The sequence below is a fragment of the Protopterus annectens genome, chromosome 1.part1 (assembly GCF_019279795.1).
Source record: "Protopterus annectens isolate FY-2018-M chromosome 1.part1, PAN1.0, whole genome shotgun sequence".
NCBI lineage: Eukaryota > Metazoa > Chordata > Ceratodontiformes > Protopteridae > Protopterus > Protopterus annectens.
Genome location: NC_056726.1, coordinates 277,711,004 through 277,783,092, shown reverse-complemented (window position 1 = coordinate 277,783,092; position 72,089 = coordinate 277,711,004).

Here is a 72,089-nt window from a genome sequence, read left to right as displayed (position 1 = left end):
ACTATGCTTGCAGGAAGCAGGCCCCATATATAATATGTTGCTTATTGAATGTTACAGGGAATGCAGGATATGCCCTAGAGCCCTAGTCAATGAGCCCTCACCAGTGACCCCATACACAACCCCAGGCAATGCTGGAAATGGCCTATAATGTAGCACATGTGGAAACATGAAATAATAGTGAAATGTGTTCAGACTATTGATAGGGCACTTCCAGTGTCTAGACACCTCAGGGGGTACTGTGATATAGTCCCTACATCTATAGCAAGATTTATGTGGCATTGCACAAACAGATGGAGCAGTAGGTGAACATATTACCAGTGTCTTCCAAATCAGTCATAGCAACAGCAGAATGCCAGGGTGAACAGTCAGGGGAAGGACGTAGACAACTTGTTCTACAGTCATGGCTGGGGCAAGCATTGTACATAGTACATGCGAAGAAGTGTTATCTGGTTCACAACTGTTAGTCATGCCAAATACTGCACAGAACAAAATGACATATGCTTTACCATACCCAGTCTATGCAGGGTTGTGCATTGACAAGTCAATCTGTGCATCAGGCATCAAAATTCCCCCAGAGGTTGGGGAGCAGACAGGGTACAATCACCATAACTTACACAGCTGGATGGGCACAGTGGCTGATGATGGCAACACTTTAATATGTAGTAGGGTCACAGGGGCAAACATATGTTCTGGGTGGTTGTCGGGGGCCAGGGATCATATCCTCCACTGGTGAGATCCAAATGCCTTGACATGACCATTGGCAGTGTCTACTGTGTTGGCTTGTGCTAATGAGGTTAATGTGGTCTGTGCCAGGGAAGGGATAGAACTTCAGAATTATGCTTAGGCACACTGATAGGATGTACCATATGTGAGCAACCATCATTACCTATGGCCTGGTTGACACCCATCACAGTGAATGTCAGGCTGTGAGCAGACAGGTGACAGGAAAGAGATAGAATTATGGGATCATATGTAACCCGCTTGATAATCAGTCATCCAGGTTGGTGAGCCAGAGGAGCACCATTACCCATGACATGGATAACACCCATGACTATAGATGGGATGATGTGTGCTGCAGGTGACAATGATGCTGCTTCAACAAAGGCCTGTGTAGTCTGACCTGGGATGCTCTATCCACAGCTTGCTCATATCTGGACCCTATCATAGTCACAAAATGCATGGCCTGTAGAGGCAGACTAGATGCCAGCTGCAAAGTATCTCAAGAAAGCACATCTAGAGGCAGCATTTGCACCAGGAAACACAGCAGCATTGTGTGCTCTCTGTGCCCATACAGCTGCTGTGCATCATCTCAAACCACAGCGCATATTCACTATCTGCAATAGTAAGCATAGCAATAATTTATGTCTAGATCACTGTCCTTCAGATACAGTGAGTAATGCTGAATATCATACCCATATCGACAATGGTCATCCTGAAATCAAGATGGCACCTAGCCCTCTCTGTGTCTAACACATATGATGGGTACTCGCACCTCAGATGAGGTCTGCATTTCAGAAGCTTTAAGTGCTGATGATAAAGGTAGAACCCACAAGAGACTGTCATGCCATGCAGTGGTAAAGGCTGTATACTCAGCCTATACCTCTGCATAGGTCTCTTGATGCCCCACAACCTGTAGTGCTGCAGACACCACCACTGTCTAATCAGACTGTGCCATGTGCAAGTGGCCATCATTGCCAGCCACAAGTACTGTGATATTTATCCTATGTTGCCCTGTTCTGTTGGCCCTTCCACTAATGAAACATTTTAAAGCAGGAATACAAATGACACTGCTATCACCCAAACACATGCAAGTCTATAATTTCCTATGGCTTCCATAATGTTACACATTAAAATACAGTTATATCACATGTTAGCAGCAGTCCCTTGTCATGTAAATTGTTGCGATTGTGGACCAGCATTACCTGGAAGGACCAATATGCAGTGGAGTGTCTCTTCAGCTGTGCTTCACTTACTAATACATAAGTGGGTAGTACCAGCTCAGCTCCCATATCCAAACCTCTCCTAGATATGAAAGGCCACTTCCACAGGCTGGTAAATAACATAAAACAAAAATAGAGTAATAATTTCCTCACAAGCTTTCTAAATATATATATACTTTTTATAAGGCATGGGAGTGGTTTATTGTGCTGTAAAACAAAGTGTTATTGGTACACATGTTAAATTCACATCCCTTCCCCCATCAGTGTGGCATTCGAGCTGGTCCTGCCCTACCTAGTAGATGTCATAATAATATATAGCCCTAATGTACTTCAATGGTACATCTTATTTAACCAAATTATTAAGTAGATTGTTAAGTCTGTGATTTTATACAAGGCAATATACTACATGGCTGGAAATATATCAACCTTAGTTCATTGAAGTACATTAAGGCTATATATTATTATGACAGCTACTAGGTAGGACAGGACCAGCTCGAATGTCACACTGATGGGGGAAGGGATGTGAATTTAACATGTGTACCAATAACACTTTGTTTTACAGCACAATAAACCACTCCCATGCCTGATAAACAGTATATATATATATATATATATTTAGAAAGCTTGTGAGGAAATTATTACTCTATTTTTGTTTTACTTGGATCGCTTGTCTGTGTACTTAATAAAGGATTTTCGACTGGAAACAGACTGCCTGCCTTGCTTGGATTACTTTCGAATACTTAGTAATGCTATAGAATTATATATTTTCTATTATTACTTTTTGATGACTAGTTTACGTTCGCTACTTCTACTACTATTGTCTGATCTGATTAATATACAGTGATTAACTAGAAATATATGGACTGAAAATCTTCCACACAGAGAAGTTTCTTACACTGTTTTGTTTTTAGACCCACTACACTTTAGTGGGTTGTTTTGAGACTTCGGGGATACCAGGAAGATTACTTGTTTTTTAAATAACATAAAAAATACCACAACCTCAGTGATCCACTTCTGTGTTAATGGTCACCCCACCCTGTACTGGGCCTGTTTCTCACAATGTCCCATGTCTTTTTTGTTCTTTTCCATGGAGTATCATAGCAGTACTCATTTATTGCACCTGGCACCTGTTACAGTGACCTGTTATTGCCACAACAGCATTTACACGTATCCTGTATTAGTCCCTGCCCAGTCTGGTCTCATTAATTTTTGCTGTGACACCTTTACCCAGGAGGTACATGTCATCCGTACTGAAATTCTGATGTAGCACTTCATTATCCTGACTAGTGAACTGTTTCAAGCATTGCTCCCTTGAATGGCCATGCCAGTACTGGTACTCTTATAGGAAATGCATGTCAGTCAGTGAATGTTATTGTCATATACTGTGGGATGTGTATATCTATGGCCACAGACACCCTCCCTTACTGATCCTGGTTGTCAGATGCAGCTTGTTCTATGCACAGGTTCCCCCTACTTTTATGCACCTGGTTATCAGTTACAGTTAGTGCTGTGAAGAGCTTTCCCCCATTAAGATAGTGCTGACATTCCTCTTTGTGGCATGTCCTCCCCAAAGTTTTTGATCTACTTGGTTGGAACACCCCCAGCCACAGGTAAATGGCACAGAAAAATGTCAGTACCATGAGTTCCTAGTCACATGTAAACTATGGTATTTATCACTGTTCTAGTTTATGTAATTTATCTGGCAGATCTCCTTCCTTAATGCAATAAATCTCCAAGTATGCAGAATCTTTACTAAAATAACTTGATTTCACAGTCATACAATTCTGAGCAGTGCTGCACAAAATGGTGCTGATGATTTATATCATGCTAACAAAAGACACTTAACATGGTGGGTATACTGATGAAGCTAGTTAGTGCACTGTCTGTGAAATGCTGTTGGGGCACAATGCCCTACTTAACTATGTCAATGATAGCCACGAATGCCACAGTGACCATAAAGCATGACAGTAATGCATTTGTGCATATATCTTGTGTGTGACCATTGTGCCACAATGCAGTACAATGACCATATTTTAGCACCAGTGTAGTGCTACTGCCATGTCTTGTCACAAGACTGCAGCACTATAATTCATAACGTGATTTTCAAGCATGTATATGTGTGCATGTAGCTACCATTTTACTTCTACAATGGACTTGAATGAGAGATCATGATTTCACCAGGCATTGGAAAATGTAGTGTTCCAGTGTGGTATGCCAAGGAGATCAGGGCATTCCTCCTCTTTCTGCTCAGAAATGTCAGGGATTGCCTATTGAGCAATTACAATGGCCCATTGTCAAAGGTGGATGCCTGGCATAAGCTTGTTGGAATGGTGAGTAATGCCACCTCAGCTCAAAAAGAGCAAAAAAAGTCTACTCCACTCCTTCCTTCCTTTTACTGGCTCACTGGCACACTATTCAGGCAGGGTAGTCACGTACTGCAAGAGTCATCCAGTCAACTGGGGGTTGGGGGGATAAAAAATAAATAAACAACAATAACTGTAGCAAACAGTTGCTACAGTTTATATCACTAATAATGAGTGCTCAGGTTTTGCTAAAAAAGAACCTTTTTTAAAAAACTGCAGCACACTATTTGCTACATTTGTAATAAGCAGTTGCTACAGTTAACTCCAGTTTAAAAAGTTTCTTTCTTTTAAACTGTAGTTTAAATCAGTTTCTACAGTTTATACGCCACACAAAGTGCTATGGTGTTCAGATTTTAGTTAACAAAAGAGAGAGAGAGAAAGACAGTGTTTTTACTTTTATACTGTATTAAACCACTTGCTACAAATGTAACAAGTGGTTGCTACAGTTTAGACTACACAGGGACTGCTGCAGTGCTCAAGATTGACTGTAAATGCAGTATCAGCTTTTAAAATCTGGTATGCACTAAAAGCATAACACTTTGTGCTCAGGGCAGTTGCCCCCTTTGCCCCACACTAGCCTTTCTACTGACTGGTATCATCCATTGTTTTGAACAATGTTTGAATATGTACCTGAAGTGGCACAACCCTGATCCACTTCCTCAGTGGAAAGCAGAAGTTCAGCAGAAGGAGCCTGAATGGTACTGTAAGCATTTTTTCCATGCCATTTTCTTCTATGAAAGTTATATATTTATACTCAAGAGTACATCCTTTGTTTTCCATCAAAAGAGGATCAGCAGTTGAATATGGTGATGTAACACAGAAGCACTTCTCTCAGCAGTGGGTTGTGTATGATCATCTGTCCCAGTCCAGTGTACAACTGTGATTTTATTTGTAGCATTATGCATTTCAGTCATTTTTTCCATTGTATTACTCTTCTGTTGGTCCATTTATAGGTGAATAGAAAAAAATGTGGTCACCTCAGGCCATAACAGCTGATGTCTCTAACGATGGACAGTCAGTGAAGAGCAGGTCTGCCTCTCAGCAGGAGAATGATAGTCCCCCTACCCGAAGTGATCTGGAGGGTTCAAAATGCCTCTGTGTTTGCTTCTCAGGGGAGGCAAAAGCTTCTCTTCTAAAATTGGACTGAAGAGGTCTCTCCAGACCTCCTAGCATCAGTTAAAGAGATTGGTAGCTGCAGAGGTGCACCAGAAATTCGAAGACCACCTTGGCAATGTGAAGCACCTTCTGGAATGGCTATTCGAGCTGCATGATTTTCAGGAGGTGCACATCAAGCCAAATGGGTAGAAGCACATCATAACTTTAGCCAGCAAGGTGAATGATGCCTATGTTTTTTGCCCTTTGGGCCATCCTTGCATTCAGCTATATCAAGATCCTCCCCTCTCCCCATAATGGCATTTTCTCCTCTTCTGTGCCATTCCACATTTTTTCATCATTACCCAACCTGCCCCATCTCAACTCATCCAACCTTGGTGTGTGTATATTCATCTTTTGTGCTTGATCCACCTATGTCTGTCTGAGATGGTTTTCTTTGTTTCACTGATCTTCCTACCTGTCCTTGCCCCCATCTCACTTACAGCCATCCCTCATTGCCTTGAACCTTCCTCACCAATTCTTTTGTAAAAAAGGGATCTCTTCAAACAATTACTATTCCTTCCTCTAACTTTCATACATTATGGTTACTGTTGTATGTTTACGTGTTTGCTGTTCTCCCATTTTCTACTTTCTTATCTATTATATTTTCTCCCCATTTACATGACAAACAGAACTGGCACTTGACTGTTCACACCTACACTGGTCTGTCCAAATGTTACAGTGTTACCCTTCTCATGCTGAATTATTCAGTAATGTGATGTTACTTTTTTTGCATGAGAGTGCCCTACAGTGGTGCTGTTCCTGTCATAGAACCATCTAGTGCTGTTTCTACCACTATCCCTATTACTATCCCTATTACTGTCTTTAATTATGTAATCCTTTGCTGAGACTGCTGTAACTCTTCAATATCTATTATATGCCTGAATAGCTCTGCACTCTTTACCAAGTGACCTCCTTGAGAATTCCATATAATGCTTGTATGTGAATTCTGCCCCCTACATACATATTTAAGAAGACACATGGAACTTCGGGGGTACATGGCTTGGGTATATCTTTTATCTGCACTTTGAAGAGGATGCTGAAAGTTATTTCATGGATGACTAAGGAAAAAGTTTCATGTTAGGAGTATAATCATCCCTTCAGTAGTATAAATAAAAATTAAATTCAGACTCTGCCCCCCCCCCTCATATTCTGATTATCTGACTTGATTAAATTCTGAGGGGAATTTTTAATTGTATTCATGTCATAAGACACTCTTATGTTTATGGATAAAAATAGCAATTGCAAAACATGTTACTTTCTCCTAGCTTTCTGTCCAAATTTAAAAAAATTGTAAAAAAAAAAAAAAATTTTGTAAACAAATTACATTAATTTTGCTGCTTCCTTGAAAATGAACAACTCTTATACTAAAGTTAGCTTTTGTTTTAAAGTTATTCACATTTGTTTAAATAAACTGTGTGAAATTACTCTTTATAATATTTTACACATTTACTTAACATGTGTGTGTGTGTATATGTGTGTGTGTGTGTTTGTATACACACACACACACACACACACGCACACACACACACTCACACACACACAGACACACATGCACAAATGTACACACATGGACACACATACTACACACACACACAAACACACACACACACACACATATATATATATAGATATAGATAGATAGCTAGCTATATATATATATATATATATATATATATATATATATATATATATATATATATATATATATATATATATATATATATATATATATATATATATATATATATATATATATATATATATATATATACACACACATATATATATATATATGTGTGTGTGTGTGTGTGTGTGTGTGTGTGTGTGTATATATATATATATATATATATATATATATATATATATATATATATATATATATATATATATATATATATATATATATATATATATATATATATATATATATATATATGTATATACATGTGTGTGTGGACTGAATTTCAGAGAAATGTTCAAATGTCAATGTTTAAAATCGTCGACCACAAAATATTGACAATGTGAATGTTGACATGCTACTATGCATGAAAAGAGCTATAATCTTGTTGCATGCAAAATTTAAACTGAAAAAAAATAGCAAAACCATATTTCATTTTTTACAGGAGCACCCCCTGTTAATCATATAACTGAGATCTCACAAAATTGTGGAATAGGTATATTCTCAACCCCAAGAAATGTGCTCTCTTGCGCACCTGTCAACCATCTGCTTACTCAACAAAATGTTGTTGTCTAAATAGATGTCAACCAAAGATAATTACAACAAATTCAGTGCTCCCATATACATCCCATATATATAAATACATACAGTGGATATAGAAAGTGTGCACACCCCTGTTAAAATACCAGGTTTTTGTGATATAAAAAAATGAGACCACAATAAATCATTTCAAAACTTTCTGACTTTTAATGTGACCTATGACCTGTACAATTCAATTGAAAAACAAACAAATCTGTTAGGGGAAAAAATAAAAAAAATAAAAAATGTACAATAAACTGGTTGCATAAGTGTGCACATCCTTAAACTAATACTTTGTTGATGCACCTTTTGATTTAATTACAGCATTCAGTCTTCTTAGGTAAACACCTGCCATCAATTAAAGAGACTCTGATTAACCCCAGATAAATTTAACTTGTCCTGGTAGGATGTTACTGATATTTACTCAGTTGCCTCCTACAGCAAAAGCCATGGTTCGCAGATAGTTTACAAAGCATCAAAGGGATCTCATTGTTGAAAGGTATCAGTCAGGAGAAGGGTACAAAAAAATTTCTACAGCATTGGATATACCATAGAACACAGTGAAGACAGTCATCAAAAAATGGAGAAAATATGGGGCAACAGTGACGTTGCAAAGAACTGGACATCCCTCCAAAACTGATGAAAAGACAAGATGAAAACTGGTCAGGGAGGCTGCCAAGAGACCTACAGCAACACTGAAGAAGCTGTAGGAATTTCTGGCAAGTACTGATTGTGTACTACATGAGACAACAGTCTCCTGTATTCTCCATTCCTGGAATTCAATAAACTCCATGCAGGAATAGTGCTATTCCTGCATAGAATGAACTGTATCCATTTACCATTAGCATTAACAGCAGCACACCTTGCATATTCATGAAGGCGTGCTGCTGCTAAGACTAAATGGAAACGAAGAGTACTGAGTGCAGCGGGCATGTCTAAGCAGTGCATGCACATCCAACACACCCCCCTGCATTCAGAAAGTGCCTTACAGCACTTTTTAAAAGTATTTCAGTGTCTGTGGACACTAAAATGAAATAAAATGAGCATGTCAGTGTCCACGGACACAGAAATAGCTAGGGGAGCAAGAAACAATGCAGGGTGTGTGTGATAAGTTCTGTCATACACCCCCTGCATTGTAAAAGTGCTGTACGGCCATAGCTGTCAATTGAGCAGGTGTCTGCAGAATGCACAGATGCCTGCCTCACATACTTCTCAACCCTCTAGAGCAATAAAGCTGTACAAAGCCATAAATAATGGGGAGACAAAGGCACTGAAATAGGGACATTCCCTAAATATTGCACTGAGAACCCAGAAAGCTGATAGAATAAAAGGTATGCAGTAGCACAGACTTCCTGAAGGGTATGAAGACTGAAACACAAATGTCTACCATATGAAATTTCTGTATGGCCACAGCCATTAACTGTACAGGTTGCTGCAGAATGCCCAGATGCCTGCCTCACATACTTCTCAACTTCCTAGAGCAAGAATGCTGTACAAAGCCATAAATAATGGGTGGCAAAGGCACACAAATAGGGACGTTCCCTAAATATTGCACAGAGAAACCTGGAAAGCTGATAGAATAAAAGGCATGCAGTAACATGGATCTCCTGAAGGGTATGAAGATTGAAACACAAATGTCTGCCGTCTGAGAGTGCCATATGGCAAAGCCCTCAACTGTACAGGTGTCTGCAGAATGCCCAGATGCCTGCCTCACATACCTGTTAACCTCCTATCATAACAAAGCTGTACAAGGCCATAAATATTTAAAAATATATATTTTTTCATACTAAGGCATGTTTAAGCATAGCTGAGTGGGTGTGCGTGTTATGGCCCTCTGCCCAGCATTGCTTAAACACCCCAGAGGAGAAAAAAATATACAGCTAAAATCTGAATGCCAGGATAGTATAGTAGTGAGATTCCTGGCTTTGTATGCAGGCATTCATGGTTCAAGTACCAAGACAGGCATTTCATTTTTACATAAGAAAGCAGTGTTAAAATAAATTTTCCTTTTTTAAATGATGTAGTAATTGATATTTGTCAACCAGGGTAGTATAACTGGTCTAAAATGAAAGTGTGAGTACATATAACAAGTGAAAGCACCCATGTATTCACAAGTGTCCAATACAGTATAGTCACACCCCTCACTAATGTAATGAAAGCACATAGAGGGGTGTCATGTAAAGTAAATCATATACACTTGCTAAATGAAGTCATTATTCTGATATTTGTAAAAATTAAAAGTGAGCAATGGTTAGCAGTGCTCAGAAATGCTTAACCATTGTAAGCATTGCTTAGACATGAATGCTAAGCAGCAGTCAGCTCAGCTAGGTGAATTTGCGTACTGTTAAGCAGTACTCAACAATTTCCCCTTTAAGCATTGCTAAAATTGGCTTACCGGGTTTACGCACCACTAAGCTGTGCTCAACATTTTCAAAATCGACCAATGATGACAAAGGGCAGGAATATGGCCTTATTTAAATGGCACAGGTGGGGACACAGCCAGTACCTCTTATAGTACAACCTGTTCAGGAACCATGGCTGGCGTAGGTGAGGTTTCATGCTTTAGGGAGCAACGCTGGGACATCCTGGAGTCCAGGGTCATGGCTGGACTCCTCATAAGCAACTATGATGAGATACTGCTGCAGAGCCAGTACTAGGGCTCTCAGTATAAAGCAGTGGCCTGGGACCATCTCACCCATGATCTCACCAGTGCTACTGGCAACCACTGAACTGGTGAGCAGGCCCAGCACCACTATGCCAACCTAAAACAGAAGAAGGTGGTGCTCTTGGACCAGTGGATCCAAGATGCAAGGGCAACCATGCTTCAGCAGTTTTTTAAGTATCACAGATATAGGTGTACCAAATTCTAGCCTGAGGATATGATAGACAGGTATGCATAATGTTTGTTTTCCTCCCCTACAGCTGCAGCAGAGAGGGCTAGTAACATCAAAGCCCATGGAAACAGACTGTTGAGGTAGCGCTAACAGGCTGCTGAGTAAATATCTATTTTGCAGTATATTGTGCAAATAACTAAACAGCAGTGCATTGTTTCTGCTGGTAGGTATACTGTTACTGTGTTAACTGAATAAATAAAGTTTGTCCAACTAATATTGATCTGCAATAAACATCTATAACAAAAATGGTTGTGTTTATTCTGGTATGTCATTGCAGACTTAGAATGGAGCTGTAAAACAAGATATAAATGAAATGTGAAATATATACTGCACTAAGCTCTGAACCCTGAATAGTAATGTGTGATGTATCAAAGTGTGTTCCATGCAGCATTGCCTTGTGTTAACCTTTGCTTTCCAGATTGTAGTAATCCAAAGGATTAATGCACAGTATACTAATTATCTGTCATGCATGCATCATAGGATTACAAGTTCAGACTTCTAACCAAGAGACTATTTGGCAGAAACCAGTGAAACAAGAAGCAGCAGTTACCCAGTAGCTCAGTGTGATGAGAAATAGCTTAGTTGTTAATTTTTGCACACCCACACACAGTTCGAATCCAGGGAGTGGTACTAAGATGTATGCATATCTACACACAAGGAATCAGGAATAAATGTAAAAACAGTCAGGTAGCATTAACAGATATTTTCTACACAGGCTTTACATGTAAGGAAATTTTGGTAGTAGTTGTATGAAGGATATACTAATAAACTGTGTAGAACTGTTCAACAGCAAATGACAGCAGGTTAGGTACATACATGTACTCTTCCCAATACATGTCTCTCAAGTGTCTCTCAAGTGTCACACTGTCATGGCTAGTGGTCACTGCTTTCAATAACCCTAGACACAGATAGGAAACCAGTTGAAGTATGTCAGTAGGGCATTCATATAGCAGTTCAGGGTGCCACTTCTGTGCCAGATATGTAACCCTGACCTGTACGAGTCCCCTCTAGTTATGTACCCAGAGTTGTCACTGTTTGCCCCATACCATTCTAGGCTTACAGTTTAATAGGTATGTTTGTGCTACAGAAGCTATGGGCCATAGGTAGATGTAAAGTGAGGGCAAACCCATAGAGTATTGAGCAGTACTACTGTGGAAAATAGAAGCATAAACAGTTGTTAATGAACTTTTTGTCTCTCCCCCACCCCTTATCTGGATCAATACTAATTCATATAGTATGTTGTTCTCCAAACCTAATGTTGGGGCTTGTGTTCTATTATTATTCATATATTTGATTGGTTGCATGTTAACATACCTTGTTCAAATACCATTGTTGGTGGCCTGTTGCTGTCAATGTTACTGGCATGCTGTTACAATACATACTGTTATTCCATGTATGCATGTGTTCTGTTTGCTATGCAACTGTTTCAAATCTGCTTTATGGGGTTAATTGGAACACCCACGCATGCTGTTATAACTAACCTTGAAATGTGTTGTTCATGACTAACCAACATATTTTGTAAAACCTCAACACCATGGCACATTTGGGAAGGCAGATCCTGGTGGATCCACCTGTCCTGCCTCATCTGGCCATGGAACTGGAACCGAGCCCAGGACTTCCTTGTCCATTGGTCTTGCACCACCTTTGGTTAGAACCACCTCAGGGGATGGGGTCTGTCCCTCCCTGGGAGCGGGAATGGACAGGAGCCTGTCACCTGCAGTCAGTTCCTGGTATGGTGCATAGCATCATCTGAACAGGGTTGGATGACTGGCTGCACCAGATGTAGGGCCACCTGGCACACTTCTAGGGGCAGGCTGCCCCTCCTGTCCATCCCCCAGCACAGCCACCTTTGGGGCCATAAAGGTGCAGTGGTGACTGCCCATGGGTGGGGACCTCAATCCTACTGTATCCATATGTGGGCTCATGGGCTTCTGATTCCCAACCAGCCTCCCCGTCAAAGGTGTTTACCCACTCATGTGTCTTATACCATGCCTGTCTGCTGTCTTGTCTGTCTTGTCTGTATCCCTACCCAACCTACCTCCCCAGATGTATGTACAATCCTTCCCCAACATCCCACTTTTACCTTTAAAAAAAAGGAGGCATCTGTCCCCAAATAAATATTACCCAATACATAGCTGTCCATTTTTGCACGTGTCCACTGGACACATAATCCAGTACAATTGGCTTGACAACACATTTCTGTCATCCTCACCCCTCTCTCTGGGGTTTGAGTGTCCAAATTCACCTCCAAATTCTGTACAAATGCACAGCTGTTGCTGTATAAGAAATGAACAGCTATGGACCTTCCCTACACCTGTCTTGCACATACCGTAGCTACCTTTCATATTGTTTTTCCCTCTGCATGCCCCTTATTCACCACTTTCGTATCACCCCTTTTTCTTTTCTTTTAAAGATATTAGCATGGGTGTAAGCAAGAATAAGCGCCGCTAAGTGAAGTCAAAATGGGCTAACCGTGTTTTGGCATTGTTTAGCATCACACAAAACCACGCAATCCCACTTAAAGCCATTTAAAACTCCTTTAATCACTCTGTCTCCATCAGCCTCTGTTCTGCCCAGCAACAAAATAGACAGCTATGGCAGGTCTCGAATGCAGGACTCTGTACACTATAGTCAGAGCAATGTACCACTACACCATTTGAGCTATAGACTTTCTGTTGCTTTTTCAAACATATCATGCAATAGAGGTATTCAGCTTTAGGGAAAAACCTCTGTGGAATCAGTCATGTTTTGTATATATAAACATACACACACACACACACACACACACACACACACACACACATATATATATATATATATATATATATATATATATATATATATATATATATATGTATGGTGATACGGATTCACTTTATATCCTCTAAATACTGTAATGTCGAAACTCAGTATTTCAAAGCTATAGAGTCGAAATTTTAAAACCACGAAAACGCAGAACCGTGAAATTCAAAATCTTTCACACTGGAGAGTTTGAATTTCACGCTTCTACTCCACATACACACACACACACACACACACACACACACACACACACACACACACACACACACATACACCTTCCTCCCCACACACAACCACAAGCTCTCTACTACATGAAAGGAGGAAGGCTGCACCCCCACACTCCCCCTACTTAAATATTCTCACTCCGAGGTCACACTACATACAAACACACACAAAACACCACCACACAAGCTACATTCTCCTCGCACACGCACACATCACAGCAACAAAACACACTGACACACACCACAGCCCCTACCCAAAACCCTTAACACATACATACTTACCTGAATCCATAACCACACTGAAACTTCAGAAGTGCAAAATTCACAACCTCTGGTATTCGAGGTTTTGAATTTTGTGCTTCTGCACTTTCGCTCTTCTCAGAATTCCACTTTATGGCTTGAAATATTGAATTTCGACATTTCAGTATTTCGAGCTTCTAAAGTGAATCCATGGTGACACATATTTATGAAAAACTAAATATATATATATATATATATATATATATATATATATATATATATATATATATATATATATATATATATATATATATATATAACATGCAGTGCAGTCATACCTCAGAATCATAACTCCCAACCTCTTAGTGCAGGAAATCTGGACAAAGTCCATCAAAATGGCAGGACAATGGGCCACAAATAGGGACATATTTTAAATATCACCCTTATAAACTAATAAAGATGCTGCAGTAACAGGGTTTGTTTCAGCATACATCTTCTGAAGGATATGAGGTCTGAAACAGAAATGTATATGTCATTATTTACCAACACAACTCCTCAGATCATCACAGTGATTTACCAGACACATACAAATAATTAGTGGAACAGACCAAAAATATGAGCCAAACATCTGGACATCCTGTGGAATGCCTGGCAGTTGACAGGTATGCTCAGAACCCCTTAGTGGAATTAATCCGGACCAAGCCTGACAAAGTGGGGGGGCAAAGGCATGATAATAGGGACACATCTGAAATACATGAGTAGATAATCTGAGTCAGTTGCTGCAGTAATGCCCTCTGTTCTAATGTATATTGCCTGAACTATCACAAATCTGACAATCAATTGCTTTTCAATCCTCACATCAACCCACTGATTTGTCAGAAATGCACAACAGTTATGGGGACTGGGCAAAAGATGAGCCACACAACTGGACATCCTACGGATATCTGGACATAACATAACATTAGGGAAACTATACTGAGCTGCCAAGCATGTCAGCAAGCACCGTCCAAACTACAGTCAGACCAAAACAACACCATCCCAAATCAGCTCTCTGGACTTACACATCCATTTGCAAATATAACAGGCACTAGAGAGATGTAACAGTAGTGGAAAACAGACACTGGTGTGAAAGTGCATACCCACAACCAACTGCACCACAGTCACAGCGACAAACTGGTAAAAGAACTGAACAATACAGTATAATGACTGTGTGAACAAAAATATCCTGTTTGCTACTCACACACTGCACCTACCTATACTGCCCCAAGTCACAGTGTATTGGGAATCCTGAGGTGTTATGGGACATGTCACAGTCTGCCCTTACAAACATATACAGCCAGTAGACCACCAGAAACTGGAGCAGCATGCACAGTCAGATAGAAAGGGCCCATGGCACTCATATGTACCCCCCTCCCTAAACAGCCCAACTTACATTTACACACTACACTGCTACACAATCCTGACAGTCTGTCAACAATGGCCAGACATACACAGATGTCTCATCTGTACAGATTCCCACAGAATGTCCGGGCTTTGACCTCATATCTATGGCCTCTTCCTCATAACATGTCTGGGAGTCTGCTACATCACTGGGGTGATAGCAGGAATGAAGGCACTAAATAATGATGTAACATACCTCTGAACCTTTTAGTGCATGACATCCGGACAAAGCCTGACATCATTGGGGGACAGAGGCCCAAATACAGTGGCATATTGGAAATATTGCTGTCATAAACTGAGAAAGCTGCTGCTGTTACAGGGTTTGTTGTAACATATCTTTTCTGAGGGATATGAAGTCAGGAACAGAAATGGCTGTTAGCATTTACTGATTGCAATCCCCAGAGTATCCTACTGATTTACCAAGGACAAAAACTGTCTGGGGAACAGACCAAATGTAACAGGCAAACCTCTGGCCATTTTGCAGATAACCATACAGTTGAAAGTTATGTCATCCACATAACACTGTCAGACTTGAAAACATGCTGAAAATGTATGTCCAGACAAATTCTGTTAAACTAACATCATTCCAACTGTATAACAGCAATACTTACATTCTGTCCTTAAGTCTGGAACCTTCTCCCCCAATTAGTTGGGCTGTCTCCACAAGTCTTGTTGTAAGGAGGATTCCACCTACCCTCTGTGATGCTGGAGTCTATATTATAACGTTGAAGTCTTACAACTTTGAATGTTATAATATCAAACCCAGTAGAGAAACACCAGAAAACCGAACAGTCAGAATAACACATTTTTTCCGAGGGAAAAAATTTGGTGTTCCGACAAACATACACACAACACAAGCACACCAAAATAAATAATCCACACACACACACACACACACACACACACACACACACACACACACACACACACACACACACACACTTCACAAAACCCTACAGTAAACCATACATACACCACTAGCTATCCACTTACCTTAACCTAACCCTAACCCTAAGGTCCATCACTATCGCACACTCACCTTTTCCGCTCCCTAACCCTACCTCACCTACCCCACCCTAACCCTCACGTCCACACAATCGCACACTTACCTGACCCATGCCCTAACCCTAACTGACCTAACCCATTCCCAATCACACACTCACCTTCGTTTGCACACATACCTTAACCTGGTCCGTAACCTTTGCTCCACAGTCGAGGAAATAGCGAAGCTGCAGAAACGGCCCACCAAATACTTTCCCTAGGCAAGTATTCAGTGTTCTGCAGCTTTGCTATTTCCAGTGTTTGCTCTACTGGGTTTGATATTATAACATTCGAAGTTGTAAGACTTCAATGTTATAATATAGACCCGTGATGCTGTAGCTCACACACCTCCATGATGTCTCCCTCACAGACAAGTAAAAGGGGCAATGTCCACATGATGTACTCAATTATAGGAATGTGCTGCCATGCCATTGGCTATTGGAATAACAACACAGCTGTTCTGCATGCAATTAGCAAGTGGGGAACACCAATTGGTGCACAGCCCATCACCTGCTCATGAGCAGTACCTACAAAAGGCAAGCTGCTGCCTATGCAAAACAGGTGTAAACCTCTACGTAAGTAGACAGAGAGAGAGAGAGGGAGAGAGAGAGAGAAAGAAAGAAAGAAAGAAAGAAAGAAAGAAAGAAAGAAAGAAAGAAAGAAAGACCACAAAACAAAACAAACAAAACTAAAACATGACTATTCAGGACTACTTGTAAAAAAAAAAAAATAAATAAAAACAGGCATGTGAAACAAGTAAGAATATAATGGAATGCAATAGAGGGTATGTAATAATGGGAAATAGGAAGTTAAAAAATATGTCTCAACAAGACTTGCTGTACTTATATATTGCTGAACAGCACCTATGACTTCTACTGGAGTGTCTGTCGAACAATACTGACTGTGACACTGCTAGACCAGCTACTGGGATGTTGTACATATCCATATGTTACTTGTGAATATAACTATGATACACATGTTTGTGTTGCAAATCTAAGAGACCTATACAGGGTATATGCATAGTAAACTACTGTCGCAGAAGTGTGTTGAACTGCATGTGATATATTGAGCTCATATCATTCAACTGCACAGTGTCCTGCTGCACAATAACTACATGTGTGCCTAATATTTGTAGTCATTTACACATAGAGGTGTGTTATGTCTGGCAAACAACTGGCAAATCTGTGAGCACTGACATCAGAACATAATAGCATATGTATGAATGTCTGACATCCTCCAGGGTATTTCTGAGAATGCAAAGCCTACTGTGCTACCAGCTGACCTAAGTATGTTACAGCAATAGTAATACAGTGTCAATATTTTTGTGCCTTTGCCCCCCATTTATGTGCGCCATCATCCAGATGTCCTGCTCTAACAGGTTGAGAGGTATGACTGAGCAGCAAGAGTGCAAATACAGTGTGCTCTACTGACATAGAACAGGAATGTATATCAGGTATCACCTGTGCACATGTATATATGAGTATGTTTAGCTGGAAACTAGAAAACAACAGACATGTGTTGCAAGCAGTCAGGTAAATAAGCTGTACATGTGACACACATGTGTAATATGAGTGTTAGTGTATCCAACAGACATATATACCTACAGCTACTGGTTGTTGCATTTCCCTGACACAGAAATGGGTACTACATTAAGCATGATTATCAGGTTGAAATTGGAGAAGTGTCCAACTGTGTTACGACCTTGTGTCCATGCCTACTACAAACAGCTATAGGAGCACCTACATAGCTGTATGGTCTCAGCAATACCTGACTTGTAAAACCTGCCTCCACCAAGTTAGGGCAATCCCCTTTGGTGGACAGCATCAATACACAAACCACATAATAGGTTGCTATATTGGCTGTACATGGCCAAGTAGGTGCAGGCACCAACTTGGAAGCATTTCCACCTTTGTCTGAACAAGCATATAAGGTCACAGGTGAATCACGGGAAGGCTAACTATGAGTACAAATTGGACACACCCACTCTACCAAGGCCAATCACAAGGCCATCCTCACATATGTCTTCAGTCTCAGAGGCAACAACCCAACCCACCCTGTACTGGTGGTCAATCACACCCCATACACACATGCCATAGCTATAGCCAACTCGCTGCAGACAGGTTAAGTGGAAACGTCACCCCTGTCCCCCCATCAGTATAGGTGGATATGCACAGGACCCGCACCTTTCCCCTCATCATCAGGGAGCAGGTCCATAATCCCTACTGAAAGACAACAAAATTAGGTCTCCATGGGACCTGATAACATCCTTGTCTGCATCCTACATGAACTTAGGCATGTGCTCCCAGCTTCATTACACACTGTTGTCAAACAAAGCCTAAGCACCATCCATAACCCATCCACATGGAAAATGGTCACTGTCATCCCTCTACACAGAAGTGAATGATGAAGAGAGGATAATGCAATTTACTGGCCCTCACTGGGGGAAACATGGCACATAAGGGCCAGGAGTGCAATGCAAGCTTATACTGTGCTGATAGCTGATAGGGGTATGATGTGATTGTGAGTGATGGCTACTGCTAGTCAATGTAGATGTGCAGGGTCTGTAAATACCATTGACAAATGTATGAGGTTCTCTGATGTGTTTCCCTGTTTATGTCTTCCAGGTGCATTGCATTGGTCCAGACATCCTGCATACACAGAGGCTGAAACTGCAGTAATAACTGAACACATCATCCAGCACTACAGTGTAATGTTCAGCCAGAGGCAACAGCATCTCCAGGAGCGGACCACTCTGTGGGATGACCTTGTCCACAGGGTAAATGTTGTTGGCCTGCATGCATGAACATACAGGCAGATCCGGCATTGTTTGACTGACCTGATACACCATGCCTGGCAAAGGGCTGCTGCCATGGCCAGGGACCACACAACCACAGGTAGGGGTCCTGCCACGCAGGCTCCACTTACACCCACAGAGGAGCTTGACAACCTTGGGGCACCCACCCTACCCCAACATCAGAGTTCAGACACCCACATTGTGAAGGTGGGTGGCACCCAGACAACGGGCAAGGAGCATGCGGTTAAGGCCCCAGTGGAGATCAATAGACTAGTGTAGCAGCCATATGGCATCCATAAAGTATCTAGATGCATGTGTCAGGTCAGAATGCAGTTGTGGTTGGGTTTTGTAATGCACAGATGTGCACATGCATGGTGAAGGACAGCAAATTGTGTAGTATTGAAGTTTGTACCATAAATGTGCAGAAAAGCTGCATTCATCTTGTACCAATGCCACATGTGAGTCTGCTGACAATACCTCTCTTTCCCACAACTACATAGGTCCCTCCGTTCTGGATGTGGGACAGCAGCCTGAAGCTGGTGAGTATGAAATTGTCTTGCTGTGGTTCGCCAATACCCAAGGCATGTTAAGGGCATGCATTTCACCATGCACACAACTGTCATTCCTAGCTATATTGCATTATGTGCATGTTCACTTGTGGTGGGGTTAACTGCATTGAATCACAGTGGTCACCACAGGGTCTATATGCAGGAGATGTCCCATTTCCATAGCATACCTCACAACCTGTCAGTGCAAGAAATCTGGACAGAGACTGATAAAATGGGGGGGGGGGTGCAAAGGCCTGAAAATAGGGACATATTTGAAGTATTACTCTTATACAGTGAAAATAAAAAGTGTTCACACCCCTGTTAAGATGCCAGGTGTTTGTGATATAAAAAAATTAGACCACAATACTTCATTCCACACCTTTTTCCACCCTTAATGTGACCTATAACCTGAACAAATCACTTGAAAAACAAACAAATCTGTCAGGGGACCAAATATGAAGGATAAAAAACTTACAATAAGCTGGATGCATACGTGTGCACCCCGTCAACTAATTCTTTGTTGGAGCAGCTTAGCATTTAATTACAGCATTCAGACTGCTTGGGTACACACCTGCCATCAAGTAAAGAGACTCTGAGTAACACCAAATAATGGTCTGCTGTCCTAGTAGGATGTTCTTGACATTTACTCAGTTGCCTGCTACAGCAAAAGCCATGGTTCACAGACAGCTTACAAAGCATCAAAGGTATCTCAGTGTTCAAAAGTATCAGTCAGGAGTAGGGTACAAGAATATTACCACAGCATTGCATATACCATGCAACACAGTGAAGACAGTCATCAAAAGGTGGAGTAAATATGGCACAACAGTAACGTTGCAAAGAACCAGACGTCCCCCAAAACTGATGAAAAGACATAACAAAAAACATTCAGGGAGGCTGCCAGGCGACATACAGCAACACTGAAGGAGTTGCAGGAATCTCTGTCAAGTACTGGTTGTGTACTACATGTGACAAAACCTCCCATATTCTCCGTAAGACTGGCCTATGAGATAGGGTTGGAAGACTGAAGCATTTTCCCACACAGATAAACATCCAGGCCAGGCTACAATTTGCAAACCATCACATCAAGTCTCACAAGAGCATGTGTGAAAATGTGCCATGGTGTAATGAGACCAAGGTTCAACTTTTCAGCCACAATTCCAAAAGGTATGTCTGGTGCACAAGCAACACTTCATGTCACCTGATGACCACCATCCCTAGAGTGAGGCACGGTGGTGGCAGTGTCCTGCTTTGGGGTTGCTATTCATAAGCTGGAACTGGGGCTTTAGTCAAGGTGGAGGGAATTATGAAAAGTTCCAAATTCCACTCACTTTTGGCCCACAACCATCATGCATCTGCCAGAAAGATGAAGATGAAGAGGGATTTCACCTTGCCACATGACAATGACCCAAAGCATACATCCAAATCAACATAGGAATGGCTCCAACAGAACACAATCAAAGTTATGGATTGGCCCAACCAGAGCCCAGACCAAACTCCAATTGAAAATCTGTGGTGTGACCTGAAGTGGGCTGTGCACATGAGATGCCCTTACAATCTGACAGAGTTGGAGGGTTTTACCAAGAAAGAGTGGCCAAATAATGCCAAGTCAAGATGTGCCATGCTGATGGACTCCTTCCTGAGAAGACTGCATGCTGTAATTAAATCAAAAGGTGCTTCAACAAAGTATCAGTTTAAGGGTGTGCACACTTATGCAACCACCCTATTGTACTATTTCATTTATTATATTTTACACCTAACACATTTGTTTGTTTACCAATTAGATTGCACAGGTGTTATGTCACATTAAAAGTAGGCAATGTTTTGAAATGAGTTATTGCAGTCTCATTTGATATATTACAAGAACATGGCATGTTAACAGGGGTGTGTATACTTATCATATTCACTGTAAGCTTAGAAAGTTGTAGGTGTAACAGGATTTGTTTTAACATACATGTACTGCAGGTTTTGGGGTCTGACACTCAAAGTTATGTCATTGATTAGTGATGTCAGTCCTTAGATCATCCCAGTAATGTGTCAAATAAACACAGGAGTTATAAGGAACAGAGCAAACATATGAACCAGACATCTACACATTCTGCAAAGATTTGTACAGTTGTGAGGTATGTTCTGTAGGATTCATTACTGTGCTATACAGGTAAACAGCAATAATGTGTACATGGGTGCAGTGTGTGCTAGGTGAAGGGCCATCACCTACTAACACTACTTACGTATCCCAGACATGTATATTGTTAGTAACATAGAGTGAAAATGGCTGCACTGCATGATGTTGAGGGCCTGTCCAGAGTGTGTATGTTGTGGTCTGACAGTGTGTCACACATGTCACCATTAGGTCTGTGTAATGTCTTTGTAACACCTCACCTGTATGTGTCTGTGTGTCCATGTGTGTGTGTGTGTGTGTGTGTGTGTGTGTGTGTGTGTGTGTGTGTGTGGCGATGGGGGTTGTGGTCTCTCCTGCACAGAACCTGACATCAGTATCTCTGTGGACTCTGACAATCATGATAGTCATAGTGAGGCACAAGTGGGGTTGTCAGGGGCTGAACCTGTCCCATCGGTTGGCATCCCACTGTTGTCCACAACATCCCCGCACACAATCATGATGCCCACACATACCCCATCCCCAGTGGCCACAGATAATGGACAGTTGGTGGGTGGTGGCATGGAACAGGCTAGTGTGGTGACTATGGCAAGTGTGAATGTAGACATTTGCCATAGCTGGAGTTCAGGTGAGGTCCCACACAGCCAGATGGACAGGAGTTCTCAAAGGAGGACTGCTGCCCATCCAGCACCTATCACAAGTGCCACAGCAGGTGTCAACAGATGCATGTTTTGGGCCATCATAGAGGCACAGGCATGTACTGACTCCAACACCAGACAAATACTCAGGATCTTGGATGGACATCTTCCTGGTGTCCGTGGTGACCTACATGACCTTATTGAGGCCACATGTGAGAATACTGAGGTCATGAATAGATGGTGGGGTGAGACCGTGGCACTCCTCGACCATGCAATGTCTGTGCTCGAACATGTGTGGGGAGATGGGTGGCAGCCACATGGACATAGGTCAGCACCATGATCAGCTGAGGGTCTACAGGGCCATGTACCTTCACACTCCCATAGGGGCAGTACCACCAGTACTACCAAAGGGAAGTGCTGTCCACACCACAATGCAGCAGGCCATGGAGACGTGATCCTGGCTGGTCCCATCAGGGACACGGATCTGGCAGACAGCAGTCACCATCGGGGAGTAGTACTGTATCTGGCCTTGGGCCTGGTTGTGCCAGTGAGACCTCTGGCAAGACCAGTTCACATGTCCATGGCCAGAGATGATGAACTGTACACCCTGCCATGTATGGTCCACAGCTGTCCAACATACTCCTGTGTAGGGCAGCCACATGGCATGACTGTGTCCATACAAACACACATCACAATCACAGCCAGATCACCTCCAGACACACACACACACACACACACACACACACACACACACACACACACACACACACACACACACACACACACACACACACACACACACACACACACACACACCACCTCTGCATGGCCCATACATAGAACACACATCCAAACACATACACATGATGTCAACCGTATGGCCCAGCCTAGGCCTCTGGCAAACCTACACAACAAAAAGCAAAAGGTGGAAAGCCCTGTGCACAACTTTATTTGTTGTGCCACCATGGTGATAGTAAATGCTTAAGAGCTGCAATTTTGGAAGTAGTTACTGGTAGTGATAATGGGGAAGCCAAACAAAGACTTTTGTATAAAGAAACTGTATGCATATTGAAATTTGAAACACTGTCACCTAAAGAGTTAAATAGTGAATGTAATTGGAGGGTTTTTCTTCAATGAGTGTTTTTTTCCTTAAGGATGTGTTTTAATTGGTTAATTGAAATTGTTATAAATTGCTGTTTTTTTGTAATGAATTTTATCTCTTGAGGGCTGATAGCCGAGGCACTAAGATTGATTAAAATTTTCATACTGTGGTCTTCTGCTTGACATTTTGGTGGCATTTTCTTTAGAGCTGATTTATTGTTGCTTTTATGGCCAAACCCACACAACACCCTGTGCATATGATGATACCTATGCCACATTCCTGTCATCCATACCACCGATGCAGGGACATGCTAATATAGTTCTGATGCACAGGATGAATTAAGTACAGTTTAGCTATGTAATGCTGTATAAGGTGCTGTCAGCTGGCATTTGTAATGGGTACACTTCAGAGTGTGTGTACCTTTTCAGACATGATGCATTATTGGTGTTAGTAATGCTGGCTGAATGTAGTCTCACATGCTATATTCTGTTTGTGTTCTAGGTGTCTGTGTGTCAGCAGGATGTGGCCCTGCAGAAATTGCCAACACAGGGTATGGTAGAGTGGTAACACATCATCTGTGTCATAGCCGAAGTACAGCTGTATATGTACACATTTACCAGGTCTGTGTAACAGTTATTGCATGTGCCACAAAGCTTATAGGGCTGTGGGGCTGTATACACTTAAGTCTATGGTGGTTGACATCAGCAGCTCTTGTAAATTGTGCAGTGATAAGTGTAGTGTAGTGACCGGAACACACCTTAGATTGGTAAAACCCACACCCCAGAGGATATTGTGTCAACCAAACACACAGAGAATACTGTTCCCACACACACATTCACACACACACGCATAGGATCACAGTTGCCAATGCTGGGTTTAGAACCCTTACCCATCTAGTTAGCAGTAGTACAGTGTTATGCAGTTATTGCAGGTGGCATGGAACTAATACTGTGATGATTGTTCCAAGGTACCTGTCAAGTGAATAGCATCACATGCCCTTGTGAGGTATGGCAATGGGGGTGTATTGGGTGGAAAACAACTCATAATACTGTCATTTGTGAGTCTACATACTCACAAACACTGCTATACACACCAATGCACACTCACATTTGCCAGTACTGACGTTAGCAGCCCTGCCTATCATGTTATTCATTCTAAACTGTTACATAGCTGTTGCATGTGGCAAAGGGCTTATAGGGCTGAAGAGTGTCTACAAATACCTCTATGATAGATGTAAACAGCGGGCTTCATAAAGTGGACCTTGGGACATGTACTGGGACTACCATGGCCTAACATTGTACACCACGGCCACCCAATGGATATAGTTCTCACTCAAACGCACACACAGGATACTGTTCACACACACACACACACACACACACACACACACACACACACACACACACACACACACACACACACACACACACACACACACACACACACACACACACTTGCCAGGACTGAGTTTAGAACCCCTATCTATCTAGTTATTGCTACTACAGTGTTATGCATTTATTGCATGCACCACAAAGCTTACAGGGTGAAGAGTGTCCCAAGATAATTATAAGGTGAGCAACATCACCAGGCCTTGTAAAGTATGGAAATGGGAGATGTACTGGCTGAGAATGGACTTTAACCTACAGTTATGCACACGTAGAAACACAAATACACTCATACACACTTTTTCCAGGACTGAGATTAGCAGCCCTGCCTATCTTGTTAGTCAGTCTATACTGCCACAAAGTTCCTGCATGCGGCATGGGGCTTATTGGGCTGAAGAGCATCAAGAGATGCCTCTACGGTAGATGTAAACAGCAAGCTTCATAAAGTGAACCTTGGGACATGCACTGGATGTACCACGGCCTAAAAATGTTAACTCCCCCAGTGGATATAGTTCTCACTCAAACACTTACACAAGATACATTTCTCACACACTCTTGTCAGGATTGAGAGTAGAACCCCTACCTATCTAGTTATTGCTACTACAGTGTTATGCATTTATTGCATGCACCACTGAGTTTATAGGGTGAAGAGTGTCCCTTGGTTCTTCTGAGGTGACCATTACCAGCCCTTGTAAAGTATAGCATTGGGCAGTGTACTGGGAGAGTGAGGCCTCAAAATGCTGTATCCTACAAATATATACATTTACAAACACTTACACACACACACACACTCACATATGCCAGGACTCAGATTAGAACTCCTAATTGGTACTATAGTGTTATGCAGGTACCACACATACTATGGGGCTTGTAGGGTGAAGAGTGTCTCAAGGTACCTGTGAAGTGAATAACATCACCAGCTCTTGTAATGTATGGCAATGGGAGGTGTACTGGGTGAGAAGGGCCTCAATCTACTTTCACCTACATGTTTACACACTCACAAACACTTTTATACACACTAATGCACACACACACACACGTATGCCAGTACTGAGATCCATAGGTTCATAGTTGTGTACTAGGCGAATGGCCATGGAGCCTTTACAAGCCTAACCCATAGGATTACCCTGGCATTGTGCCACCTGACGTTACTCCCCAGTGTGTCTATCAAGTATGGCCACTGGAGTGATCCCCGGGGTGAGATTTCTATTCCTTATCCACTCATGCATGTAGAGGGCCAGTGAGGTGCTCTGCTTGACATGTATGTGAAGTCTATTCCATACATGGCCAGTCTCTGGGTCATGAACCTGTCCCTCCAGCATGTTCTGTTGATTATAGAAATGAGGTTGAGGTCGCTGGGGCATGTGGTGTGGATGGATTGGGTTTCTTTAGATGTAGCATGCCTAACAGAGCTGGATCAGACATGGCCTTGTAAGTCAAGCAGAGATCGCCTCTAAGTAGCCAATATGAGACAGAGAATAGTTGAAGTTATTGGAGTCTTTCCATATAGGACAAATGTTTAAGGCCTAGGATCCGCTTTGTGAGATACTTTTGCAGCCTCCTCAGTTGTTGCAGGTGTCTAGTGAGGTACATGCCAAATGGGCCATTGTACTTGATGACTGACCTAATGAAGGAAGAGTAGAAGGAGACAGTTATCTCTTTCTTCCTGGATGCAACACCCTTAGCAATGAGATGTGGCACATAGAAGGACTTTCTGACCACAGTGACACTGTGGTGGTCAACAGAGAGGTCACTGTCAACCTGTGTTCCAAGTTCTCTAATAATGACTTCTGTCTTCATTGGACTACCATCAATGTTGCAATTCGTGGAAACTAAATTGTTCCAAAAGGGGATTGTGACACATTTTCTGGCATTGAGGTAAAGTCCAGGGTTCTGACAACAGTTGTATGTCTCAGTGAGGTCTTTCTGCAGGATGTCAACATCACTTGGAGAGGTAATAATAGCACCAACCTTGCAGTCATCTGCAAACATTGTCAGCCAGAGTCCCTTCATGTTGGGCTGGACTTCGGAGGCATAGATACCAAACACATATGGGGACCCAGGACCAGACCCTGTGGTACTCCACTCATGGAGGCCACTGCTTTCACACTGTGGGTTCTATATGTGAGCCAGTTTGCAACCCACCTAGCGATATAGGAGTTGATGCCTAGCTGAATGTGTTTGTCTATGATTCCTGAGTGGGGAATAGTATCAAAGGATTAGAAGCCCCGCCTATATTGTTATTTATTCCATACTTTTACATAGTTATTTCATGTGGCATAGAGTTTACAGGACTGCAGAGTGTCTACAGCTACCTGAACACTGGATGACAACAGTGGGCCTTGTAAAGTGGACATTGGGACATGTACTGGGTGGACCACAACAAAAAATTGCAAGTCCCACCCCCAATGGAAACGGTTCCCACCCAAACATACATTTGCCTGGGCTGAGATAAGAACCCCTACCTCTCTAGTTATTGCTACTACAGGGCTATTCATTTATCACACATGCCACAGAGCTTATAGGATGAAGGGTGTCCCAAGGTACTTCTAAGGTGAGGAACATCACCAGCCCTTGTAAAGTATGGCAATGAGAGATGTAGTGGGTGAGAAAGGCCACAAAATACTTTAACCTACATATATATACACAGTTACAAACACAAATATGCTCACACACACATTTACCAGGTCTGAGATTAGAATCCCTACCTAACTAATTATTTGTACTACAGTGTTATGTAGTTACTGCATGTGCCACAGGGCTTATAGGGCTGAGGGCTGTCCAAAGGCACTTCTAAGGTGACTGACATCAGCAGGACTGCTAAAGAAGGGCAACGAGAAGTGTACTTGTTGTGAATGGGCTCAAAAACTTTAACCTACAAACACACACACACACACTTTTACATTTGTCAGGGCTGAGATTAGAACCTCTACTTAACTAGTTATTTGTACTACAGTGTTACACAGTTATCACATGTGCCACAGAGATTATAGGACTGAAGGCTGCCCAAAGGTACTTCATAGGTGACTGGCATCAGCAACACTGCTAAAGTAAGGCAATGGGAAGTGTTCTGGTTGTGAATGGGCTCAAAATCTGTAACCTGCAAACACACACACTTTTACATTTGTCAGGACTGAGATTAGAATCCCTATCTAACTAGTAATTTGTACTATAGTGTTATGCAGTTATTGCATGCACCACAGAGCTTCTAGGACTGACGTCTGCCCAAAGGTACTTCTAAGGTGACTGACATCAGCAGGACTGCTAAAGTAGGACAATGGGAAGTGTACTGAGTGTGAATGGGCTCAAAATCTGTAACCTACAAACACACATACACTTTTACATTTTCTAGGACTGAGATGAGAACCCCTGCCTAACTCATTATTGGTACTATGGTATTAGACAGTTATCACATGCACCACAGAGCTTATAGGGCTGAGGGACGCACAAAGGTACTTCTAAGGTGACTGACATCAGCAGAACTACTAACGTAGGGCAATGGGAGGTGTACTGGGTGTGAATGTGCTCAAAATCTTTAACGTACAAACACACACACTTTTACATTTGCCAGTACTAAGATTAGAACCCCTACCTAACTAATTAGTTGTACTATAGTGTTAGGCAGTTATTGCACACACCACAGAGTTTATAGGGTTGAAGCCAGTTCAAAGGTACTTCTATGGTGAATGACATCAGTAGATCTTGAGAAGTAGGGCAATGGGAAGTGTACTGGGTGGGTAAGACATCATAATACTTAGACCTACAGACACACACACACAAAGGTAGGTGATGTGATATTACAACCCAACCTAAGTACCATCAGAAAATGAATCTCATCTTCACGTGGCACGTGCCAATGGTTACAACAGGTATGTAACTGTCTACAGCAGGACATCACTCTCTGCCATTCAGGAAATCCCTGTGTATAACTCACTCTCTGTGTGTGTCTCCCTGTGTGTCTCATTCTATCACTGTCTGTCTCTCTCTTCCTCATGTCTATATGTGTGTGTATGCTTGGCATATTGTAATATGTTGCCCATATATATGTTTGTGTGTGTATCCCATGCAACAGATGCAGATATACCACATATGAGCCAGCTACAGCTGGCTGTGGGTAATCCTGTCTGATGGGTATGTGTGGAGACAGTTAGGTGCACATAGCTGTGTGTATGCAAAGGCATCTGCACAATAGATATATATATATATATATATATATATATATATATATATATATATATATATATATAGTCTGTTGTGGTTTCAGACATGGACTTTATTTCTCCAAGTTTAGGAGCATACCCAGTATGACCTTCTATAGTAAGTGTGGGAATAGATTCCAGGAATAGTTGTAACTCCAGTCAAGGGTGTTGTGTGCTACAGCCATACCTTGCAACCTGTTTGTGTAAGATATTTGGAGAAAGGCTGCCAATATGGGGAAACAATGGCCCAAACATAGGGGGATACTGTAACTATTGTTCTTATTAATGTATCAGTTGCTTGAGTTGCAGGGTTTGTTTTAGCAGGCATTTTCTGATATATGTAGTGTTTGACAATGTAATATATTGTATCATTACCTACTGACAGATATCATCAGATCATCACAGGTATTTACCAGAGAAATACAAGATGGATGATGCACAGACCAATATTATGAGGCAAAGGCTAGACATTTGTGCACAATCTGGCCAGTTGGGAGGTATGGCTACAGCCAATTGACTGATGAAGCTGTGTAAAAGGTCCAGCACTTTGGTGATATACTGGCTAGGGATCTCCTGGTTGTGCTGTATTCTTCTTACCTGAAAGGTCATATCCTGGTGTGGCTCTCAACTGTACAGATTCTCACAGATTATCCAGATTCATGCCTCATATACCTGGTCAGTTTCCCTTAACATTGTGGTTTTCTAGCAAGTTTTTTTGCAAATCGTGCAGGGTTGCAGTCAGGCAATAATGACCAAATATTAGAGTTTCAGACTTCACACCTTTCATGACATCCATGCTACTACACCCCCTCTGTTATTTTATCACCTTTCTAACATTATGAGAGCATTATTTCAAAAGTACCCCTATAGTTGGGCCTTTATCCCACCATTATGTATGGCTTTGTCCAGACTACTTGCTCTATGAGGTTGAGAGGTATGCTACTAGCATTTGGTGGCATGGCCTTTCATTTGCATTTTGTTGACTGTATTATGTTGATAGTATGGACCCCATGACATTCGCTACAACAGCACTATGGGTGAGGCATGGGCCTTTGCAAAAGGCCTGTAGGCCATGTGAGACTGATACAGGCCATCTGTGGCAAGGAAGTGCATTCTGTCACTCATATTTTCCCAGGCTGCCAGGCAGTGGATCCCCCTGAGGTGACAATGGTAAGCTAGTCAGATGTTAATGACAATCACTTTCTGTTCGTATTGATCCAACACTCTAGGTGACAGCAGGATGCTGCTTACGGCTAGGGACATTCCTGCATAGGACACATATTCAGCACGCTGCATCATGTCTGTCTTTCTATAGTCTGTGAGGTACTTCTGACATCATTCACACTGCCATGGACCAGGCTAGTGTGATACCTGTACCTGTTGTGGGGTGACTTGAGTGCATGTGTGATATGGCAGATTATGGCACCTGCCAAACAAGTAATTGTGACTTTCTCCTTATCCTGCCTGGTGTGTGGCACATCTGTGTGTCTCACAGTGGAGTCTTCCATGAGTAATATGTTGTGTGTATGGTAAGGCCTTAGTGTTTGCAGGACCCTGGTGTGTGGAGTATGCATGGTCTGTGGTGTGTAGGTTTGGGATGTTCTCATGTGTTTTTTCCTTTGAGGTGTGCTTTACTTGGGGTTTGATTTGTTGTGGATCTCCACTTATGTGGGTGTGTGTTGTGTATTTGCAGGCGATGCTTACTGACTCCATACACTGCAGGCCAGCTATGTTACTGCAAAATGTGCTCTGGTGTGCACATTCTCCATTTGTCTGGCCAGTGGTTCCCCTCCCCCTTCTCTGTATCTCTTTATCCTTCTGTAATCCAGTCACAGGCTTTGCCCACAGTGGCTGCTGTTATGTATTTGTAATTCTGGTGTGAGCATGGTAAATGCCGTAACATCACACACAAGGTTATGGACTGCACACCTCTGAGCATACCTATTTGGCAGGTTGTCCATCATTGCCAAATTCCGGTAATAACGGCCACACAGGTAAAAAACACTCTGCAAAGCTAAGAATACAGCATCCATGGGACCAGATGACATCCCGGGCTGTGTATTACATGAACTACAAAATGAACTGGCACCTCACCTAAGTGTCATATTTAATTATAGCCTCACCTCAGGCTTAGTGCCCACTGAGTGGTGCACAGCTATAGTTATCCTACTCCACAAGGGGAGATCCACTTTGATCCCGGGAACTACCACCCCATCAGTCTGATGAGCCTGATCTGCAAGGCCATGGAACGTATTATCATGGAACTTATAAACAAAGACATTGGCAACCTTCAAACACTGGACCCCACCCAGTTTGGGTTCATGAAGGGCCGATCTTGTCTTCTGCACCTGATTGACTTCTTTGAATCAGTCTCCAGAGCCATGGACGAGGGTAAGGTGGTCCACACAGCCTATCTGGACCTCGCCAAGGCCTTTGACACCATCCCCCACTCTGGAATCATAGATAGAATTACTAAGCTGGGCATTAATCCCTACGTCACTCGATGGGTTGCCATCTGGCTTACTGACAGAACCCACACTGTAAAAGTAGCCGACTCCAAATCCAGCTCCATAAAGTGACAAGTGGAGTACCTCAGGGTTCAGTCCTGGGACCACTCTTGTTTGGCATCTACTTCTCTGAAGTACAGGCCAACACTAAGGGACTCTGGCTAACAAAGTTTAGCAGATGACTGCAAACTGGAAGCCATTATTGAATCTCCAAATGATGTAGATACTCTACAAAAGGGCATTACAGAAACAGATGCTTGATGCCAGAGCCATGGGCTCAAGCTCAATGCCAAGAAATGTATAGTTATCCCCTTTGGGAAAAAACATGTACCCATGAATTACCACATAGATGGCAGTACACTAAACACCAAAAGTGTGATAAGAGACTTAGGGGCACAGGTGGACAGTGGTCTCAACTTCGGTAACCACATCACCACAACAGTCAGGAGATCCTTCTATGTGGCACACCTCATCACTAAGGGCTTTTCACCCAGGAAAAAGGAAGTCATTATCCCACTGTACTCATCCCTCATTAGACCCATTATAGAATACAACGCCCCACTTGGTATGTACCTCTCAAGACATCAGCAGCAACTGGAAAGGCCGCAGAAATACCTCACTAAAAGAATCACAGGCCTAAAGCAGATGCCCTATGCTGACCACCTTAAAAAACTCCATCTGTACTCTGTCGTATATCGTCTACTCAGAGGCGATCTCTGCTTAACATACAAGGCCATGTCAAACCCAGAGCTGTTGGACATGCTACACTTAAAGAAATCCCAATCCCTCAGAGCCACACACTCCAGGGATCTAAACCTTGTCATCACAATAAACAAAACATGCTGGAGGGATAGGTTGTTGATAGGTTAATGGGATGACATGCTCGGCAAGCCTCGCTGCTTCGCTAGAGACAGCTTGCACCTGTCTCCCTTAAGCTTTCGAATACTGGCCAAGGCTCTTGCCACCCCCCATAGTGCCTTTTTTAGGCAAGGCTCAAAATACAAACCCACCACTGTAAATAGCACAAGTAACAAAAAACTGAGGATAATGCTACTCAATGCCAAAAGTCTAAACCTCAAAATGCATGCACTCGAGGCACTCCTCAGTATGGAGAAAATCGATATATGTGCAGTAACAGAAACCTGGTTTAAGGCTCCAGAAAGCACCCCAGCGCTACCAGGCTACAACTCATACCATACATTTTGGCCACAAAACCTTGACCAAAATACAAAAGGTGGGGGAGTATCCATATTCATCAAGGATACCCACATCTCCAGGTTAGTGGTACAGCATGATGCTTCAGAGATCATCCACATGCAACTAACAACAGACAAAACTGCTATTCAAATTATAGCTTGCTACAGATCACCCACCATGTCCCAGGACCCCCACTCCACATTCCTGGAAACACTGGGAAACATAAAGGTCCTACCAAACACCCTGCTATTAGGTGATTTGAATTACCCAAACATTAACTGGGAGAACTACTCAAGTACAAACTCCCTTGCCCAACATTTCCTAGAATTTATAAACTCAAACATCCTGGATCAACTGGTCAACACCCCCACCAGAGGTGACAACATATTGGACCTGGTCATCACCAACATGGGTGACCGGTGTTCCACACCAGAGGTCAACCCCTCACTGGTTAGATCTGACCATAAACTAATCACTCTGGATATCCACATTCCGCCACTACCCCCGGTCAAAGAAACCACCGTGAAAAACTTCAAAAGCAAAGTTCACATTACTTAAGACCAAGGTGGGAAGTTTCAAAGCCCCCATGCTAAAGGATAACGCTGTCCAAGCTGCAAAATCCTTTACTAATGCACTGTATGGGCACCTACAAAAATGCATGGATCATGCTATCCCAAACAAAATCAAGACTCACTCCTCCAAGAAAAGGAAATCAGCCTAGTGGACCCCTACCATAAACAAGCTATACAATAGAAGGAGGAAACTAGTACAGAAATGTGTAAAATCCCAAGAAGGGAAGACATCCCTGATCAGTATCAGCAAGAAACTACATTCCCTCATAAAATCATCCAAGGCTAGCTTTGAAAGAAAAATTGCCATGGACTCCAAAGATAACCACAAGGCATTTTTTAGCTATGTCAAGAATCTAAGTGGCAATTCTCAGATCTGCTCAGAGTTAGTGCAAAATGGCACAAAATACACTGAACCGACCAATATAGCCAACATCCTGGCAGACAGGTTCAGTGCAAACTTCACCCCCCTCTCACCCCAAAAAGGGCCCATAACTATACCAGAAGAATGTAGTGCCCCTAAAATCACAGACATTCAGGTTAAAACAGCCCTCTCCAAAGCCAAAAACTCAGCATCAATGGGACCGGACAGTGTCCCAGGCTGTGTCCTACATGAGCTCAAAGATGAATTAACCCCTCACCTAAACACACTGTTTAAACTCAGCCTCTCCACAGGCTACATGCCCACAGAGTGACACATAGCAATGGTTATTCTGCTCCACAAAGGTGGAGCCACAACATACCCTGAGAACTATCACCCTATAAGCCTGACTAGCTTGGTCTGCAAAACTATGGATCTCATTAACAGAGACATAGGAAACCACCAAACACTGGACCCTACCCAGTTCGGCTTTGTTAAGGGATGATCATGCCTCCTAAACCTGGTGGACTTCTTTGAGACAGTTACCAAGGCTATAGACAAGGGAAAGGTTGTCCACACAGCCTACCTAGACCTCACAAAGGCCTTCAACACCATTCCTCACTCAGGTATTATAGAAAGGTTCACCAGCCTGAACATAAACCCCTATGTCACGAGATGGGTTGCCAACTGGCTCACGGACAGAACCCACATGGTAAGAGTTACAGGAGCTAAGTCTGACTCTAAACCAGTTACAAGTGGCATTCCCCAGGGCTTAGTCCTAGGACCCCTCCTGTTTGGCATATACTTCTCAGAGGTACAGACAAGCACAGGAGGACAATGGCTGACCAAGTTTGCAGATGACTGCAAACTAGGGGCTATAATTAACTCTCCAGCTGACACAAACATCCTCCAAAAGGGTCTCACTGAGACAGATACCTGATGCCAAAACCATGGCCTCAAGCTAAATGCCAAAAAGTGCATAGTCATCCCCTTTGGAAAAAAACAAAGTAACCACAAACTACCACAGAGGGGTATCCCCCTAAATACGGAAAACGTATTAAGGGATCTGGGGACCCAAGTAGATAGTAACCTCTCCTTTGATAATCCAATTGCCAAAGTGGTTAGAAAATCCTTCTATGTGGCCCACTTAATCACAAAAGGGTTTGCATCCAGATTGAAAGATGTCATTGGGCCCCTCTATGCATCACTGTTCAGACCCATCATAGAGTACAATGCCCCATTTGGGATGTACCTTACAAGACACCATCAACAACTGGAAAGACCACAGAAGTACCTCACCAAGAGGATCACTGGCCTCAAGCAGATGCCCTATGCAGCTCGACTAAAGAAACACCAGCTGTACTCGGTTGCATACCACCTACTCAGAGGTGATCTCTGCATGACGTACAAGGCCATGTCCAACCCAGAATTAATGGACATGCTCCACTTAAAGAAAAACATATCCCCTCAAGCCACATGCTCCAGGGATCTAAACCTCACCACAACAATACATAGGATGTGCTGGCGGGATAGATTCCTGTCCCAGAGACTTCCCATGCTCTGCAACAAGATTCCAATCTACATTAGGCAGAGCTCCTCGCTAACCCTCTTCAAGACAAACCTTGACGAGTGGATGGGAAACAGAAAGTTTACCCCAGGAATCACTTCAATGGCTCTGCTGGACAGAGGTACAGGGAACTAATCTAAGGGGGCAGCGAAAGCCAACACATTCTGGCTAGGCTTATAAATGCCTTCGGGCAGATAGCCTAGTACCTACCTATGAACCTATGACCCAGAGACTCCCCAGACTCTTGAATAGACTGCCCATACATGTCAAACAGAGCGCCTCTTTGGCCCGCTTCAAAAGGAACCTTGATGATTGGATGGGAGAAAGGAAATTCACCCCAGGGATTATGTCAGTCACCTTGCTAGACAGGGGTCAAGGGAAGTAAATAGTGTGGGAAGAAATAGCCAGGGAATTGTTATAGCTAGGCTTGTATAGGCACTAGGGCCAATAGCCTAGTACCAACCTATAAACCTATGAACCTATGTTTGCACCACTATATCTGCTGGGGTTCTCAAACAGTTTGTGTTACTATGGTATTATGCAGCTACATGTTGGCCTAGCTGTCAAACTGTCACTGATTCTAACATCTGGACAGGCCCACATATGACAGTCAGACGAAGGCCCACACATGGGGACAGGGTGTTCACACTGTTCTGCGATACATAGACAGTTGGGGGACCTGTTTGTTTCTTGCTTGCTTTCTGTTATGGGTGTGACATCTGCTTCTCCACTGTCTGCCACTGATGTTTTGACATGACCTTTCCTTGCTTTGCAAATACTTTGCTGGCGAATGCAATGTTAGGACAAGCAGAGCAGATATACAAGGCATACTTGTGCTCCTTCTGTGACAACCTGCCATTCCAGGGGTATGGCTGTTGGCCAGTGACATGTTGTCAGTGCTGACACAGTAAGGTGGCAGCGTTTTATGACCTGCCAGTACACTGAGCTTCAGGTACCTGCTGTGCTACTAGGCACCATACCTGTCTATGTATGACAGCCAGACATCTGGACAAAGCCATAAGTAGTGGGTGACAAAGGCCTAAGTATAGGGACCATTTTAACTATTAGCCTTACAAACCTAGAAGAGTGACACAATAACATATTTTGTGTTAGCATACATTTTCTATAGGGTATGAAGTCTGAGACACTACAATCCATCATTATTTTCTGACTTTAGACTTTCATAGTTTGCCAGTGATTCACCACACAACCACTATTTCATGATAAAGATACCACAAATATGATGCAAACCTCTGTACATTCTGCAAAAGGTCTGTACATTTGGGAGGTATGGTAGGCACTGTGTAGGTTATGCCGACCTGTGTACTATTCATATGTGTGGCCCCCTTCCATGACCTGTCCAGCTTACCGGCAGTAATCAGTAATGGACATTGACATCTGGACAGTGTGTACAACTCCCACAGTATGTGTAGCTGACATGTGAAATAGTTGGCACTGTGATTAGAGCATGGCCCTGTCTACCACAGTACTGTACCTAGGCCACTCAGACACAACAGCTGGGCGTAAGTGCTGGCCACATCCTAATAATATTTCCCGCACATATACATAGATCATTGAACCCTGCATATTGTGGACATGCAACAAGTTATCATGCTGATTGGGACAGGCCTGGCAATGGGCTGCTTTGCTGGGTGAGTCTGAGGGGTGAGTATGGGATCCCCACAATAATATCCATGCATGTGACCTATGACCCCCCTTAGTTGCCCCCCCACATATACTGCAGTGGGATTTGTCACCTGGGATAATACTGCATAGTGTGGGGAAGTCAGTATTGGGCAGACATTTCCTGGTGTCCCACATAGCTGTCAGTTGTCTGCTGCTACCCCAGTAGGCCACCCCATTCCCTTGCATGCATGCAGCTATACCATAGATATGGTGCCAGAACATACTACTTCATTCATTTATTGTTTAGAAGACTGACTTACCTTGTACCTGCAGCAGTTGTGGGGATGGTAGGTGAGGGCTGACTCTGTCGGATGCATGCAGTACACTGCCTATACATGGTAAGCTACAGTTAGTGTGATGTATGTGGCATCCATTTTATACTGGGTGTGCAAGTCAGAGAGAGGTGTCAGTCCCTGGGTCCCTACAGTGTCAGTGTATGTGCTATATGTTGCTTCTTTGCCAAGGCCTGGGCATACTGGGCACACCTCCATCTGCCTACAGGAGCAGGCTCAGGGGCTTCCTCCTCCGTGTCCCTCTGTACCTGTGGGGACCTTGGCAATAGTGAGGGACTGTGTGGTCCTTCCCCATGCTGTTCCTGCTGCAGCTGTTTCCACAGGATCATATTGTGTAGCATGGCACATACTATGAACATGTGTGCACATGTGGTTGGAGAGTACTGCAAGGCTCCACTAGGTATGTCAAGGCAGAGGAACCGTGACTTGAGCATCCCAAACACATGCTATATAATGATGTGCATGTGCCTCATTATGGTATTCTTGAGTGGGTGTGTGTGCATTTCTGATGGATGTCATCATCCACAGCTCCAGTGCATAGCCATCATCCCCATCAGATGGCCATATGGGATGTCCCCCCTGGCAAATCCCTGGTACAGCTGTGAGGAATGCCAGATGTGGGAGTTGTGATAGCTTCCAGGGCTGCCAGCACACACATTCATGATAATGCCCTGGACATTTCAAACAACCTGACAATTGATGGAATGAAAGCCCTTGTGGTTTACTTAAACCCTACCCTGGTCACCGGCTAGTGCTTTGATGTGGATGTGTGTACAATCTATGGCACCCAGTACCCCTGGGTAGTCTGCTATATGGTAGAAGAGACGCATATTGCTGGTCCTCTCCTCACGGGTGCTGGGGAAGTAAATGTGCTCACCAGCATGTGGTAGAATGGTGGAGTATCCTGGATGCAGATGCTTGTGAGACCACCATGATATCCCCATTAGGTCTTTGGAAAGTACCTGTACCAAATATCCGAAAGGCTACACATACCTTGGTATCCACTGGGATGGGTTCCCCTCTGTTGGCTCTGGGTCTCAGGTGAGGCCAGCACAGCTTGCAGAGTTGCTGAAGCATGTCCCTGTCCACCCTGTAGTGCTCTACAATCTCCAGATCATGTAGCCCCTGGTAGGTTACCCTGGGTCTGAACACTCTTCTCCTCCTCCTCAGTCTGTGGCAGTTGTCATCATTATCCTCATCACCATCCTCAGCCTCTAGCACATACTGATGTATCAAGATAACAGCAGCCCCTAACATTTTTTTAGTTTTATCAGTTAAAATTCCCAGAGTGTGTACACCTATGGTTCAGAGTTTGTGGGAAAAGCAGACTGAAAGTTTTTTTGCAGTGTTTATACTGTTGTGCTGCAGATGCTGCCTGTGTGATTGGCTGACTATAATACATTCTGCCTGCCAGCTATATTATTTGTACTTGAGTGCCTGTATTTTGCTATTTCCCTTTTTTTTCCTTTTCCCATTTCTGCCCCTTTTAAGCCCCGGGGCGCCCTGTGCAAACTTACTTCCCAAATGTAAACAGTTCTGCTATTTCCATTTTTTTGTTGTTGTTGTTGTTGTTTAAGAACTGGTGCACACCGCACAAACCCTTTTAGCTAAGGTAAACAGTTTTGAGAAGAAATGGCCCTCCCCTGGACACGAACATGCTCCTCATTTCATGGAATAAGTAAATACAGCCTCAGACACACCCCGTTGCTTAGCTGTGCTTAGCTAAGCTGACATAGGAGCCATGTAGCTCCAATGTGCTTACACCAAGCAGGACACACACCCTTTTCATGTCAGCTTTTCCTGCTTACACCACTGCCTTATAGCTTCTACATGGTTAGGTGCAGCCAGGGAATGGTCTACCATCATTTGCATACCCCACTGCCTTAGTCCCTAGTTACCCCCACTATACCACAGCCCTCTTCCTTAACAACCAGTGTTACCTGTTCTTGTTTTGATTCTGCATGCCTTAGACTATAAAGGCAAAATGCAGATTTCACTTAAAATTGACTTTTCACATTTTTTTTTTATTTTCGGCATGATCCATTTGCTCGCCGCTGCCCTATGCTTAAACGGCTGAAATCGGCCAAAAAAATAAACTTTGAATTTTATAATTTTGAAACACTTTTTAATGCCAATGGCCATTTTTTTGGCCATTGGCATGGCTAAGGATTTTAATACGTGCTTTACTTTGAGCTGTCATGCCTCCGTTTTGATTTGTACAGAAATATACTCGGTTACTAGCCAAATACATTTCTGCGCCTCATACTATTCCCGCATGGATGCCTGCCTCTTTACTGAATCACTAATTCATCTCATTTGCATGGTTTTCACTAACAAATGAGGTAATTAGCATTATTCAGTTGTATCCATGTGGGAATAGTGCTGCCAGGCTTGTGCACGTCTCTGGGCTTGTTTACTGGATCACTCAGTGGCCATATTCCATGCAGGATTGGCTGCATTATTCTTACACTCTGGGTAAGCTTTATTGAATCCTGGGGCATATGTCTGGACTATGGGGTAGAGTTGCAAGATGGAAGTGTTTTCTTACACAGACAAACGTCCATGCCTGGCTAAAATTTGCAAAACAATACATCAAGTTTCCCAAAAGCATGTGTAAAATGTGTTATGGTATGATGAGACCAAAGTTGAACTTTTTGGGCCACAATTCCAAAAGGTACATTTGGTGCAAAAACAACACTTCGCATCACCAAAAGAATACCATCCCCATGGTGAAGCATGGTGGTGGCAGAATCATGCTTTGGGGTTGCTTTCCTTCAGCTGGAACTAGGGCTTTAGTCAAGGTGGAGGGAATTATGAACAGTTCCGATTACCAATCACTTTTGGCCCAAAACCTTTAGGTCTCTGCTAGAAAGCTGAAGATGAAGAAGAATGTCACCTTTCAACACGACAATGACCCCAAGCCTACATCCAAATCAACAAAAGAATGGCTTCACCAGAAGAAAATTAAAGTTTTGGAATGGCCCGGCCAGAGCCCAGACCTAAATTCAATAGAAGATGTGTGGGGTGACCTCAACAGCGCTGTGCAGAAGAGATGCTCTAGCAATCTGACAGATTTGCAGAACTTTTGCAAGGAAGAGTGGGCAAATATTGCCAAGTCAAGATGTGCCATGCTGATAGACTCCTACCCAAGAAGACCGAATGGTGCTTCAACAAAGTATTAGTTTAAGGGTGTGCACACTTATGCAACCAGCTTATTGTATGTTTTTTATTTTTATATATTCTTCCCCTAACAGATTTTTTTGTTTTTCAATTGAATTATACAGGTTATAGGTCGTATTAAAGGTGAGAAAAGTTTTGAAATGTTTTATTGCGGTCTCATTTTTTTATATCACAGAAGCCTGGCGGGTGTGTACACTTTTTATATCCACTATATATATATATATATATATATATATATATATATATATATATATACACATACATATATATATACAACACACGCACACACACACACACACACACACACACACACATATATATATATATATATATATATATATATACATATATGTTAGAGAACCAAAAACAGCAAACCCAAAAGATCAAACAAAAACACAAAAAACTGAAAGCAAAAATAAAAAAAAATGTTTCTCAGTAACAGTGGCCTCATGGGATATATGCAAATCACCTTTTAAGGATATCCAGTGTTTCAGCTAAATGGCAATTCTGAATGTCCACAACTTTTTTCTTTTGCCTTCATTTTTAAGTCTATTTATGGACAATTTCAGGCCATTAAATACAACCCCCTCTATCTTAAAATGAAGGTAAAAGAAAAAGTTGTGGACATTCAGAATTGCCATTTAACTGAAACACTGGATATCCTTAAAGAGTGATTTGTATATATCCCATGAGGCCTCTGATGCAAGAGGTTTAAGGTATCACACAGTTAGAAATCTAGCTTTGCTAGATTTTTCTTTTTGTGTTTTTTAACCAGTTTTTACTCTTTGTTTTAGTTTCTCAGTAACAGCAACAAATGATTTGCTCTTATGAGCATTCAGCCAAACCAGTTATAGCCATACATATGTACATACATACATATAGCTAGCTAGGTAGATATAATAGATATATACATACATTTGCATCCCCCATGCTTTATCAAATGTGCACATTTGTTTGAAAAGTGTAATGAGAAGATATTTTGCTGAATACTCATTGGAGCGTTGTCACCTCACAGTAAGACATTGTCCTGTTCAATTCTCAGCTAGAGCGTCTTCTATGTGGAGACATGCGTGAATGGGCATACCTTCATTGAAGGTTGTGCGTCAGGGCAGGTAACTCGGCACGTAAAAATCTACTGCCAATCATTAGCAGACCGGAGTTCTGCTGTGGCGACCCCTAACTGGGAAAAGCCGAAAGACACAACAACAACAACTCATTTTATCAAATGTCTGTTACTGAATGCTCATTATGTTGATACAGGTAAGTGGATTTGTATTATGGATTGGAGGGTTTATACATGAGTTTGCTGGTTAGGGTTAGAGTAAAGGTTAAGTAAGGCAATAGATTTAGTGTGTATGTGTGAATATTTGTGAGTTAGTTTTAGAGTTAGTGATAGGTAAGGGGAAAGATTTAGGTGTATATGCGTGTATACAGTGATAGTGTTATAGAAAGGGTTTTTCTAGGGTAAGGTAAAGGGTTAGCATTAGGGCAGTGGCAGGCTTAGGCTTAACCTTAAGCGTAGTATGTATTACTAAGGTGTTGTAGGGGGCAATGCCTCCTTGACCACATTAGTAATGCTGGTTAACTATAACGTTATCCCTACACCAGCCCTAACCCTACACCTTACTTTAGAAATACCCTTCATGTAACACTACCAAATTTCAGACAAATTAGGTATAACTGTTATTAAATAGTTTTAGTTTACAGATCATAAAGGGAAATTATTTTCATTTTGTGATCTTTTGTAGGTTTGTTTTTAGGGGTTTTGGTGATTTGAATGTTTAAAAGGCTTGTGCCAAGGACTGTTTTCAGCTATTCAACATTTTTATCTTTTAAACAGTCCTACTCTAACTATATATATATATATATATATATATATATATATATATATATATATATATATATATATTCAGCCTATGCCCCACAGCAGGGTTGTGATAGTGAAAGAGAAAGAGTGCATTCAGACAGCAGTTGCAGGACCTACTAGATAAAGCAGGACAACGTGAATTGGTGTTGATAATGGGTGACTTAAATGCACATATCGGGACAGACAGAACAGGATATGAGGACTGCCTGGGTCCACATGGGTGGAGCAATAGGAATAAAGAAGGAGAAGCCATTCTAGACTTCTGTCTGGCAAATGGCTTGATAGTAGCCAACACATGGTTCAGAAAGAGACAGTCACAAGATCACATACAAGAGTAGCCAACATGCAACTCAGGTAGACTTCCTCCTAGTAAGGAAAAGGCACTGGGGTAGAATCCATGATTGCAAAGTCATCCCCAGTGAAACAGTCGGTTCACAGCATAAACCAGTAGTTGCCAAAATCAGCTGCAAGCAGTGGTCAGAGAAGGCTCTAAGGTCAACAGAGACCAGGCTGAAGACCTGGAAGTTGACTGGAGAGAAAGTACAGCAGTTCAAGGAATTACTCAGGGCTCTAGCACCCCAAGAAGAGGAAATAGGTGGAGTTGAAGAAGAGTGGCAGCGCCTAAAAACAGCATGTGTTAGGACTACAGAAAAGATATGTGGCCGAGCCAGGTATGGAAATAAGGTACATAAGGAATGCTGGTGGTGGAATGCAGAAGTGCAGGAAGTAATCAAAAGAAAGAAGGAGTGCAGGAAGAAGTGGGAGATTGAAAAGACTGACCAAGCTAGGAAGGACTACTGGTTGGCTAACAAAGAAACTAAGAAAGAAGTTGTAATAGCAAAGAATAGGGCATCAGAGGCACTCTATCAGCTTCTGGAAAGTGACTCAGTAAGGGGCACAAAGAAACTATACCAGGTTGCAAGGCAAAGACAGAAAGATAAAGAAGATAGTCAGACACCCTTCATAAGGGATTCCAGCAACAACCTGCTTACCAGCCCACAGGACATCAAAGGCAGATGGAAGGAGTATTTCCAGCAGCTTCTGAATGAAGAAAACCCCACAGAAGTGGTACTGCCCCAGAAACAGCCTACAATGAGAGTAGAAGAGGAGCCCAGCTTAGAAGAAGTAAGAGCAGCACTAAGGAAAATGAAGTCAGGGAAAGCAGCAGGCTCAGATGAGGTCACAGCAGATATGATAAAGATGCTGGGTGAGCTAGGGGAGAAATGGCTCCTGAGGGTACTAATTGCAGTGTGGAGAGAAAGGCGTATTGCAGATGACTGGAGAATAAGCATACTCGTGCCAGTGTACAAGAACAAAGGGGACATCCACAACTGTGTACAGTACAGAGGCATCAAACTCCTACCACATTGCATGAAAGTTCTGGAGAGGGTGATTGATAAACGGATACGCAGAATAGTAGAATGTAAGATGGGAGATGAACAGTTCGGATTCAGATCAGGTTGCAGCACAATTGACTCGATGTTTGCATTGAGACAGATACTTGAGAAGAAACTAGAGAAGAGGAGAGAGTCAAACTGGGCTTTCCTAGACTTGGAGAAAGCATATGACAAGGTCCTAAGAAAGCTGATCTGGGCAGTACTGCGGTGGTTTGAAGTCCCAGAAACATTGGTAGAATTAGTACAGGCTATGTACAAGGACCCAGTGACTCAAGTACGGACAGTGTTTGGCCTCACTGAGGGGTTCCCAGTGGGAGTGGGTGTACACCAGGGTTCAGCTCTGAGCCCACTGCTGTTCATACTGGTAATGGACTACATCAGCAAACAGGTTGGAGGGGTCAGAGCAACAAAGCTGCTGTATGCAGACGATGTGACAGTACAGGCAGACTCTGATCTAGAACTTCAGCAAAGGATAGGAGAATGGAATGCAAATCTGAAGGCACATGGGATGAAACTAAGCACAGATAAGACAGTGGTAATGGCAGCAGATTGGGGAAATCAGAAGAAGCTGAGAATAGAGATAGATGGGAAGATAGTGGAACAGGTAAACAGCTTCAAGTATCTGGAAGGGGTGATTGAGGAGAAGGGTAGTCTGAATGAAGAGGTCAAAGCTAGAATCAGAGGGGCTGCAGCCAACTGGCATAGAGTATCAGGTGTAGTATATGACAGAAGAATGCCAAAGAAGCTGAAAAGTAAGGTGTACAAGACAGTGGTGTGACCAGTACTACTGTATGGTACAGAAACCTGGGCAGTAAAGGCAGAACAGTTGAAGAAGCTGGAGGTGATGGAAATGAAGTGCCTGAGAAAGGTGGTAGGATGCACACTGCGGGACAGGTGAAGAAATGAGGACATAAGAGCAGAAGCCAAAGTAGCTCCAATTGCAGAAAAGATCAAAGGAAACAGATTATGATGGTATGGGCACATGTGTAGAAAAGCAGAAGACAATCTGGTGGGGGTGATTTGGGATAGACAGGAAGAAGGTAAGAGGAAGCGAGGGCGTCCAGCAAAGAGGTGGATGGATTGTGTGAAAGAAGATCTGCGACAGTCAGGCATGAGTGTTGAAGAAGGCAGGAGAGTGGCACTGAATCGAGAGAGTTGGCGACAGTTAATACGATACCCCAACCCAATGTAAATGGGAAAAAGGGGATGATGATGATGATATATATATATTTATGGATGATGTGCTTTTGGTCTAAATATTCATTTGCTGACATCTGTTTAATCATCTACATTTGGTCAGTATATGCATAAATGGTCAACAGGTGTGTAAGATCAACAATCCCAAGAAAGGGAATATTCCCTTTCCTCAGGGAATGTGTAGTCTCAGAGTTACTATATGTAATTAGCAGGTGGATGTGGAAGTTCTTTCTTGGCACATGCATGGTAATGTGTTGACATTGTCTGTTAGTCTTTTGTGGGCAACATTATGGAGGTCGATATATGGACTACTCACTCACTACACACACAGAAACACACACACACACACACACACACACACACACACACACACACACACACACACACACACACACACACACACACACACACCTATTTGTATGCACACCCTGCCATCTTTTTTTTTCTAAACTTATTCACATTAGTTTATCAAGGCATGATAAATGACTCAGTGGCTGAGATTCATAGACAAGCATTGCATGGCTAAGCAACACTAAAATTTTAGGAGCTCACTGACAAAAGCACTGGAGAGCTAATTACAGATTGTAGAAAGCAGAGGATAATGCTTATATACAGAGCAACGGACCACACAATAAAGCAGAGTCTCAGTGGTAACATAAAGTGAAGGGTTAGGCTGTTTTGGAAGGGGGATTTATCAGTGCCATTTTCCAGATATTAGACATGATGTTTTAAGTTAGATAACAGTCAGATGTAGAGAAGAGGAGCTATGATGAAGTCTTTACAATGGTTTATAAACCAGGGATGGAAGTATGGACCATCCATAGGAATTTGCTTAAACAGTGGTAGCATGTCTTTGAAGGGCATTTTCTTAAAGCAGAAGAGGGGAATGAATGAAAGAGGAGACAGTGTAGTAGAGGACTGGGCTATAATGTTAGAGTGAGTACTTGTAGGTGGATAAATTCTTTTAAGAAGTCAGAAGGAGAGAGTTGCCCATGGTAGGAGTTGAGCATGTCAGGAGATTCCATGTTAATGAAGACTTTGTGCTTATTGCTTGTTTGCTATCCAGATATTTTTGCTGTGTTTGAGTAGTTGAATGGTACTTGAGAAGAATTTCTTTTTGTTATTAAAGAAGGGCTTAAATGAGGAATTTTGGAGCAGCAAAGGGGTCTTGCAAAGATAGCATGGGGTTCCAATTAAATGTAGATAGGTAGGTAGCCTTTGAGGCTGGAGATATTTTTGATGGTTTTAGTATGAAAGAAATGAGTTTGGGGAGAGTTAGTAGTGATTGGTTTGTAATTTTGAAAGTAACATGTGAGTGGTCACTGCAGGATAAACTGATATACTTAGTATTATTGATTGAATTATTTGTAATGACTAGATCCAAGAGAAGAGTTGATTGGGCCATGTGGATTTGTTCACTAATTGAATAAGATTATTGCTGATGAGGAATTCAGCATTGCCATTGGCAAGTGGCCCTTGGTAGTTTAAGGTGGAGTCACCAAAGAGAATGATGTTTTGTTTGTTGACTGTGGGGTGATGTCGCTAATTAATGACTGAAATTTAGTGAATGAGAATGAGAGTGGGAGGTTGACTACTTCTATGAGGAGTGAATGTTTTGTCGGGGGATTGTAATAGTATCCAAGTGGGATCAGAGTCTGAGCTGGCCTTACCCTGGGCAAGTATACTAAAACTGAGATGATGTTTAAAGAAGATTAGTAGACAACTGCCATGTCTTCTACCATGATGAATGTCATAAATGTAGGTTTAAGGTGGTAAACTATATTGGAAGTTAGCTGACTTGTTCCTTAAACAAGATTTTTTTACCATAGTGATGTCAGAAGAGTAGGAAGGTACTTATCTGGTCAAGCTTATTGGTTATGTTATCCATATTGATTGCAGCACATGTAACGGTAAGAGAGAGGTTGTGAAGAGTGATGGTGGGCATTGTTATGTAGGTGTGGGACTGGTTCTGTGTTTCCTCTACCAATAAGTATGAGATATATTAATGAGAACTTTTAAAAGTGGTTAGGGATATGGGAGTGCTGTGTGGGGGGTTTGGGAAGAGAAGGTAATTTCAGATAGCTATGTGAATAGTTGAGGATGTGTGTGTTTTAGGGGACATTAAAGAAAGGGAGGCAGTGATGATGGGATTGTATTCCGGAAAGGCTGAAGCAGTTGTGAAGTTTAAATGACCGAACCACTGTAGAATAAAGTGAAACTGGTGAGAAGAGGAAAGGTGATTGTATTTCATTTGGAAGGTGAGAATTAACGAAAAAAGGAATGAAAGTGTTGGGAGATAAGATATAGACTGAGTTGTTCTGTGATGAAGTGAAAGAAGGCAAACAAAAAATGTGCTAAGACGTTTACAAAACCAGTTCAATTTATAACAAGGAACCAAATATAAACGTCATAAAATAATTATATGGTTTGACAAACCAATCAATTTACTACATCAATTACAAAATTAGACGCCTAAAGAAATGTATAAATGCATATGTATTAATTTAACCTTAAATAAATTATATAAACACATGTATAAAACTCTTCAGTACTTATTATAAATACTTACAGTGCACTCGAACAATTAACCACAAGTGATATGAGTTTTAACATTGGATATAAAGATAAGTTTTCATTAATACCCGTATGCACTGCAGCATTTAAACAAAGCTGCCACACCAGTTTCCTATATTCCAAAATATATTTTCAATGACCTTCTTCAACAATATGAACTTTATTAAAAGCAAAAAACTTCCGCTTCTTAAAATTAATATACCTGGTGGCATGTTTGCATAATGCTCTATTAGTATTTTTGTTATGTATGTCATTAACCATTTCAGTTGATCATTAGTTCCATCTCAAACAATAAAAATGCTGTTGATGAAATGGAGGTAGCATTTTAATGTTACTGTAGAACTCAGATTGATACACTGCCTTGCTTTACCACATAGCTAGGGCTATATTGGCTAAGCTGAAAGCTATGGTTGCACCCATTGTAATGCCCCTAGTTTGCTTGTAAAACACTTGGTTAAATGAGAAGTAATTGTCCAGAAAGGTGCTGAAGAGTTTGTTCAGTAACATAATTTCTCCTGCTACTGCAGTGATGACTCTAGATATCTCTACTCTGTCTTTTTGTACACAAAATCTTTGAGGTAGGACTATGTACAAAGCTTCCATACTGACTGCAACCAAGAATTTTTCAGGTTTAACCCAGATGTCTTTAATCTCCCAGAGAAAACCTAGGGTGTCTGGTAAGTAGGATTTGACATTTCTAGCTAGTGCCTTGATCTGAAACTCAAAGTAAATGGAAATTAGTTCTGTGACCAAGCATCTACCTATCACAAGTGGCCCATATGACAGATCAGTGATGCTTTTGTGTGGCACCAAGATCCCAGACAAACTGGGTACCTGGTAACTCCAGGATCCCAAAGAAACTGGGAACCTGTTGGTGGGGCACTGTTTGGACATCCAGCAGTCTGTTGTTAATGAGATCACCCTCACGTAGGGCTGCAAGAGCATCTTGGATTGTTTGATAAGCAGTAACAAATACGCAATAGCAAGTGTGTCTAAATCCAGCTTTCTGTAGAATTCTTAGTGTCTCACAATTCATTTGACTTTAGCATTGCAGAGCTCCAGTCATGTACTAAATGTCCTTCTCTTTTGTCCCCCTTCATAAAACATTGACTTTTGTCATTGTTCAAGTCCTTCAGTGCTTGAATTTTATGCAATGCATATTGTAAAATCTTTTCTTACTGGGTCTACTTAAAATATTTCAAATATCCACCTTGAATTTTCTTTCAAATGTGTTCAATATAGGGTGCTAGGGGGCAAAAATTGTTAGGCTTTTTACATTTTACATTGATCATAGGTGTTACCATTCAGTTTACTGCACCTGCTTTTTCTTTATCGTGGAAAAATAATTTTGAATTGTATTTTTCAGCGTACATTTTTAAATCTATCTTACTGAAATTGGTACACCTTGTTTGCTGTAGCATAGACTAGATCCAGGCCTGCTGAATCTAGCTTTGTTTGTATAACTTGAGCAGTAATCCAGGCATTCTTTAAAGTATTCAATTGTATTTATTACTGCTTGGTAGTAACTTGATTAAAGTGTAGCTATCATTCTAAGTTTTTTGGATTAAGCACTTCAGCTTTAGACCAGTTGTTTTACATTAGGAAGGTTTGTGGCCTGCACTGTGGTGGCAGGACAGATAGCTTACATCCTTCTTAATTGGGAACTGCTGATTGAGGGCTCAGTGTCTGTTATTCTAAAAGTGTATTAGTTCTGGTTTAAGCACTTGGGCTTCAGGCCAGTTATTTTACATTAAGAAGGTGCGTGGTCTGCACTCTTGTGGGAGGAGAGGCTGGACTCTGCCCTTCTGAGTTGGGAATTTCTGGTTAAAGGCTTATAGTGCCTGCATATTTGAACTGTTTCTTACTGAAATTGGTGCACCTTGTTTGCTGTAGCATAGACTAGATCCAGGCCTGCTGAATCCAGCTTTGTTTGTATGCTTGTTGTTTGTTTGCTTGTTATTTCCCTGAAATGCTAATTCCACCTAAAACGTGGCTTTTCAGCGCTTCTGTGGATCCCTAGTGATATCTGCATTGCTTACTGTACTTATTTCCTTGTTTCACTTGAAAGAAAGTTACTGTTTGTCATTTTGCATTTAAGTTACCTGTAACACATTGCATTTAAGTTACCTGGCACTTGCTCACTAAGTCAGCACTAAAAAATTAAAAGCACTACACCCTCACAAACTCCCCTTGAGTACCTTGTTCCCCATTGGCCCTTTTTTCAATTATAAAGGAATTCCCAATACTATTCTAGCATGTCCAAAGGTCAATTGTCAATCTCCTCTCGGTCCAGCTGGTGAATCTGGGAATCTTGAGGCAATGTTACAACTGCCTCATGTACACAGACAACCCTCTCCTCCTCCCAACAAATTCCAACACATGTGAGAGATGCAACCATATAGCCAAACTGGAGGCTAAGCTCTCTCAACTCAGTACTGGCATAACCAGTCAGGAGGAGAAGGAAACCACACTCACTACAATTCCAGTCTCACATAGACCTACCATGACAGCAAACCAAACACATAAACACACAAAAACATACTCGGAGGCTCTAAATAAAAATCTGCCTAAGCAGCAGAGACCTCCAAAGCAGACACCCAAGCAACCGCTACCCCAAAACAAAACACGTGCAACACATAGCTCACAAAGCCAGTGTGCCGAACAGTCACAGCCCTTAAGGCTAAACAACACACCTGATACACTTGTAATAGGTGACTCTATCATCAGACACACTGACGTTCTGCTTACCAGGCTGAACAAGGAGAAGGTCACGGTGAACTGCCTGTCGGGCGTTAGGATCCACCACATAACACACGCACTCAGGTCACTCCAAGGCAAGTACAAATATGACTCAATCATTGTCCATGCTGGTGTGAATGACCTGAGACGTACCTCCCTGGACTACATGAAAAGAGACATAGAGGAGCTCTCTGAACATGTAGCCCAGACCGGTATGACGCTGACCTTGAGTAGCATCTTACCCTCACCAAGAATGATGCCACAATATGAAGACAAGATGATCAATTTCAACAATTGCTTAAGTATTGGTGTCATTCAAAGGGAATCCAATGCCTGTCAGCCTGGGATGACATACTCAACAAGCCATGATGCTTCGCTAGGGATGGCTTGCACCTGTCACCCCTGGGCTTTCGGATATTGGCAAAGGCTCTTGCTACCCCCATAGTGCCTTTTTTAGGCAAGGCTCAAAAGACAAACCCACCTCCATAGGTATCACAAGGGATAAGAAACTAAGAGTAATGCTACTCAACGCCAGAAGTCTAAACCTCAAGATGCACGCACTCGAAACTCTCCTTAGCATGGAGAACATCGATATCTGTGCAGTAACGATAACCTGGTTGAAGGCTCCCGAGAGCACCCCAGCACTACCAGGTTATACCTCATACCATGCTTTTTGGCCCCAAAACTTGGACCGAACCACAAAAGGAGGGGGAGTATCAATATTCGTCAAAGATACCCACACCTCCAGGTTGGTGGCACAGCACGAAGCATCAGAGACTATCCATGTGCAACTAACAGTGGGTAAAACTGCCTTCCAGTTTATAGCCTGCAACAGACCACCCTCCCAAACCCAGGAATCCCACTCTGCCTTCCTGAGAACACTGGAAAATATGAAGGTCTCTCCAAACACCATTATATTGGGCGACTTCAACTACCCAAACATAGACTGGGAGCATTACTCTAGCTCCAACACCCTAGCCCAAAGGTTCCTAGAATTTATAAACTCAAATGCTATGGAACAACTTGTTACCACTCGCACAAGAGTGGAAAACATACTGGACCTAATCATCACCAACATGGGGACTCTATGCTCCAGACCAGAAGTGTATCCCTCACTGGTAAGATCAGACGATAAACTAATCTCACTGGATATTCACATCCCGACCCCACCCCCTACCCAGAAAACCACAGTGAAAAACTTCTCTAAAGCAAATTTCACACTCTTCAAAACCGAGGTGGAATCCTTCAAAGCCCCCGGGCCTATGGAAAATACGGCCCAGACCACAGAATCATTTATAAACGCATTCTATGAACACCTTCAGGAATGCATGGATCATGCAATCCCAAATAAAACCAAGACCCAATCCTCCAAAGACAGACGTCCTCTCTGGTGGACCCCAGCCATAAACAAACTATACAATAGAAGGAGGAAGCTACTACATGATAGAGCAAAGTCCCAAAAAGGGAAGGCATCTCTGATCAGTATTAGCAAAAATCTACGGGCACTCATAAAATCGTCTAAGGCCAGCTTTGAGAGAAAAATTGCACAGGACACTAAGGATAATCACAAGGCTTTCTTTAGTTATGTTAGCAACCTGGGTGGGAATTCCCAGATATGTTCAGAATTAGTCCAAAATGACAAAAAATACACCGAACCCACAGACATTGCCAACATCCTAGCTGATAGGTTCAGCACAAACTCCCCCCCCCCCCCACCAAAAGGGCGAATATCTATCCCAGCAGAGTGCTGCCCCCCTGACATCTCAGATGCTCAGGTAAGCGCCGCCCTCTCCAAAGCAAAAAACACAGCATCAATGGGACCAGACGGTGTCCCGGGCTGCGTCCTATATGAACTCCAAGAAGAGCTAAACCCAAACATAAAACTACTGTTCAATCTCAGCCTTACTACAGGATATGTACCCAAAGAGTGGCATACAGCAACAGTGGTCCCTCTCCACAAAGGTGGTGCCTCAATGGATCCTGGAAACTATCACCCCATAAGCCTGACTAGCTTGGTCTGCAAAGCTATGGAAAGGATCATAATGGACCTCAAAGATATTGGGGACCTATAGACACTGGATCCTACCCAGTTCGGCTTAAAGGGCAGATCCTGCTTCTTAAACCTGGTCAATTTCTTTGAAACAGTCACCAAGACCATTGACTAGAGGAAGGTGGTCCACACAGCCTTCCTGGACCTCGCAGAAGACTTCGATACAATACCCTACTCGGACATTATAGATAAGCTCACCAGCTTAAATATAAACCCCTATGTCACTAGATGGGTTGCAAACTGGCTCAAGAACAGAACCCCCATGGTTAGAATTGCTGGAGCCATGTCAGACTCCAAACCAGTTACAAGTGCCGTCCCACAAGGCTCAGTCCTGGGACCTCTCTTGTTCGGTATATATTTCTCGGAGGTACAGGCAAACACGGAAGGACTGCAGCTGACCAAGTTCACAGATGACTGCAAACTGGGCGCCATAATCGACTCTCCAGCAGACACAAGCATCCTCCAAAAGGGCCTCATAGAAACAGACAACCGGTGCCAGAGCCATGGCCTCAAGCTAAACACCCAAAAGTGTATAGTCATCCCCTTTGGCAAAAACAAAGTGCCCACAAATTACCACATAGGTGGTAATCCATTAAGTACAGAAGAAGTAATTAGGGACCTGGGGACCCAAGTTGATAGCAATCTCTCATTTGACAACCACGTGGCCAAAGTGGTTAGAAAAACATTTTATATAGCCCACCTAATCATGAAGGGATTCACATCTAGATCAGGGGAGGTCATCGTGCCTCTTTACTCATCCCTCATCAGGCCCATAATTGAGTACAATGCCCCTTTTGGGATGTACCTTTCCAGACACCTGCAGCAACTGGAAAGAGCCCAAAAGTACCTCACCAAGAGGATCAAAGGGCTCAAACAGATGCCATATGCTGCTCAGTTAAAGAAACCCCAGCTCTACTCAGTGGCATACCGCCTGCTCAGAGGCGATTTGTGCCTGACGTATAAAGCCATGTCCAACCCGGAATTAATAGACATGCTGCACCTCAGAAAGTCCAAATCCCATCGAGCTACGCGCTTGAGAGACTTGAACCTCAGCACTGAAATAAATAAGACATGCTGGAGGGACAGATTCATAACCCAGAGGCTCCCTTCACTCTGGAATAAAATCCCTGTCCAGGTTAGGCAGAGTCCCTCATTGACTCTCTTCAAGAGGAATCTTGATGAGTGGATGGGAGATCGTAGGTTTACCCTGGGTATCACTTCTGTGTCACTGTTAGACAGAGGCACAGTATACTAACCGCGAAAAAGGGCATAGCAAAATTAATTTAAAATGGGTGGCGAAAGCCAAACACACTCTGGCTAGGCTTATAAATGCCCTAGGGCAGATAGCCTAGTATGAACCTATGAACCTATGAACCTCTGCTAACAAGCTTGTTTTGCTCATGATGTATGACTTTCACCCTCTTTCCAGTATTCAGGTTTCTAATTCCATGAGTGGTTTTGTTGAGTGGTTACAGAACTCAGTCTGAATTTTGAAGGCTACCCCCTTTTAAAGTTTGTCTGGAATAATTTTAAGTCTCTCTCTTATCCTGCCAATTTATTCCTTCTGTGGGTAAGATATTAATCACCTCTTTTGCCCTGTAAAGTGTCTTCCCCGGCTAATGGTGGTTGAGTTTATCTGGAATCTCACAGCAGAGTCCCTCTGGTGGTCAATGTCATTTGAGGTAGGTTCCCATTGCATGCTTGTCCCTCAGATGTAACTACAAACTGCAGTGTGGGAGTGAAGGGAGAGGAGTAATGGCTAGGCCATCTGTAAAATATACTCTGGCTGATGGTGATGGTTAGACCCACTAGGACACCATTAGGCTCCACGCCAGCCTCAGCTATATGGAGAAAGACCAGAGGAAAATATTTATCTGGCATACACAGCAGTGAACACGTGTTACTAGGTAGAAAGGCCATAGGGTGAAGCAGGGGAGCAGAAAATGTTAAAAAAAAAAACAGGAGGCCAAACGGTCAGGTAAGTGAAGTAAATCAGAGGCTCCTTACTGGTGTTTTCCAATTATCACAGAACTCTGACATAAACAAAAATGTGTGTCTGTATAGTGTTGAAAGTCTAATTAGAGGTTTAAATATTTCTGTAATGCTCAATGTATTTAACTCTGAATTGAAGATAAGACATTTTAGGGTAGGTAGTGATTGAGCACCAATATAAACTCAACTATTTAAACAGACAGTATCAAACAGATAAAAACACTCTCATCAAAATAACCAAACAACTCAGAAAACAAATAAATTCTACCAAAGCCAAATTTGAGCTAAGTTTGGCCTCCCAGACCAAGGACAACCACAAAGCATTCTTTAGCTATGTCCACAGCCTCAAAGGCAGTTCACAATTGTGTGTAGAGCTCATTGTAAATGGAACCATCTATATTGAGCCAGAAGATATATCAAACCTCCTGGCTGATAAATTCAGCTCCAACTTTACTCATCTATCCCCCTCAACATTCCCTCAGGAAATATCATCAAATATAACTCCCCCTACAATCACTAGGGAACGAGTCATTAATGCTCCCTCTAAGACAAAGAACACTGCATCAATGCGCCAAGACGATATCCCAGTATGCCTTCTAAATAGCATGAAACATGACATATCAGGGTCTCTGGAATTACTATTTAACTGTAACTTCTGATCAAGCTTTGTGCCTCATAAATGGAGAAAGGCAACAGTCATCCCTCTGCACAAAGGTGGGCTATCTACAGACCCTGGAAACTACAGACCCATAAGTTTCACTAGTTTATATGTAAAGCCATGGAAAGAATTATCATGGAGATGATCAACAGAGATATAGTAAACCTCCAGACACTAGACCCAACCCAGTTTGGTTTCATCAAGGGCAGATCATGCTACTCAACCTGGTGGACTTCTTTGAGAAGGTCACAAAAGCAATGGATGAGGGCAAAATTGTTCACACTGCCTATCCTGACCTTGCTAAGGCATTTGAAACAATACCCCACCTGGCATTGTTGACAAAGTCAAGAGGCTAGGTATAAAACAATATGTCACCCAGTGGATAGCCAACTAGCTCACAGACAGGACCCAAGAAGTTAGAATTGGGGAGTCCACCTCTACAAAAAGGCCAGTCACAAATGGAATCCCTCAGGGATCAGTCTTTGGACCACTCCTTTTTGGCATTTAGTTCTCAGAAGTCAAGGCCAATGTCAGTGGTCTCTGGCTGACTAAATTTGCAGATGATTCCAAATTAGGAGCTGTTATTGAATCTCACACTGACACAGATGTTCTCCGGGAGGGGCTGATGCAGACAAACAGCTGGTGTCAGAGCCATGGACTAAAACTAAATGCCAAAAAATGCATAATAGTATCCTTTGAGAAGATATCCATCCCTGGTAACTATCATATTGACAACACACCCCTTAGAGTTAACCCAATAGTCAGGGACATAGGGACACACATAGATAGTAATCAAGCCTTTGATCATCATGTGTCTACGGTGGTGAGGAAATTATTCTATGTGAGCAACTTATAAACAAAGGTATGGCATCTAAGTCCAAGGAAGTCATTGTTCCACTGTATTCGGCATTCATCAGACCAATCACTGAGTACAATGCCCCCTTTGGTATGCACCTAACCAGGCATATCCAACAACTGAAACGTTCACAGAGGTTCCTCACTAAAAGAATACAGAGCATAAGTAATATGTCCTATGCAGACCGGCTCAAGGCCATATCCCTGTATTCTGTCTCCGACAGGCTTTTGAGGGGATATCTATGTCTGGCATACAGGGCATTGTCAGACCCCACTCTGATGGACTTCCTACATCTCCACAAAACAAACAGCACCAGATTTATCTGTTCTAAAGACATATACCTTGCCTGTGATATAAGTAGGACCTGTTTGAGAGATAGGCATGTATCCCAGAGACTACCCCATCTATGAAACAGGCTCCCAATACATGTGAAGCAGAGCTCCTCCTTAACCCAATTCAAGTGCAACTTGGACAATTGGATGGGAGACTGGAAATTCATCCCTGCTTTGGCACCTGTGTCTATAATGGACACAGGTAACCTGTAAATGATTCACCTCCCAGGTCCATGCTTACACTTATCAAGGGTATCAGAACTTGTCAGAGATTTGGGATGCATGGCTAGGCTTAAAAAGTCCCTTGTGGTCGTTAGCCTAGTAAACACGTATGAACCTATACATTTTTGTTTAAGAATATCTTCAAACATGCCCTGCCATATTTAAGAACAGGCATGTAGTCTTATTTGCTGGGGAGGAGCAGCAGCATTGTTCATGCACTGCAACACCCACACATAGTTACTGATGCGATAGTCCATGTAACATAAAATACATGGGACATTACTTACTGAAAGCAGGTCCTCCAATGGTAATGGAACACATGCAGACAAGTGTTTGGCACAGACTGAAGAGTCTCTGGAGTTGTTTGATGGTTAAAGGGTTCAGCCCCTAATACCTGGTATTAGCTTGGATGTCTAAGCAGGCCTAGCACCAGCTACTCATGTGTCCAATAACCAGTAGTTAACAATAGCACACATACAACATTATGACTGAAAAGTGTGATGCACCAAGGCTTACCTGCTTGCCTGCCCATACAGGCACTTCTGCTCTGCAAATGCAAAATCATGTACAACAAGTTATATTTCCTAACATTTTCTAAGCAACTGTTTCCATATTTCCCAATATGAATGCATCAGGAGGATATACAGGCATATGGGTATGTGGGCTGAGAGTGGTGTCATTTATTTTCTTACTTTTTAAAGTTCTACTGATTAAGGTTCCAGCACAATAGAACAACATAAGGCTGACATCAGCAGTGCGCTTTTGGTTGATGATGATGGCAAAATGGCACTACTTTCAATTCTACTGGAGCAGGTATAATCCACATTCACTATTGTACAGGACCTTGTGGAGAACATAGGTGAGCACTGCATACATGTGATTCCCACACAGGCTTTACCAGTGTCCTAGCTTTTTTTTAAATTTCTCCAAGTCTTTTGGGTTTCTAATACCATGATGAGAATGGACCTCATTCCTAAGTCAAAGTATGATTAAAGTTCATGAAATTAGTATTGTTTCAATCTTTGATGTCAGCCAGTAGTGCTCTTTGCAGCACCCACAATGTGCACAGTAATGACTCCTTCTACAGTCTGTATGGAGTTATATGTATTGGTAACATATCTAAATGCGATTGTAAATTCTTTTTTATAAGACCCATTGCTCATACTACTATTGTAACTGTCTGAGTATCTTTCTTCCACATTGCTCTCATTTCTGCCTGCAGATCCTGATATTTTATGACTTTGTGTTTCTCTGTATGCAAGACACTGTAGTCACTGGGTTTGGCAATTTCAATGATCAATGTTACTCTTGTCTTCTTTTCATGGACCACTATATCCAGTTTCCTAACATCTATCTTTTGAACTGCTGGTAATGGATGATCCCATGTGATGGAGACTTCATCATTTTCTATGATGCTTTGTGGCTTATGTTTCCAGTGTTCTTCAGCCACTTCAATACCATAATGTTTGCACAATCCGCAGTGCAACAGTCTCGCCACATTATTATACCTTTCAGTATACAGTCCTTCTGCCATTAATATGTCGCAACCAGGAATGAGGTGTGCAACTGTTTCCAATTCGGTTTTCAAAACTTACATTTGTCTGTTTCTCCCACATGTTCAATGGACTTTATAAACCAACTTGTATGCAGTCCACCATCTTGGGCCACCAATATTCACCTTTCATCTCTTGGTTTAAATTCGCCTCTCCTTAACCATTCCTGTGTTCGTTCCTGATCAACATGAGGTTCTTCCAGAAATTTTCTATATTTTATATATTTATGCTTTTCCCACATTTCTTGCCTTCTCATCTGATCCTTCACCTTATATTATTTCTTTTGTTTGTTGGCACATTCAGTTGCTGCTTGATTTTTATCTACTTCTGGTTTGATTTTTATTCCTGCTTGACGCTGATAAGATTCTGCTAGATTAAGCAGAGAAGTCATCTCAGATTTATTCTCCTCATGTTTCAAAACTTTCACTACATTTGGCTCTTGTGAGATCAGCAGATATGTGTGGAGTCCCAAGATTGCAGATCTATACATATAACAAATTTCAAGGAGGCCCATGCCTCCTTTGGAATGAGGAATACACAATCCTGGTATGCACTGATTTTTATAAATCATTTGGTGAGCTTGAAGCATCCTTCTTGTTTTCCTATCTTATCTATCCAACACTTTTTGGGCCCAGTCAATCACTCCAGAATTGTAAGTTAGGATGGGAAGAGCAAACTGGTTTATAGCTTGGATTTTGTTCCTAGATGTCAATGCTGTTTTCAGGATTAATTTAAGTCTCCTGAAGTATTCCTTACTAAGTTTTATTTGCATTTGTTTGTGTTTTATTGTTGATCCTTCATCAATTGCCAAATATTTATACACGCCTTCTTGCTCAAGTTCTTTTATATCACATTCTTGTCCCTAACTCATGTTTTCCTGGTGTTGCAGTTTTCCTGCTTTAAAGGTTGCTTTTGCACATTTATCAAGACCAAATGACATTCTTATATCATCTGAAAAAGTTGTGACAACTTGCATTTGTGCTTTCAGTTCCTCATCTGATGAGCTATACAGTTTTAAATCATCGACAAAGAGAAGGTGACAACTCTTTACACTTTGTTGTTTTCTAGGAGCCACATTATAGCCATGGTGAGTAAACAGCTTATTGGATTAAGGGGAAGGCAGAATAGTAATGGTGACAGAGTCACCCTGAATATCACCCTTTGAATTTTTATCCCTGGGATAACAATTTGTCTTTTATCATGGCTTAATTGCAAAGTGGTATGCCACTGTTTCATGGTCACTGTATTGCAGCTGATCAGTATGGCTTCTGATAGGCATACCAAGATGTGGGCATGCCCACCATAAAGGAGAGCCACAGTGAGTCCAAAACTGCCATACTTCCAACACTCTTCCTATGTGTGTGATACTCAGAATCAACCACTGGATGTGCAGATCAGTGATCAGTAATACAGACACAGGTAATTGCTACACCTAGCATAGTGGAGCTGATGAGTATGGTCTGTGGCTAGTGGAAGTAGATGCTCCAACTGTATAATGACCTAAAGAATCAGCAGCAGAAGGAGACAACAGTGCTGCTGAGGTCACAGGTTGCAATTGCTGGTGTTTCCATGACTGTTTCCATAAAACACATTGCAGCCATCATCCACTCTTCCTCAACATACCATGCAGTCAGTCATCCTGGGTGGATCCAGATACGAGGAGGTTGGTCAGAGGCTGTCCTGTGTCAGACTACATGACCTATTACAACGTCAGTGTCCCCTGTAGGCACACAGCCTGGCAGGCATGGTCATAGGTGTTACCCAGACTGTGAGCAGTGTAGCTCATCAGACTCAACAGATGAAACACGTCTTCAGGGTGCGCCTCTATAGTCTGAGATTTCCACCCCTTCCCCTTCATGGACCAGATCCAGACCCAACACCCCAGATCCACATAGCAGACACCAGAGGCAGTCACATCATGACAGCCCAACCCCATTATTGTAGTCTGTGATACACAAGTCCCCACAACCTCCCAGAGCACAGGACTGCATGTCACCTATTCACCAGTGCTGCAACGTATTGTACCTGCCTCTGCTTCTGCTACAGCCCTGCTGTTATATGTTTTTCCCATGCCTCTACCCTCCCCTTCTACTATTGCTCTGTCATGATGTCCTCTGCTGTTCCATTTGTTTATTCAATATTAAGTTATGGACTATGGCACATACAATAAACATCTTTTTAAATATGCCCAGAATATGACGTTACCTTCTGGATGTGTCTAAACACTGGAAGCATCCCTTCATTAGTACAAATACCAGCTGTACTATGTTTAGGGTTTCAGAGTGCATTGTATGAAAAGCCATTTCCTGCATGGCCTAAACGGTGCATATCAGGGTCATCAATCAGGGTTCTAGGGCATACATGCAACATTCATATATGCCTGCAATACACATTATGTTGCACATGGCTTGCTCCCAGCATGCATGGTACCTGTTGGTTAAGGTCACTCTAGCTGAGATATTTTTGTATCTAACAACCAGGTGACCCTGTGGGAAGTCCCTTTACAGGAGCTACTGGTATAGTCCAGCTGTGTGCCAAATACGTACATTGGTGCTCACAGAACATTATAAGCAATACTCTGGTCATTATAGATTATCTGATAGTTAAAAGGGCAGAAGTCCTAGCCATCTGGACCTGGTGGAACATTGATTGCAGCACATGCACAGTCTTTGGAGGTCAGTTCCTCAGGGACATTATCTCACAGAATGCAAGCATGGCATTGGTTCTGCCCAGTGGGTTCATGTCAGCATACTTACAACTTGTATGATGATGTGGATAACAGCTTTCTGTGCCTGCATCACTGACATGAATATCCATTGGTTGATTCTGAGTATTTCATACATATCAGGGGATAGTGACAGAATTATGACAGTACCACAGCCTTTGGGTCTTCCTCTCTGTCCCCATAGCCCAGTAAGCAAGTGGGAATAGTTTTTTCCTAGTCTTTCTCCACAAGGATTTTAATGAGAAGCTGCTGTGCTATGATGACAATAGCCTTTAAACAAATATTTACTCCTGATAAGAGCCACCACAGGTGTTGGGAAATACATGCCTCTGGCATCACCCATTCTGGGGAGCACTGCACTGGTTTTGGGTGATGCATGCCTCTGGCATCACTCTTTCTGGGGAGCACTGCACAGTTGTTGAGGGATGCCCGACACTGCCATCAGGGAGCATTGCACAGGTGTTGGGTGATGCATGCCTCTGGTATCACCCTTTCTGAGGAGCAATGCACAGGTGTTGGATGATGCACGTCACTGGCATCACCCATTCTGGGGAGCACTGCACAGGTGTTGGGTGATGCCTGCTACTGGCATCACCCATTCTGGGGAGTACTGCGCAGGTATTGGGTGATGCATGCCTCTGGCATCACCCATTCTGGGGAGCACTGCATAGGTGATGGATGATGCCTGCCACTGGCATCACCCATTCTGGGGAACACTGCACAGGTGTTGGATGATGCATGCCTCTGGCATCACTGATTCTGGGGAGCACTGCACAGGTGTTAGATGATGCATGCCACTGGCATCACCGATTCTGGGGAGCACTGCACAGTTGTTTGGTGATGCATTCCACTGGTATCACCCATTCTGGGGAGCACTGCACAGGTGTTGGGTGATGCATGCCTTTGGCATCACCCATTCTGGAGAGCACTGCACAGGTTTTGGGTGATGCATGCCACTGGCATCACCCATTTTGTGGAGCACCATTATCATTGTTATTATGACCTGAGGTATCTCCATCCATTTCTGCATAGCTAGTGGGAGACAATGGTTTAGAAGAATGAGCTAGATATGCACTGCAAGCATTTTATGCTTGCTTAGCACCCCTTATTGCAGTATGCATGCTAACACATGTATGTTTAACAGTACATGTCTTGTTTTGCAGCTTTTAGGGAAAAATGCTTTAACATGACTGGGTATCTCTGAAGTCTCTGAAGTCAGTAACACCTCTCCAGGCCATGTGGTGTATATTAGACAGATAGTATTATAATGTACAACAAACTGCAGTATTTTTAGTGTGTGTGTGTGTGTGTGTGTGTGTGTGTGTGTGTGTGTGTGTGTGTGTGTGTGTGTGTGTGTGTGTGTAAAACAATCATTGCTGAAGGAAATTACTTCTGACTGTAAGGGACTATATCTGTTGAAGTGTATCAGGAAAACTAATTCAGAAAATAAAGATCAAGAATAGAAAAGATCATGACAGATACTTTAGATTGCCTTACCAGATTATGGATATGTTTTTTATTACAATCAAGAAAAATCAGTTGTTATTTTCTTCAAAACTAATATTGATATATGTATGGAAGGTAAAATAAAATACCAGTAGTAATCAGGCTTCCTTGAAGACCAGATACACTTGATGAGATATTTGACATAAATAATGTTAGAAAGCAATGGCCTAACATAAGGTTAGGATTTATAGTAGAATTTTTCACAGCTTCTGTGAAAAACAGTGAGAAAGTTTTATCTTGACCTACCCCAGGCTGAGAGTTACTGCTGTAATAAAACTGAAGGAATAAAATAGCTTTAACAGTGAGAGGGTAAGGACTTAGCATTTCCATTATAAATCCTCGTGACTGAGATTCATGTAATAGATACTCTTTTAAAACTCTTCTATTGTATCAATTAAATCTGAACAAGATGAAAGTGACATGCACATAAATGATTTTTATTAACTCAGATTGCTTTAGACTGTCACATTTTAATGCACATTCTTAGGAAACCACAGACCAATTAAAATAAGTACAGTGGAACATTCACAAAGTGTTTGAAATTACAGCTGCTCAGTGGTAGAGCTGTTCTCATAGCCTGCAGCTGCATGCTTATTAGTAAGGCCAAACCTTATTATCATAATAACATACGAACCTTTTGTCTAATTTGACTGACATCTGAGAAATGTAGCAAGCTTAGGCAATACAAAAAATACACCAACTTTGCAGGGAATTAGATGAATGTTTTCTGACATAGTGCACTTACCAAGATAACATCTCAAAGTACATTATTGCATTGCCTTAAGCAGAAGAAACAATTGTAATTTATAAAGAAAACAGAAAGAGAGAATGGCATGCATTTTTTTGGAGGGACAGTTAGTCTCATTAATGTGCAAAATATTGTGTTTTTCAAATGTTTAAGATGATAATCAGAAGGAAAAACATGGGGGGCGTGGCCAAGATGCCAGTCTGATAGCAGCAGAAATCCATAGCTGTGCTTAGCTTTTAATATCTGACAGGAAATATACTTTAATTTTAGAAAAAAATCTAACTAAAAGTATACTAAAAGATTAAAATAGACTTGTTATTATTTTCTAAAAATTAATACATCATCAACAGAATTTTTTAATTATTCCTGTCAAGAAGTTTTCTACTGGAGATCTCAAGATGAGCAACTCGAAGAACCCACATCAGGAGAGTGCAGTGAAGAAAGAACTACATATTATAATAACAAACATCCAAGAACTGTCACTAAAAACATGAGCAACGTGAAGAACCCACACCAGGAGAGTGCAGTGAAGAAAGAACTACATCTTATAATAACAAACATCCAAGAACTGTCACTAAAGCATGAGCAACGTGAAGAACCCACACCAGGAGAGTGCAGTGAAGAAAGAACTACATCTTATAATAACAAACATCCAAGAACTGTCACTAAAAACATGAGCAACGTGAAGAACCCACACCAGGAGAGTGCAGTGAAGAAAGAACTACATCTTATAATAACAAACATCCAAGAACTGTCACTAAAACATGAGCAACGTGAAGAACCCACACCAGGAGAGTGCAGTGAAGAAAGAACTACATCTTATAATAACAAACATCCAAGAACTGTCACTAAAAACATGAGCAACGTGAAGAACCCACACCAGGAGAGTGCAGTGAAGAAAGAACTACATCTTATAATAACAAACATCCAAGAACTGTCACTAAAAACATGAGCAACATGAAGAACCCACACCAGGAGAGTGCAGTGAAGAAAGAACTACATCTTATAATAACAAACATCCAAGAACTGTCACTAAAAACATGAGCAACGTGAAGAACCCACACCAGGAGAGTGCAGTGAAGAAAGAACTACATCTTATAATAACAAACATCCAAGAACTGTCACTAAAAACATGAGCAACGTGAAGAACCCACACCAGGAGAGTGCAGTGAAGAAAGAACTACATCTTATAATAACAAACATCCAAGAACTGTCACTAAAAACATGAGCAACGTGAAGAACCCACACCAGGAGAGTGCAGTGAAGAAAGAACTACATCTTATAATAACAAACATCCAAGAACTGTCACTAAAACATGAGCAACGTGAAGAACCCACACCAGGAGAGTGCAGTGAAGAAAGAACTACATCTTATAATAACAAACATCCAAGAACTGTCACTAAAACATGAGCAACGTGAAGAACCCACACCAGGAGAGTGCAGTGAAGAAAGAACTACATCTTATAATAACAAACATCCAAGAACTGTCACTAAAAACATGAGCAACGTGAAGAACCCACACCAGGAGAGTGCAGTGAAGAAAGAACTACATCTTATAATAACAAACATCCAAGAACTGTCACTAAAAACATGAGCAACGTGAAGAACCCACACCAGGAGAGTGCAGTGAAGAAAGAACTACATCTTATAATAACAAACATCCAAGAACTGTCACTAAAAACATGAGCAACGTGAAGAACCCACACCAGGAGAGTGCAGTGAAGAAAGAACTACATCTTATAATAACAAACATCCAAGAACTGTCACTAAAAACATGAGCAACGTGAAGAACCCACACCAGGAGAGTGCAGTGAAGAAAGAACTACATCTTATAATAACAAACATCCAAGAACTGTCACTAAAACATGAGCAACGTGAAGAACCCACACCAGGAGAGTGCAGTGAAGAAAGAACTACATCTTATAATAACAAACATCCAAGAACTGTCACTAAAAACATGAGCAACGTGAAGAACCCACACCAGGAGAGTGCAGTGAAGAAAGAACTACATCTTATAATAACAAACATCCAAGAACTGTCACTAAAACATGAGCAACGTGAAGAACCCACACCAGGAGAGTGCAGTGAAGAAAGAACTACATCTTATAATAACAAACATCCAAGAACTGTCACTAAAAACATGAGCAACGTGAAGAACCCACACCAGGAGAGTGCAGTGAAGAAAGAACTACATCTTATAATAACAAACATCCAAGAACTGTCACTAAAAACATGAGCAACGTGAAGAACCCACACCAGGAGAGTGCAGTGAAGAAAGAACTACATCTTATAATAACAAACATCCAAGAACTGTCACTAAAAACATGAGCAACGTGAAGAACCCACACCAGGAGAGTGCAGTGAAGAAAGAACTACATCTTATAATAACAAACATCCAAGAACTGTCACTAAAAACATGAGCAACGTGAAGAACCCACACCAGGAGAGTGCAGTGAAGAAAGAACTACATCTTATAATAACAAACATCCAAGAACTGTCACTAAAAACATGAGCAACGTGAAGAACCCACACCAGGAGAGTGCAGTGAAGAAAGAACTACATCTTATAATAACAAACATCCAAGAACTGTCACTGAAACATGAGCAACGTGAAGAACCCACACCAGGAGAGTGCAGTGAAGAAAGAACTACATCTTATAATAACAAACATCCAAGAACTGTCACTAAAAACATGAGCAACGTGAAGAACCCACACCAGGAGAGTGCAGTGAAGAAAGAACTACATCTTATAATAACAAACATCCAAGAACTGTCACTAAAAACATGAGCAACGTGAAGAACCCACACCAGGAGAGTGCAGTGAAGAAAGAACTACATCTTATAATAACAAACATCCAAGAACTGTCACTAAAAACATGAGCAACGTGAAGAACCCACACCAGGAGAGTGCAGTGAAGAAAGAACTACATCTTATAATAACAAACATCCAAGAACTGTCACTAAAAACATGAGCAACGTGAAGAACCCACACCAGGAGAGTGCAGTGAAGAAAGAACTACATCTTATAATAACAAACATCCAAGAACTGTCACTAAAAACATGAGCAACGTGAAGAACCCACACCAGGAGAGTGCAGTGAAGAAAGAACTACATCTTATAATAACAAACATCCAAGAACTGTCACTAAAACATGAGCAACGTGAAGAACCCACACCAGGAGAGTGCAGTGAAGAAAGAACTACATCTTATAATAACAAACATCCAAGAACTGTCACTAAAAACATGAGCAACGTGAAGAACCCACACCAGGAGAGTGCAGTGAAGAAAGAACTACATCTTATAATAACAAACATCCAAGAACTGTCACTAAAACATGAGCAACGTGAAGAACCCACACCAGGAGAGTGCAGTGAAGAAAGAACTACATCTTATAATAACAAACATCCAAGAACTGTCACTAAAAACATGAGCAACGTGAAGAACCCACACCAGGAGAGTGCAGTGAAGAAAGAACTACATCTTATAATAACAAACATCCAAGAACTGTCACTAAAAACATGAGCAACGTGAAGAACCCACACCAGGAGAGTGCAGTGAAGAAAGAACTACATCTTATAATAACAAACATCCAAGAACTGTCACTAAAACATGAGCAACGTGAAGAACCCACACCAGGAGAGTGCAGTGAAGAAAGAACTACATCTTATAATAACAAACATCCAAGAACTGTCACTAAAAACATGAGCAACGTGAAGAACCCACACCAGGAGAGTGCAGTGAAGAAAGAACTACATCTTATAATAACAAACATCCAAGAACTGTCACTAAAAACATGAGCAACGTGAAGAACCCACACCAGGAGAGTGCAGTGAAGAAAGAACTACATCTTATAATAACAAACATCCAAGAACTGTCACTAAAAACATGAGCAACGTGAAGAACCCACACCAGGAGAGTGCAGTGAAGAAAGAACTACATCTTATAATAACAAACATCCAAGAACTGTCACTAAAAACATGAGCAACGTGAAGAACCCACACCAGGAGAGTGCAGTGAAGAAAGAACTACATCTTATAATAACAAACATCCAAGAACTGTCACTAAAAACATGAGCAACGTGAAGAACCCACACCAGGAGAGTGCAGTGAAGAAAGAACTACATCTTATAATAACAAACATCCAAGAACTGTCACTAAAAACATGAGCAACGTGAAGAACCCACACCAGGAGAGTGCAGTGAAGAAAGAACTACATCTTATAATAACAAACATCCAAGAACTGTCACTAAAAACATGAGCAACGTGAAGAACCCACACCAGGAGAGTGCAGTGAAGAAAGAACTACATCTTATAATAACAAACATCCAAGAACTGTCACTAAAAACATGAGCAACGTGAAGAACCCACACCAGGAGAGTGCAGTGAAGAAAGAACTACATCTTATAATAACAAACATCCAAGAACTGTCACTAAAAACATGAGCAACGTGAAGAACCCACACCAGGAGAGTGCAGTGAAGAAAGAACTACATCTTATAATAACAAACATCCAAGAACTGTCACTAAAAACATGAGCAACGTGAAGAACCCACACCAGGAGAGTGCAGTGAAGAAAGAACTACATCTTATAATAACAAACATCCAAGAACTGTCACTAAAAACATGAGCAACGTGAAGAACCCACACCAGGAGAGTGCAGTGAAGAAAGAACTACATCTTATAATAACAAACATCCAAGAACTGTCACTAAAAACATGAGCAACGTGAAGAACCCACACCAGGAGAGTGCAGTGAAGAAAGAACTACATCTTATAATAACAAACATCCAAGAACTGTCACTAAAAACATGAGCAACGTGAAGAACCCACACCAGGAGAGTGCAGTGAAGAAAGAACTACATCTTATAATAACAAACATCCAAGAACTGTCACTAAAGCATGAGCAACGTGAAGAACCCACACCAGGAGAGTGCAGTGAAGAAAGAACTACATCTTATAATAGCAAACATCCAGGAACTGTCACTAAAAACATGAGCAACGTGAAGAACCCACACCAGGAGAGTGCAGTGAACAAAGAACTACATCTTATAATAACAAACATCCAAGAACTGTCACTAAAAATGGACAAATTTGAAAACAAAATGGATATTATCAAAGAAGAATGCAGTAAACAACTGGAACTTCTAAATGGAATAGTAAAAAATCAATCTGAACAGATTCTTGCCTTAGAGCAAACAGTAACTGACCTGGATACTAGATTGACAGAAAATGAACATCACAATGAATTCTTTTGAAACAAAACACAAGGTTGATTGAGAAACTGGAAGATCTTGACAGTAGATCAAGGAGGAATAACATAAGAATATATGGAATTCCTGAGAAAGAAGAGGGTGCTAACATGATTCAATTTCTCAATAAGTGGTTTTCATCAGTACTAAGCATGCCTGAATCCCTCTCTTTTTGGAATTGAGAGGGCTCATCGGTCTCTGGCAAATTCAGCTTTGACTCTGAGTTCATCTAACCCCAGGTCTATAATACTTAGATTTCTTTCCTCACAAGACAATGACTTAGTGCTGAAATCAGCTTGGACTAATTCCCCTATCAAGACAGGTGAAAAGTTATTCATTTTGACAATGACTTCACCTCTACAGTCCTATCCAGAAGAAGGGAGTGTGTTCCTCTAATTAAGTCCTTGAAAAAAGCCAATATTAAAGCTCAAATTCTTTTTCCTGCAAGAATAAGGATCACTTTGCCAGAAGGAGTGAAGACCTTTGATTCCCTACAAGAAGCAGTAGAATTTATCCAAAAGAAGAAAATACTGTCGGACATAGAAGAAATGGAATGGTCATCCCAGAGTTTGAAGAGACAGGCAACAAAAAATGGATGGTCTGTGAAGGAAGGAGCAGCAAAACTAAGAAACTCAAGGACAAATGAATAAATTCCTTCTAATTTTAAATGCTTTGTTTTATGAATCATAATATATTTGATTCTGTGAAATCTCTATGCTGTAAGGTAATGTGAATCATATTTATTATTAACTTGTTCTTTTCCTTTTTATATCTACTTCTTTTAATTACATATAGTACTAAGTATTTGAATAACATTCTCTCTTTTTCTCTCTCTCTCCTTTCTTCCTATTCCTTTTTGTTACTTATGTTCCTGTTCTCTCTTTTCCCCACTATAAGTACTTTACATAATTTCCCCTTTTAAATAACTACAAATGATACATGTCTTTTAATTCTTCAGTAATAATATAATTTAACTTAATACTAAATTGCATTTTTTTCTAGTGGGTAAGTGGTGGGGTAACAATATGTTTCTGATTAGTGTTTCTAACTAGATGTTTTAGACTCTTTGTTTAGACACATATAAACATTAATAGAGTACATTAATGGTGCTTTATAGATGGCTAACTATAAGATATATATATATATATATATATATATATATATATATATATATATATATATATATATATATACTAGGTTCTTTTTTTCCCTCTGGCCTGGTTAATTGGTGGGTAAATGATTGAAATGTTATAAAATTATTTCTGATTTGAGGCAGCTGTTGTTACTTCTAAATAGCTGTTTTTATATGAAAGGGTTAATTTTTTCATGATGATGTTTTGTGAGGAAACTGGTGATCTGTGTGACTGTTCTCTTTGTGGAGATTCATGACATGCACTAAGGCAGTTTGAGTGATTTTTTTTGTTTTGTTTTTTTTTGCTTTCTGTAAACTCTAAAATCTTTTTTCCTCACTAGAGGCAACCTCTGCTGTGCATGAGCCTATTTAGATACTTTTTAACAAGTTTATGAAGCTGCAGCTTGAGGAAACAATAGTGATGACACCACTTGACCTTTTGAACTTGTTAAATGCCTGTACTCAGAATTCTTTTCTCTTGAAATTCTGTTATCCTTCACTTACATACTTTAAATGGTAAATAATTAGTTCTGATAAAAGTGTTTAACTCCTTTGAAAATACCTATGTTCTTTTATAGATGCATGCATTCTGCAGATTCAGTGACACTTTTAGTAACTAAATGACATCAAATGAACCAGGAGCTGCACTAGAAAACTCATTATGTATATTAACATTGGACTTATGTTACATAACTAAACCTTTAATAACTAAACAGATGGTTGTTAGGCTTCTTTTGTAATAAGTATTATATATATATATATATATATATATATATATATATATATATATATATATATATATATATATATATATATATATATATATATATTCAGCAGATCCTTACATGAAAAATGTTAGATAGATGACTGACAAAATGATTGCAATTTGTGATGTTTCTTGAAAAGTCATGGAAATATTGTCAGTCTTCTTAACCTTCAGCTTCTAATGTTTATACATACTTTGATCTGATGTATATTTCTGACATATCTACTTATCAGAGGTGCTATTATTATATGTGACATATTCATATAGCTTCAGTTATATTGGACACTCTCATTTTAATGTATATTTCATGGACTCAGATTTCTTTAGTTGCTTTCATAATGCTTTTCTTTTTTTGTTTTTATACTGTATTCTAAGTAGAGATGGATAATTTGTGTCTTTTGGTGTTGGAGAGGTGGTGGATGGATGGTTTAGTTAAGTTTTTAACTAAACCAGAAACTTTATGTTTCATGTATGTGCTTGTAAATAGTTTTGAGTTTTCGAAAGTAGTGCTTAATACACGTTATACAGCCATGATAAGTAAGTTTTCAGTAGATTTCAAGTCAACACGGAAGAAAGGTCTTTCAGTAAGTAACAACATGCACATTATAGTCAATGGCTTATAGATGTTTATCATTAAATATTAATGGTTTGAGCAATAATGTCAAAAGAGCTGGTTTGCTTAAATATATCAAAACGCATAAAGCCCAGATCATCTTTTTACAGGAAAACCATCTATTATAAAAAGACCTACAAAAATACCAATTTAATGGCTATACCATTCTGGCTGATTCATGTTTTAAGACTAAGAGAAGGGGCTCTCTTATTCTATGGAAAAATACTTATACTATGCCAAGAATTATAGATACAATTTCAGATAAAGATGGGATGATAAGTATGGTTATTTTGGAAGTCAGTAGGAAGTATTATACTTTGATTAATACATACTGAGTACCAGGACTAAGTACTAAATATGTTGACAAATATCTGGACCTGATTACTTTAAATGCAAAAGGGGAACTTATAGTAACAGGTGATTGCAACTGCTTATTATCAGGCAATGATACTTCTAAAAATGGTAAAATAAAACTGACATCTCAAGCCAAGAAGTTAAATGACTTTACAAACCAGATGAACCTTAAAGATATATATGGTCTAAGAGAACATTATTCCTTATTCTATACTCAGTATTCATATCAGTTTGGTACACAAACAAACATTGAGAAAGTCTTTGTATCAAATAATATGATGCATCTATAATGACTTATCCACTTTCAGACCATAATGCTATAAATTTACATTAACTATGCATACAGATGATTTAAGATTTCTACAGAGAATTCCTGCTTACATAACTAAGTTAAAAGACTTTAGGGAATGGATAATGAAAGAAATAGACATGCTTATGGAAACAAATGATAATGGTGAAGTGACTGATACTATACTCTGGGACACCTTTAAAGTTTATATATATATGGTAGAATAAAATCTTGGAACTTTAAAAAAAGGCAAAAGTGGGACAAAGAACTTTTAGACTTACAAAAAAAACTTAGACAAGATAAAAATGGATGCAAAACCAAAAAACAAAGTTGCACATAACGAAATTACCAAGTTAAATCAAAAATGTTGGGAAGTGCTGAATCATAAGGTAGCCATAAACCTGGAAAAATTGAAATTCCAGTCTTTTGCTGTAAATCCTAAATATCTACATAAAATAGCGGTAAGATAAAAAAAAAAAAAAAAAAAAACAATCAAAATTTTACTAATGAGATTAAATATAAAAGTGATGGTTCAGTTAAGAGTACATCTAACTTAATGGGCATATTAGAAGTGTTCAAAAACTACCATAAAGATATAAATAATACACCACATTTGGAGACAGATAATGAATAAATACTTTTATTCAAGATAATATAACTACTAAGGTGTCAATGCAAGAAAATAAAATATTAAATAAACAAATAACACTAACAGAAATGAAAGAGAAAATAAAACATTTAAAAGATAATAAAGCTCCAGGACTGGATGGAATAAT